The 72,089-nt window shown below is 38.4% G+C and overlaps 1 protein-coding gene and 1 long non-coding RNA gene across 3 annotated transcripts in view; one reads left to right on the top strand and one right to left on the bottom strand.

The window, feature by feature from the left end:
* The window catches only part of LOC141279247 (uncharacterized), a 21,158-nt gene extending 1,587 nt beyond the window's left edge, over positions 1-19,571 (bottom strand). The window contains exons 1-2 of the long non-coding RNA XR_012333218.1: positions 16,937-19,571; positions 16,194-16,427 (exon numbers count right to left, since the gene is read on the bottom strand). This is a non-coding gene — a long non-coding RNA (uncharacterized lncRNA). The remainder of the gene's footprint in view (positions 1-16,193; positions 16,428-16,936) is intronic.
* Positions 19,572-23,637: 4,066 nt separating this feature from the next.
* Positions 23,638-58,617, top strand: FDX1 (ferredoxin 1). Of its 2 annotated transcripts, XR_012333336.1 has the most exons (5): positions 23,638-24,065; positions 28,949-29,073; positions 42,586-42,724; positions 52,812-52,941; positions 57,780-57,798. XR_012333336.1 is itself a non-coding variant. In XM_019941925.3 (4 exons), the coding sequence occupies exons 1-4, from the start codon at positions 23,866-23,868 to the stop codon at positions 57,904-57,906; spliced, it is 582 nt and encodes a 193-aa protein (XP_019797484.1). In that variant the 5' UTR covers positions 23,697-23,865; the 3' UTR covers positions 57,907-58,617. The 2 variants fall into 2 exon arrangements, 1 of the variants encoding a protein (XP_019797484.1); XM_019941925.3 differs by lacking the exon at positions 42,586-42,724 and having other exon boundaries at positions 23,697-24,065; positions 57,780-58,617.
* The last annotated feature ends 13,472 nt before the right edge of the window (positions 58,618-72,089 follow it).

The following is a 72,089-nucleotide window of genomic DNA, read 5'->3' as shown; positions in this document are numbered from 1 at the left end:
GTGGAGTTTGGGTGGATCCAGAAGTGTATTCGTTTTCTAGGGATGCTACACAAATTACCAATAAACTGGTGATTTAAACAACAGAAATTTATTCTCTCACATTTCTGGAGGCCAGAAATTTGAAATCAGTTTCACCGGACTGAAATCAAGGTGTTGGCAGGGCCACATTCTTCCTGGAGGCTCCAGGGGAAAATCTGTTCCTAGCCCTTCCAGCTTTTGGTGGCTGCCAGCATTCCTTGGCTTGTTGGCTGCATCACCTCAATCTCTGCCACTGGGATCACATTGCCTTCTCTAATGTGTGTGTGTCACACCTGTCTCTTCTCTCTCCTATAAAGATGCTTGTTGTTGCATTTAGGGCCCACTCAGATAATGCAGGATAATCTCCCTATTTCAAGGGCTTTAGCTTAATCATATCGTAACGTCTTTGTCATTTAAAGTAACATTCATAGGTTCTGGGGATTAGGACATGGACATATCTTTGGGAGTCGTTATTTATCCTACTACAGGGAGAAAAGATAAAAGCATATGGTCAGTCCACTGTATGTAATGCGGATTCTTTCTATGCTTTCTTTCAGTACCTTTAGATTTTCTTTTGTACATTTACATCTTTGATCCAGTTGGAATTTGTTTCAGAATGGAGCTTCCCTGTTATCCCAAACACTAGTTATTAAATATTTTTTCTTTCCCCCTTAGAGAGGAAACAGAGGTGAGCAGCTCTTAAGAGAAAAAAAAATAAAACACTCACATTTATTTTTCTGTATTAAAAACAAAAGTATTTTTTAAAAAGTAAAAAAAAAAAAAAAAGATACAGTTTTGGAGAAATTACCTTTCTCCTTTGGATTGTGGAGACTGTGAGTGACATGCCCATCTGTGCATGGAGAACAGAAAGCCCCATCTCCTGTATCACTCATCTGATGGGAACACCCCAGCCTCAGGCAGCAGGATACAGTATTATAGGCATTAGCATTACTCCTATAGACAAACAACAGTGGGAGAATGGTGTGGGGTAGGAAATGATACCCTTAGCTTCCTTCTGGCTTCCTAGCCTCACAAGGAACAATAACAATACCCTTTGAGGCCTGCAAGCCTGTCCCTGCAAAACATGTAGTGGGTGGTAAGAAGACAAAGGAAACCAGGTCCCTAGTCTGACTTCCCAGGAACCACAGGCTTGGCTGCTCCCCAACCTGAACCTGAACAAGTGCAAAATGTTCACATTTTCATCCCATTTCTGACACATCCTGGGGCAAATAGCCAATTGCCTCCATAGGGGTTTTTGTGTAGGCTATGAATAAGGATTTTTGTAACTCTGTCTTCTTTTAATTTATTTAAGGAAAGTTTAGAGTATGCCAGGAATAATTGTTTTCTTTTAAAGCCCTGTAATTTAGTTCCTTTCTGGACTTTGTATGTATGAGTCTCATTTTGCAGCAGTGCCAGGAGATGCAAATAGAATATTATTTCTGAAAACTTGAGATTTTAAGCTGGGTCTTTTATTTCTATTTGTTAGTTTTAGTCTTAATTGTGACATTCATATTATTAAAAGAATAACAGATTCATATCACATTTTTGTTCCAAGTACTAATACAACAAGTTGCTTCTCAATTTCACACTATTTCTTTTATATATGGGTTATATAAAAGAAATAAGGAGGTTGCCCTCCCCATCAGGGCAAGGTTCCTCTCTCTCACTCACACATACACACATATTTCTGGGATCCCAGATCTTTCTCTATAGGTGATACAGATTTTGGGGCATTCTAATTTTTTTATTTGTTTGTTTTTTTACTTTCCATGCCTTCTCAGTACCCCTCTTTGTCTAAGTTTGACTATTTTTTACATGTCCTACACCCGATCTTCCTTCTTGTAATAGTACAGCAACTCAGTCTAATTCTGTATCTCTGTTTAGAGTGTGCCCAGAGAGCGAAGAAGGGATGTGGTGAGTTGAAAGGAAGCATGAGCTACAGACAAAGAAAGAAGAAGAGGGAGGTATGGTGAGAAGGGATAGTGGCCCTTAAAGAAGATCTTGGATCTTCTCCTTTGAAATTTGAACCCAATATCAGAAAGCACATTTGATTTTGAAATGTATGGAATGTATGGGGTGCCTAGCACATGAGCAAATGTCAGAGCAGTAATAAAAGTTAGGGCCACAGCCACTTTTCTTGCATCTCCTATTTTTTTCCTTGGCTTTTTGTGAAAACCTTGGCATAATGCACTATTGCTTAGTTTACAAACTATTTATTTATTTATGAAAGCTGCTAAGGTGAGAGCAGAGGTTTTAGAATCAGAAAGACTTAGTTATAATTCTTAGCTTTGCTATGTGCCCTTGGTCAAATTATGAACCTATTAAAGCTTTAGCTTTTTCATAGTGAATGTTTATCTCATGAGAGATAAAGGAGAAAATGTAAGTAAAAGCCTTAGTATAGTGCTTGGCACTTGAACCAGTCCAGAATATCAGTTAATTCATTCAACAAATATTTATAGAAGGTTTCCTGTGTGCTGGACTGTCTGCTGGGTGCTAAGGATGCTGTGGGAAATGGAACAGATGAGGTCCCTGACCTCATGGAGCTTATATTCTAACAGAAGAGGCAGATAGTAAACATGCAAACAAATAAATGAAATAATTACTGGTGTGTGACTGGGAACAGCAGAGAGGACCTGTGTTAGCTGAGGAAGTCACAGAAGGCTTCACCATAGCCTGAGGGGTGAGAATGAACCAGTGGACCCAAGAGTTGTTTAAGGCAGGGAAACTGAATCACTGGTTAGAGATTGGGTTCTACTCGCTGTCAGAGGCCATCAGGGCAAGGTTCCTCCTTGCTTTCTTATGGCATTTGTCCTTCTATAACCCTGGACACTGAGAATAGGCTCAGACTGTGCCTGTGACTTTCCTTTCTCATTTATCTTCTTATCCAACTGAAATTCAGTAGCCAATCATTATAATCACCTCCTTGAATATACCCTAACCTCCCTTTTCCATCTCATGGTACTTTATTCCCTTGGCCCACCCCAACCTTGTTAAATCCAGGTATCAACCCTATGCCCTTGTCTGCCCCCATTGAGTGTAGCAGAAGAACAGCATGCAACCTCATTGACTGGTCTCACTTTACATTCCTGGAGGCCCTTATGCAGCCCAGGAATCTTATGAAATTTCCCTGGTTCTTCTCTCCCCTACTCTCCTCACAGGTTGATGAAGAGATAGGATGGAGCATTATGATCCCTGCCCTCCCCCACCAGCTGGATAAGAGAGGGACAGGCCTATGATTCCAAGCTCTTTTAGCCCCAGCTCCCCTTCCTGCCACTCTTTCTTCACCAACACCATGTCATCTCACTCCCCAAAGCACAGCTCCCCTCTCTTCAGAAATGTATTCTTATTCAGTCACACCCACAAAATCTGTTCAAAGAGTCAAGGGGGAAGGTGACTCTTGGTGGTTGACGGGAGCTTACAGCAAAGGAGTGCAGGTACATAAGACAGGGTCATTTTTTACTAATTGCGTCGTTAATCTTGAACTAATTATCAATTTCTGCCTCTGAGGTTTGCTGTCAGGAAGATCTATGGGAGACCATCTTAAAAGTGGTAGAGTACTAAGTGCATCCACAAACTATAATCCAATATTTGTAATTCAATAGATTTTATTAGCATCACAATGTTCACATTTTGAATAAACTTTATGTATCTGGTTATTAATCAGTCAGTAATGGGAATCACAAGACTTCTTTTACACTTTTTTTCTTTCTTTCCTTCTAGTACACATGTGTTTACCATAAAACCACAACCCTATGGCTTTAATTTTAATACAAGGACTAGCCCTATAATTTTAATATAAGTACTAATTTTTTATTTCTAATCCAAAGAGTGTCACAAATCCACCTCCATCCCATCTCGGTTCCTAAAGTTCAAAGTTTTGCACACTTGCAAAAACAAACCCTTGGTGTTCAAATTAAAATCAGATTTGTTTTCTTTCCATTGCACATTGCTTTTCCCTGCTATATACTCTATGAGTTCATTGAGTTCATTTCAGGCTCCTTCCCCTCCCCCCACACCAACCGACTGGAGAGAGCCCTGGCTGGATGCCTAATGGGCTCTTAGGGGCTGGAATCCACAGTAGATTCCCCATTCTAATCTCTCTGTGAGATTACAAAATCTGCCAAAAATTGTGTCTTTTCTACTCTGGCTCCATCTATTGGACGAAAATGACCAATGCTGCCTAAATTTCCCCATTATGGCTTTGTCTGCAGTCTTCAAATTAAGCAGAACTCTACTACATCTTCCCTTAACATTATACTTAAATGTGACTCTGTGAAGCTCTATTCCTGGACAGAAGGAGTTTAAATAGTTTTTGATCGTACCTCCTGGACACATTTTCTTCTTTGGAGGAAAGTTCCAGCGTTCCTTAAGAGTAAATACTTACTTTGGTTAGTGGGAGCTTATGGAAGCTGGAAACTTCCATTCATTTTCAGCGATCCTTGTTTACTATTTTCAATATGCAAAGGTTCCCTTTCTGGAAGATCTTCTGCTGATAATTGCTACCTCTATTAGAATCACAGGAACTGACCTGGGTCTTGAGTTCTAAGTGAACACATTGCTTATATAGCTTTCTAGTCCCTTTGCCTTCCTTATCTCAGGGAAATCTGGTCCACCATGTTATCTACATATTTCTAACCTTGGAATTGCATTTCTGGCGGTTTCACTTTACTTCTACTCTCAAGTCCAAGGATAAATATCTTTAGTTCATTAATTCTTTCAGCTAATATTTACTGACTGCCTACTATGAAAAAACATTGATTTATTTAAATAAGAGTATTAATATACTCATTGGGAGTATATTAAAATTGCTACCCTCTTGGTGGGGAGCAAAAGGAACACTTCTACACTATTAGTGGGAATGTAAATTGGTACACCCACTAACTATGGAGAACAGTATGGAGGTTCCTTTAAAAACTAAAAATAGAGCTACCATATGATCCTGCAAACCCACTCCTGGGCATATATCCAGAGAAAACCATAATTCAAAAAGATACATGTACCTCAATGTTCATAGCACTATTTACAATAGCCAGGACATGGAAGCAAACTAAATGTCCATCAGCAGATGAACGGATAAAGAAGATGTGGTATGTATATGAATATTACTCAGCCATGAAATAGAATGAAATAATGCCATTTGCAGCAACATGGATGGACCTAGAGATGATCACACTAAGTGAAGTAAGCCAGACAAAGACAAATATCATATGATACCACTTATATGTGGAATCTAAAAAGTGATACAAAATGAACTTATTTCCAAAACAGAAAGAGACTCACAGACATAGAAAACAAATTTATGGTTACCAAAGGGGAAAGAGGGGTGGGGGGAGGGATAAATTAGGAGGTTGGGATTAACATATACACATACCACATATATAATAGATAACCAAAACGGACCTGCTGTATAGCACAAGGAACTATCCTCAATATTTCATAATAACCTATAAGAGAAATGAATCTGAAAAGGAATATATATATATATATATATATATCACTGTGCAGTACACCTGAAACTAACATGATATTGTAAATTAACTATACTTCAATTAAAAAATTAAATTAAATTTAAAAAATTAAGTTGCTACCCTCCTGAAGAGTATATTCTACGAGATGGGGAAGGGTGGGTATGGAGACCGACAGTAAATAAGCAAGTAAACATAAAGAATGTGAGATAGCAAATAAGTGCTGTAGAAAACAGTAAAGCAAGGGAGAGGAGATAAGGAGTACGGGGTGGTGGGCAGTTGCTATTCTGTGATTTTCAAGGACCTCACTAAAAATGTAATATTTGAAAAGGTACCTAAAGAAAGTGAGTGAGTGAGGCAGGTAGTTATCTGCAGGAAAACATTTTGGGCAGGAGGAACAGCAAGTGAAAGGCCCTGAGGTAGAAGACCTGAGTGGCTGGAACAGAACAGGTGAGGGGTAGGAAATAAGATCAGGAGGGAGCAGACCAGGTGGGGTCTTATAAGCCACTGTAAGGCTCTTACTCCTGCACTGAATGAAATGGGAATCCATTTGAGTATTTTGAGCAGAGGAATGACATGATCCGACTTAAATTTTTAATAAAACTTGTGTTGAGAAGAAACTACAGGGATAGCAAATGTATAAGGAGAGATACAATAGGGGGATATTACAATAATCCAGGCAAGAAAGGATGGTGGCTTGCTACCAGGGTGGTAGCAGCTGAAGCATAAGAAGTGGGCTAATTTTAAAACATCCTAAGGATAGAGCTGACAGGATTTGCTGGTGGATTGACTGGATGAGGAGTAAGGCCTCAAGGATGGCTACAAGGTTTTTAGCCTGAGAAAAGCAGAGGACAGAGTTTCCATTAGTTGAGACAGAGAAGACTAGGAAGAGGAAATTTTTCTCTTGGAGATGATTCAGAAGTCAGTAATGTGATTTAGCATATGTTAATTTGAGAGGCCTTTTAGACATTCAAGTAGAGATGTCAAGTAAGTAGTTAGAAAATCAGGTTTGGAATCCTGACTAGAGGCCTGAGCTGGAGGTATACATTTATGCTTGTGTGTGTGTGTGTGTGTGTGTGTGTGTGTGTGTGTGTGTGTGTGTGTGTATTTATTTATTTATTTAGCTCACGCAGCTTGCAGTATCTTAGTTCCCTGACCAGGGGTTGAACTGGGTCCCTGGCAGTGAGAGCACCAAGTCCTAACCACTGGACCACCAGGGAATTCCTTATAGATACACTTTTAATGTCAGGAGCCTGCATGAGATCACCCAGCAGAAAGAGGACAAATAGAAGGTTTGAGGACTGATCTCAGGGGCACTCCAACATTTAGGGTTGGGGACATGAGGACAAACCAGCAAGGGAGACTGAGAGGGAGCAGAACCAAGAAATATGTCCTTAACATCCACATGTAAATCAATGAAGTTAGAACACTCCCTTACACCTTCCACAAAAATAAACTCAAAATGGTTTAAAGACCTAAATATAAGACATGACTCCATAAAACTCCTAGAAAAGAACATAGGTAAAACATTCTCTGACATAAATTGTAGCAATGTTTTCTTAGGTCAGTCTCCCAAGGTAAGAGAAATAAAAGCAAAAATAAACAAATGGGACTTAAAAGCTTTTGCTCAGCAAAGGAAATTATCAACAAAATGAAAAGACAGCCTACGGAATGGGACAAAATATTTGTAAACAATGTGACTGACAAGGGCTTAATTTCCAAAATATACAAATAGCTCATACAGCTCAATATCAAAAAAGCAAACAACCCAACAAAAAAATGGGCAGAAGACCTAAATAGACATTTCTCCAAAGGAGAAATACAGATGGCCAATAGGTACATGAAAAGTTGCTCAACATCACTAATTATCAGAGAAATGCAAATCAAAACTTCAATGAGGCAGCACCTCACACTGGTCAGAATGGCCATCATCAAAAAGTCTACAAATAGGGCTTCCCTGGTGGTGCAGTGGTTGAGAGTCCGCCTGCCAATGCAGGGAACACGGGTTCGTGCCCCGGTCCGGGAAGATCCCACATGCCGTGGAGCGGCTGGACCCGTGAGCCATGGTCACTGAGCCTACGCGTCCGGAGCCTGTGCTCCGCAACGGGAGAGGCCACAACAGTGAGAGGCCCGCATACTGCAAAAAAAAAAAAAAAAAAAAGTCTACAAATAATAAATGCTGGAGAGGGTGTGGAGAAAAAGGAATCCTCCTACACTGTTGGTGGGAATGTAAATTGGTGCAGCCACTATGGAGAACAATATGGAGGTTCCTTAAAAAGCTAAAAATAGAGTTGCCATATGATCCAGCAATCCCACTCCTGGTCATGCATCTGGAGAAAACTCTAATTCGAAACACACCCCACTGTGCATAGCAGCACTAGTTACAACAGCCAAGACGTGGAAGCAACGTAAGTGTCCATCAACATAAGAATGGATAAAGAAGATGTGATATATATATATACAATGGAATACTACTCACTTATATATATAATGGAATACTAGTCAGCCATAAAAAGAATGAAATAATGCATTTGCATTATTTCCACATGAATGGACCTAGAGATTATCATACTAAGTGAAGTAAGCCAAATACATGATATCACATTATGTGGAATCTAAAACATAAATGATACAAATGAACTTATTTACAAAACAGAAACAGACTCACAGACATAGAAAACAAATGTATGGTTACCAAAGGGGTAAGGGGGTGGGGGGAGGAACAAAATAGGAGTTTGGGATAACAGATACACACTACTATATATAAAATAAATAACAACAAGGTCCTACTGTATAGCACAGGGAACTATATTCAATACCTTGTAGTAACCTATAATGGCAAAGAATCTGAAAAAGAATATAAACATATATATATAACTGAATCACTTTGCTGTATACCAGAAACTAACACAACATTGTAAATCAACTACTATACTTCAGTTTAAAAAAATGTGTCCTTGGGACTTCCCTGTTGGTCCAGTGGTTAAGACCCCATGCTTCCACTGCAGGGGGTGCGGGTTCAATCCCTGGTCAGGGAACTAAGATCTTGTATGCTCCCGTGTGGCGCGGCAAAAAAAAAAAAAAAAAATTAAAAATTTAAAAATGAGTCCTTAAAGTCGAGGGGAGGAAGCATTTGTAGAGGGGAAAAGTAATTAACATGACAAATGCTGCTGGTCGATCAGAGAGGGCTGAAAATTGACCATGATATTTACCACGAGGAAGTCATTGATTACCTTGATTCAGGCAATCTCAGTGAAGTGATGAAGTGGAAGTCTGACTTTAATGGTTTGAATAGAGAACGGGAGAAGAGAAAAGGAACACAGAATACACATAACTCTTTTAAGGAATTTTTCTATAAAAGGGAAGAGAGAAATAGAACAGTAGATGGAGGGAGATGTGTTTAAACCAACTCCATGGAGGCATATTTTATATACAATATAATATAAAATAAAATGCTTACATTTTAAGTATACTCTTCTATGAGTTTTGATAAATATACACAAACTAGTTATCTCCACTACAATGAACATATGGGATATTTGCGTCACCTCAGAAAGTTCCTTCACACTTCCTGCTGTCAGCACTTCCTCATCCTCAAACCCAGGCAACCACTGATCAGATTTTTATCACCACTGATTTTGCGTCCATTCTAGACTTAATATCCTGGAATCATACAATATGCAATCTTTTGTGTTTGGCTTCTTTCTCTTCTTTCTCCCTGTTGTGTTTATCAGCAAATCATTCCTTTTTTTATTGCTGACTTGTATTCTATTGATGGACATAACATGATTCGGTTATCTATTTACTTGCTGATGGGATATTGGAGTTGTTTATAAATTATATAAAAATATATACTTATAATGTATATATGAGTATAGTATATACAGAAGCAAAAAAAATTGTAACTATGTGGTGGTGGATGTTAACTAGACTTATTGTGGTGATCATTTTGCAATACATACAAATATAGAATCATTGTTATACACTTGGATGTTAATTTCTTCACATTTTTATAATACAAAGACATTTTATTGAATTCTGCACATGTGCAGAAATTGTAAACATGTAAACATTTATATATAATATGTATACTTTTATAAAAATAATATATATCATTTATGTGTATATAATTCATTGTATCATTTATACATAAATAATTTTTACATACTTGTATTTATATATATTATACATTTAATCTTGTCTGGATTAAATCAGCTTCTTTATGTGAGAAAAACCTTTTCTAACCACCAATTGGATGTCAATGAATATAATGTTAGCATACACAAAATAATTAATATTTATTTATAATCTGTTAGATCCTATGATGACAACAAAATAAAATCTGATTGCATACAAGAGAGTTTTTCCTTTGCTCCCATCCAAATACATCAAGTTATCTTTTCTTTTTTCTACAAAGGCTCATATTGACTGAGCAAGCCAAAGTAGAAAAACTGCTGTAATGAGAGGAAAACGAAGTGCATTGAATCTAAGGATTATATAGGGATGGAAAGAGTATGAGAATTTTAAGTGAGAAAAGCTAGATTGAGTTCTTGACCCACCACTTCTTAACTATGCGTCCTTGGGCAAGATACTCAACCATTCTCCCAAATCCCAGTTTCTCATCTGTAAAATAAAAGCAATAACAGAAATAACATTCAGGGAGCACATGTTAGGTGCCAAGCTAGCGCTTCATGTGCATTACTCCATTTACTCTTCACATGAACCCTTTCAGGTGGGTACTGTTATAGTCTCAATCTGCAAATGAGGAAGCTGAGGCTTGAGAAGTTAAATAATTTGTCCAAGATCTCACAGCGAGTAAGCGATGAGGCAGAGATTCAAAGTTTGATTCCAGAGCCCACAATCTTAACTATTACACTATACTACCTTACCATAATAATATAATGTGATAATCAAACTAGTTAATGTATGTTAAAACGCTTAAGTTACTTGGCACGTGTTATTTTCACCTCATTAGAGGGGGTATCATTAATCAATAGAGAGCATCAAGATATAAAGAAATGAGCACTGAGATTGTTAATCAGGGGCCCTGGGATTGTCCGTAAATCAGAGCAGTGGTTGTGGCAGCACCGCTTAACACTTCCAGCCTCAGTTTGATTAATCTGTAAAAATGATTAGGTAACATTTAGCTCTTTCTAGCTAGAAAATTATGTCGCTTTGTCATTTTATGACTTTCTGGACCTAGCTTTCTCTCATCTGATGGTTCTAAGTTTTCTTCTCGGAGACTTTGTTGCGTTTTCCTCCCTTGTTCACACCTCCTGAATGCCTTGAGTTCATATACAAGATTTTCAAAACGTATAACATGCTTAGAAATATTTGTGAACAATGGAATGACAAATCTTTTTTTCCTTTGGAAAGTTTTGCTTATTTTGTTTTGTTTTGCGAAGGTAATGCATTTTCACTGTCCAAAAGTCAAAACCCTATCACAAGTCATACACTGAGGAGTTTTGCTCTCCACCCTGACCCTGTCTACCCTTTTTCCCCTGCCTCCATTTCTTACTTTCTGATTCATCCTTCCAGTGATTATCTATCTATGCAAGTTCAAGCAATATGAGTATAAATATTCCTATTTTCTCCCCCTTTTACACAAAAAATGATACATTATATTGAGTGTTCCACACTTTGCCTTTTTCTCTTAACAATGTACCTTGGAAGTTACCTTACATCAATACACACAAAGAGCTTCCTTTACTTTATTATTTTTTTTACTTGTGTATTATTCAATTGTGGGACAATACCATCATTTATTTAGCTAATCTCCTAATGAAGGACACTTGAAGGGCATTTCTAATATTTTGCTATTACAGACTATGCTGTAAATGAATAAAACTCTACACATATCATTTCATATTATACACAGCTGTATCTGTAGGACAAATTCCCAGAAGTGGAATTCCTGGGTTTTAGAGTAAATGAGTTTGTAACTTTTATAAATATTATCATATTGCCCTGCATAGAAGTCAGACCACTTTACACACCAGCTAGGAATATATCAGAGTGTCTACTTCCCCACAGATTTGCCAACATCGTGCTGTCAAACATTGGATTTTTAAGAAATCTGACAGGGAAAATGGTATGCAGAGTGAGTTTAATTTGCATGAAGATGTAGCTTTTAAAAAAGAGTTGGAACCGTGGTGGGGTGGGGATGGTGGTGTGATTGGGCAATTGGGATTGACGTGTATACGCTGATATGTATAAAATTGATGACTAATAAGAACCTGCAGTATAAAAAAACAAACAAACAAACAACTAATACTAAACTTCCTTTGGGTTATTTGTATGGAAATATGTTAATATAAATGTTTCAGACATTACATGAAATTTCTAAAAATCTTATATGTTCTGGTATAATGTTATAAGTCATAATTCTAGTTATTACTTTAAAATGTATACCTCAGAAATAACTAAATTTCCTTGTCAATTGCTATGAACTTTCATAAAATCTTTAACCGTGGTCATTTTTAAGTCTTTTGTCATTTACAGACAGTTCTGGGTGTACTCTGATGCTTTTGCAAATATGTTCCTATAAAAGGGTTTCATCCTCAAGGAATTCATGGAAAAGACTTTGACAGGTACAGGTTTCTGGTAACTGACTATACTGCTGAACTGAATGGATAAGCATTTTCAGAACTCTAATGGAAAACTGATGAACTCATAAAAGTGCTAACAAAAGATCAAATTGAAAAAAAATTACATGGGACTGAGTGAATTGATGAGGATGATTATAATTTTTGTGACTTTCTGTTTGAATAAAAAAAAAGATAAGTACTAGAGATGTAATGTACAACATGATAAATATAATTAACAGTGCTGTATGTTATATATGAAAGTTAAGAGAGTAAACCCTAAGAGTTCTTATCACACACACACAAAAAAAAGAGTTGGGAAGTTGAAATGCTGGTCAAAATTCAAGGTAAATTTTGCTAGAAAGGGATTCTTCAAAGCAGACCCTAAGTCTAAAGCTTTGCAGCAGACTAATACGTAAAACTGACTTTGGAACAAAACAAAAATATTTTTCAGTAACTCAAAGATTCATGTCAAGGAAGTTCACGGAAATTTGGCAACTGCTCTGTAGTTACTCAATCTTAATCCAGAAAGATCAAATGCTGCATTCCTGCAGACTGGCCTTGAGCTCTCCCGCAGCCCTGTTAACTGAATTTTTTTTATTGTTGGGTTCTAGTATGGCCTGCATATTAGTAACTCCAAATTAATAACTGCTTATTAATAAACTGAAAGGCAAAATAATACACATATAATGTCTTGAACAGATATCATAGAGCAAAAATGGCACAAATGATGAAAAATAGAACTGAAGGAAATCCCTTTTGTTAGTGAGTCAATCTCTCCCTCTCCTTCCCCCTTCCTCTCTCTTTCTCTCTCTCTCTCTCTCTCTCTCTCTCTCTCTCTCTCTCACACACACACACACACACACACACACACACACACAATCCCAGCAGAAGCATTTCTTTCAGAATCAAAGAAACAGAAATGTGTAGATTCTGTTCTACTTTTCCCCTTGACTCCAAGGGAGGAAAGGAATAAATCCATTTTGGGGGGTAGAATGTAATGTAAAATATGTAGTGTTTCTGCTATGTTTGTATGTTATAGAAACTACTGTACTGAAGGTCATCTAGTATCATTTCTTTTGGTAACACTTCACACCTCATTTAATTTAACTACAAATTATGCCTCATCTTATTCATCAAAATAAAATGGTAATAATGCTGATAGCCACCTCATAGGGTTTTTGGTGAAGATTTAAAAAGTCTAACATGTAAAGTGAGTGCTTGGCACAGAGTTAAGCATTCAGTAAATATTAGCTGTTATCATATTTACTTTTTGTTAGTAAGAAATTTCATGTGACCGTAGAATCTTTGGACATGGTATCCATGGAAGGCATAATATGCATTGCTTTTATATATTTAGGAAAGTCTTGAAAACTTAATGCACAGTGGTCAAAATCGACACAGAAAGTGAGAGTGATGATGGAAAGCGTCCTGCAATGGTTAGTGTTAATGCTAAACTTGTTTGATTTTTAAACTCAAGTGTGAGAGGCAAAATAATGGCCCACATAGATGTTCATGCCCTAATACTTGGAACCCATGAAAATGTTCACTTATATGTCAAAAGAGTTTTTGCAGATGTTATTTTGGATAGGACCCTTGAAAATGATTATCCTGTATCATCCAGATGGGCCCAAACTAATCATGAGTCCTTAAAAGAGAGAACCTGCTGTGGTCAGAGGGAGAGATACGATGATGGAAAAAGGGTCAGAGAGAAGTGATGTGAGATCTCACCCAGCAGACCAGCTGTTGTTGGCTCTAAAAAATAGAAGTGAGCTAATGGAACACAGGAGGCCCCTAAAACTGGGAAAGGCAAGGAAGCAGACTCTCTCCTTGAGCATCCAGAAAGGAACAGGCCCTGCCCACACCTTGATTTTAGCCCAGTGAGTCCCAGTTTGGATCCATCCTATAGAACTGTGAGATAGTCAATTTGTTAGAGCAGCAAACGAGAACTAATAAACTGTCTACTGAAAAAACTGCACAACATGAGCGCTGTGAGTTTCAGTTTTATTTGGGGACTTACTGAGGACTATAGCCCAGGAGATGCCTCTCAAATAGCTCTGAGGAGCTGCTCCAGAGAGGCTGGGGGTGGGGAGGTCAGTAGATCTGTGATTTTGGAGAAGAGGTATGTGCAATCAAGCACACATTTTGGTAGAAGGTTACTGTTAGTATGAGGAACAGGTCTCTCAGTTAATGATTTTAGTGCTTTTCTAAGTATGGGAAGATGCAAGAATATGGGTTCATGAGATTTTCTCCTAAAAGTATCTAACTATCTGAGGGCCTGTTCTGCCAGTTTTCCCAGAGCACAGAGGGCCTCATCGCTGGTCTTCACCCTGAGTTCTTTCCAGGGCGTGCGGCAAGTCAGTGAGTGCAGTGGCTAATGACTCAATTCTTGTAGAAATGGGGCGAGTGACATTCCTTAGTTGGCAACACCAAGGTAGCAATCTTTTGCAAGGACATAGAACTTAGGTACATTTATTACATGTTTTGTACTAAAAAAAGTTTAAATGAAACATGCCATGAATAAGTAAACAGCACCAAAACTATACATTCCGCTGGCTTGAACTCTAGATGAATTAGGTACACAATATGCCAGTTTGCTGTTCTACATTTGAGATGGCTTAGCCCAGGCCTGAGGCTGAAGACTTTTGAGGTGTTGGCAATAAAGTCGAATCACTGGTATTTCAGGGCGATGTTGAATCCATCTCTGTTGGGACATTCAGACATACATTTATAAACGCACTGGGTGGTTTTATCATACTTGGTGAAATTACATCTTTTGGAAACTCTTTTGGCAAGAAATAGTTTGGCCCACATTTCAGAAATTTAAAATATAGCATACCCTACATTTCTAAAATTGTAGAATTGAAGGACTTTCAGATCATTTTGTGTGACAAAACTTAATGAAAATAAATTAACATTGTGCAGTTCACCTTTTACAATAGCAATAGTGTGAATGAAGACTGCTGATGTTTGTCACTGACTCGCAGTGCAATATGGTCTTGAAAAAAAATATGCCAACATTGAAATATCAGAATTTTATAAATCTCCGGGGTAACTTACATATAAATCCATTTGGAAAGTTTCTTTCTATCTTCTGATGTACTTACACTGTAGAACAAAAATATGTAAAAGACACAGTCTAACATTTCAACTATATTGTGTTCTCTATATCATTTTTTTTGAAACTTACTGACACTTTATTACCTAGTACATTGCCAAGTTTATAAGTGCTCTCTCTGAACTTATCGGAAAATTGGATTACTTAAGTACAGGTTACTACATGTCTGAAATTTATTATATTCTTTTTTTTTTTTTTTTGCGGTACGCGGACCTCTCACTGTTGGGGCCTCCCCCGTTGCGGAGAACAGGCTCTGGACGCGCAGGCCCACCGGCCATGGCTCACGGGCACAGCCGCTCTGCGGCATGTGGGATCTTCCCGGACCAGGGCACGAACCCGTGTCCCCTGCATCGGCAGGTGGACTCTCAACCACTGCGCCACCAGGGAAGCCCCTGAAATTTATTATATTCTTATTGATAGTTTGATCTATTACTGAAAGAGGTATGTTAAAAGAGTCTCCAATATGATTGCATATTTTTCCATTTCCATGAAATTCTGTTTTATAAATAATACGTATATATACATATATATATCACATATACATAGGCTATGTTACGTTTGGACTCACAAGATATTTCAGGTTAATTTAAATGTTTAGCATTAGATAGTGGTCCCATTTATATTTTATAATGCAATTTTCCCCTGAAAGTCCATTTAATCAAACAGCAATACAGCAAATTAACTTCCTTTGAATTATTTTTACCTAGTATTTGTTTTTCTATTCTTTTGTCTTCAACCTTTTTGTTTTCATGATTTTGATGAGTCTCTTCTAAATGTGGTAGAGTCAGAATTTTTGCTTCCTAAATGAAAGTCTGCCTTTTATATTGGTGTATTTAATCATTTTGATATATTGGAATTTATTTCCAAGATTTCATTTTACTCTTTTAAAACACGTGCCTTTTAAATGCTTTCCCCCTCCTTTTATTCATTCTTTTGGAGCTTAAATGATGTACTTGTCAGGATAGAGGCCAAACTGCAAGAATAACAAAAAGACTTTAAAATAAGTACCTTAAAGAGCGTAAATGTTGACTTCTCTCTCATGGAACATTTCAGAAGTGGGCCAGGATGGGGGTAGGGGTGGGGGAGGCGCTGCCACATCAACATAGGTAGGCAACTCTACTACCTGAGGTCCTTCAGGTACTCAGCCTGGTAGATTGGTTCTGTCATTCTGCTATCTTTAATGCTTAATTTCCATTTTTTTTGCATCTCATGTGATCACTCTGGTTGTTGCCATTTTCTAGCCTGTGGAAAAGGAAAATAGAGAAGGCTTCCTTATAAAAAGTTTATCTGTTTTCACACATCATTTCCACTTGCAAACAACTAGCAAAAACTGTAATAGGGAAACAACTAGCTGAAAATGAAGCTGAGAAATGTGGCCTCTGGCTGGTAACTCATGTGCTCAGCTAAGATTCAGGGTACTCTGTTCCTAAAAGGAACAAAGGGAAAAAGGATTCTGCCAATAACACTTTGGCTCATTACTCCTTTCCTGCTTTATATGATATATTCATCCAGTAATAGAAATAGTTCTATCTTGCTTTTATTTTTATCCTTTGATGAGATCATAGTTACTGTTACAATCAAGTGTTATTTAGATTTACCCATACGGTTGCTAATTTTTTTGCTTATTTCTCCTTGCACCTTAGTCCTTCCTTTTGGGTTCAATTTTACTATTCTTGAAGAACATTGTGTTGTCTATTGCTGCATAACAAATTACTCTAATATGTAATGGATTGAAACACTTATTATCTCACAGTTTCTGGATGTCAGAATCTGGTGCGGCTTTGCCGTGACCTCTGCTTCAGGGTCTCTCCCAGGCTGCAATCAACGTGTCAATGGGGGATGTGGTCATCTGAAGGCTCAACTGAGGAGGTATCTGTTTCCACCTCACTCAATTGTTTGTTGACAGGATTCAGTTCTTCGAGGGTGGGCAATTGGACTAAAGTCTTGGTTCCTTGCTGGCTGTTTGCCAGAGGCCACCCTCTGTTCTTTGCCCTGTGAGCCTCTCCAACGTGGGAGCTTCTTCATCATGTCATGTAAGCATAAGGGCAATAGAGGAAGAAAGCCAGCAAGACAGCAGTCACAGTCTTTTATAACCTAATACCGGAAGTGACATCCCATCACTTTTGCTGTATTTATTTGTTAGAAGCAAATCACTCAGTCCAGCCCACCCTCAAGAGGAGTGGATTATACCTAGGCATGAATCCCAACAGGTGGGGATCAGTGGGAGCCAGGTCAGAAGTTGCCTGCTACAAACATCCTCTTTATGAGTTCTTTTAGTAAGAGTCTTAGGGCAATAGCTCTATCAATTGTTGTTGACTTAAAAATGTCTTTATTTCAGCCTCATCTATTTTTTCTGGGACTTCAAGTAGAAGTATGTCAGACCCCTTGATATTGTAACACAGGCCAATGCTGCCATGTTCTTTTTTTTCTCCCCCAGTCTTTTTTTATCTTTGGATGTCATTTTGGGAGTTTATATTGCTGTGTTTTCAGGCTCACTGATCTTTGCTTGTGCAATGTTATTGATTTCTAACCTTTGTACATTTAGACATTTCAAAACACGCTTCCAGATGGCTCACCATTAAAGAATAAACAGAGTAGAAATTTGAAAATATTTAAACTAAACAATAAAGAAAGTATTTTGTTTCAAACTCTGTATGCAGCCAAACATAGAACTTAGGAAATTTTAAATAGAGGACTTTAAATACTTCTTTAAAAAACAAAATTGAAAATTAGTGAGATTGTATCTAGATCAGGAAGTTAGGAAAAGAACAAACAAGTAAATCTAAGGAACTTAGAATGAAGGAAATTATAAATATAAATGAATAAATAAAATTAGAAAACAAAGATACAGGTGAGGTCAATGCCAAAGTTGTTATTTGAAAAGCCTAATAAAATCAACTTTTGGCAGAATTATTCAAAGAATATAGGGAGATGACCCAGAAAATAATACGTGAAATACAAAAAACAGTATACCTATAGATATATCAGAGGTTTTTTTAAAGATAAGTAAATAATAGGAAAATTTTATGCTAATAAGTATTGCAAATTAGGTAAAATACACCATTTGCTAGAGATTTATAACTTTCTAAACCAGCTTTTGAATAAATAGAAAACACGAATAAACCTGTAAGTATGACAGATAAATAAAGGGAGGCAATCAAGCATTTATTCCGCTTTTCCTATACAGGCTCTGTTTCAGGATATCTGAATAGAAGATGAGGGCAAGTCTGTCTTTGCAGAAGTGGCCTAGGTAATCAATGAAGAAGGATTGGTAGAATTAGAACACCAGCATTTTGCATGCGCAAGTGAACTGTTCATCAGGAGTGGCTAAGATCACAAAAAGAGACAACCAACTCTTAACATTTGAGGGGCATGTTTAAAAGTTTAGAAGTACCTAAAAAGTAAATTTAACAAAGAAATGGGACCTAAAACTGAGTAACCACTTGGTTCAAGTTCTTATTTGCATATAATGATTTAATTGTAACCAATGTCAGAGGTATTTAATGATTTAATTATAAGCAATGACAGAGGGATTTATAGTGTTGTGAGGTTCACAAAAGTTGTGTTATGTCAGAGAATGGTTCTTGCAAGGGCTGAACTGAGTCCTGGAGGCTGCCTACACTTTAGCCAGGTACAGGCAGAGGAGTACATAACAATGCAGGGGAGAAAGGCATGAGGCAGGATGAATGGGTGGTGGAAAGAGCTTGAGGGACATTGTGGGTCCAGCTGAGCAGTTTGTTTTATTTTACTAATAAATGGTCATTTCAATGGCGATGGAATATCACATAATGATGATAGAATGTCATTCAAGGATTTCATCCAGAAAGTGAAAATAAAGGAAACCTTATTTGAGATGGAGTTGGGAAGCCCTGAAGGGGGAGCTCTCACACACCACCATTCATTGCCCTTTGCAGACTCCATCAGGAAGGAGCATACCTTTCACTCTCTAACAGGAAGTAGCTTACTTTACACACCTCAGCAGGAGAAGAGATGATTTTTCTCCTTGCCCAGCCAATGGGAAACCACTACACTTCAGCCAATGAAAAGCTGCCACCACCCTGAATTCTCATTGGCCTCCAATGAACTTTTGTTCAAAACAGCCCCTCCCAACTTCCTCCTCTCCTCTATAAAAGCAAGCCCCTTTTCTCTATTCTCTGACCTTGCCTGTAGTATGCCATAGCTTGCACGTCCTGAGTTGCAATTCCTCTTCTATTCCTGAATAAACTCATTTTGCTAGTTGAATAACTGGCTATTTTATTTTAAGGCTGACAAAAGTAACTTGATCACATCAATATTTTAATAGGATTGGCCTACTGGCAATATGAAGCATGCTTTAGAGCAAGATAAGATTGCAGGAAGGAAGGTCAATTAAAACAAAGATAGCAATTTATTTAAATATCAGTGATTTAATTTAAGTTAGAAAACCCACCAATATCATCAGCCATATTAATAAATCACCTGGGAGTGGAATGAGTAATTTCTTAGAGTGAATATATGTATATATATATATATAATTAAATATAATAAAAATAATAAAATGGTCATTTCTTGTGCTTATGTTCTGGACTTGGGACCAGGAAGACCTAGACTTAAATTTTGGATTCACAATTTAATAGCAGTATAATTCTAAGAAAGTCACAACCACTGTGCACCTCAGTAGGTTCATCTTTAAAATAAGATGGCAGGGATTGTTTTGTTCACTGCTGTGTCTCCAGCACTAGCATAGTGATTTAAACACTGCTAATGTCAATAAATATTTACTGATTAAAGGCATGTCTACTCTACAGAGTTGCTGTGCTAATGAAATGAGATAAAAATTGTGAAAGTTTCTAGAACAAATAACTCTAAAATTTATATGGAATCACAAAAGTCCCAGAATTGTCAAAGCAATCCTGAGGAAAAAAGAACAAAACTGGAGGCATAACCCTTCCAGACCTCACACTATACTACAAAGCTACAGTAATCAAAACATCATGGTATTGGCTCAAAACAGACATATAGATCAATGGAAGAGAATAGACACCTGGAAATAAACCCACACACCTTTGGTCAATTAATCTATGACAAAGGAAGCAAGAATATACAATGGAGAAAACACAATCTTTTCAATAAGTGTTGGGAAAGCGGGACAGCTACATGTAAATCAATGAAATTAGAACACTTTGTCACACCATACACAAAAATAAACTCAAAATGGATTAAAGACCTAAATGTAAGGCCAGACACTATCAAACTCTTAGAGGAAAACATAGGCAGAACACTCTATGACATAAATCACAGCAAGATCCTTTTTGACCCACCTCCTAGAGAAATGGAAATAAAAACAAAAATAAACAAATGGGATCTAATGAAACTCAAAAGCTTTTGCACAACAAAGGAAACCATAAACAAGACCAAAAGACAACCCTAAGAATGGGAGAAAATATTTGCAAATGAAGTAACTGACAAAGGATTAATCTCCAAAATTTACAAGCAGCTCATGCAGCTCAATATCAAGAAAACAAACAACCCAATCCAAAAATGGGCAGAAGACCTAAATAGACATTTCTCCAAAGAAGATATACAGATTGCCAACAAACACATGAAAGAATACTCAACATCATTAATCATAAGAGAAATGCAAATCAAAACTACAATGAGATATCATCTCCCACCGGTCAGAATGGCCATCATCAAAAAATCTAGAAACAATAAATGCTGGAGAGGGTGTGGAGTAAAGGGAACCCTTCTACACTGTTGGTGGGAATGTAAATTGGTGCAGCCATTATGGAAAACAGTATGGAGGTTCCTTAAAAAACTAAAAATAGAGCTACCATATGACCCAGCGATCCGCTCCTGAGTGTATATCTGGAAAAGATGAAAACTCGAATTCAAAAATATACATGTACCCCAATGTTCACAGCAGCACTATTTACAACAGCCAAGACATGGTAACAACCAAAGTGCCCATCAGACAACTGGTTTAAGAAGATGTGGTTATCATATATACAATAGAATATTACTCAGCCATAAAAAAGAATGAAATATTGCCATCTGTGGCAACATGGATGGACCTAGAGATTATTATACTCAGTGAAGTAAGTCAGACAGAGAAAGACAAGTATTATATGATATCACTTATATGTGGAATTTAAAAAGTAATACCAATGAATCTATATACAAAACAGAAACAGACTCACAGACATAGAAAAAAAACTTATGGTTACCAAAGGGGAAAGGGAGGGTGGGAGGGATAAATTAGGAGTATGGGATTAACAGATACAAACTACTATACATAAAATCGATAAGCAAAAAGGATTTACTGTGTAGCAAAAGGAACTATATTCAATATCTTGTAATAACATATAATGGAAAATAATCTGAAAAACTATATATAACTGAATCACTTTGCTGTATACCTGAAACAATCACAATTTTGTAAATCAAATATACTTTAATTTTAAAAAATTGTGGAAGTTCTTAACACAGTTCTTAACAAAGATACTATTAAATGGCTGCTTTGTGTCAGGAACTATGCCAGCTGCTGGGGATATGAAGATGAATAAGACAGCCTTCCTACTCTTGGGAGTTTCAGTCTAAAGGAGCTACACAAAGTATTTGTGATGGAGCACAAGGTACTGTGAAGTTCAGAGTAGGTGCTCTATAAACATTGAACCTAAATTTTATAACACTTTACAGTTTACAAAGCACTTTCATGAACATTATCCTATTTGAAACAATGGGTACCATAAATTTTACAAGAATAAACAAAGGTCTTAGGCATTCAGCAGAGGGAGGGATGATCTTTTGTGATGAGTAAGCATGACTTCATGGGAAAGATGGAATTTTAGTTGAGTTTCAGAATACAGATGGATTTTGACAGGAGTGAAAGATGGAAGGGTGGGAGTTTCATAAGACAGAGAAATACGCAAGCAAAAGCTTGTCCTCCGTAATTCTGTATCCCTTTTTTATCTGTGTTCACAAACCATATGTTTATAAATTCCCTCTGGAATACTGCCGAATCTTGATATCTGGAATTTTTGGAATCTACCCTTACTGGCCTTTGAAAATCTGGAAAACCTTTTTTTATTCATCTTTAATTTTCATGCACGTGATTCATGAATTCTGATGATTACTAATGGAAATTACATGACAGTATTCATTTATTCACAAATACTTATTGAAACCTTGATAAGCTCAAGGCCTTGTCCCTGGCAGTGCGGGGCCTACTAAGATGAACTATGTATACAAGCAACTACCCCACAAAGCAGAGAGCTGTAAGTGCCCTAACGGAGCTGAAGCTGGATTTACACTAGGAGGGCTGAGAGGAGAGGGATCATCTGCAGCGGGTTTTTTTGGTTTGTTTTTTTTATCCAGTTCTCCTCCTACAAGTCATTCATCTGACTTTGGAGATTTGACCTTATAAAAAAAGGATTAAATGTTCTTTTACAACCTCCTCTTCCGGATTACTTGCAGGGTTTGTTGCGACGGGTTCAACTCGAACGTCTTTCTCTTTACCAGAAGACTGAGGCAATTTAGGAGCCGAATGACTGCCGACTCTGCCCTCAGGTTCAGAACTCACCATACATTGTCTCGAGGGACTTTACTCAGGCCTGTACTTTCTTGTTCTGAATATTCTTTAAAGTATCTTTTATTGTGTTTAGCATATTTGCAATATCCAGCTGACTTTAGCCTTTGAAGAGTAGCCTTAGGCAGGAAGGCCCAGGAAAAGTTATGGCTCTTTGTGACGCACTATCCCATCCTGCCTGTCAGTTTTTCTAACCCTCAGGATGGCCCTGAAGGATGGAACATCTTATCCATGTAAAACTGTTATGGAGATTCTGACCCTCTAAAAGAAAAATTTATCCAAGGTCTCAGAGCTCAGAAGTGGTGGACCTTGGATTTGAACATCGCTACTTCTGACCTTAAAGCCCATGCTTTTCCCACCACAACCTATTAACCGTGATAAAGTGTATTTTAAAATTAATCTTCCTGGTTTTTTAAAATTCTTTAAAAAATCTCAGTTCCTGTTCAGGCTCATGGATTTCAGGTGCTCAAGAGCATCTATTTGCCATTCAAAGCCTAGGATCATTATCTGCCTTCTTCGGTATCCTTGTTTATTCATTACCGTGATCATTTATAACTTTATAGTCATAGTTATTCTCCTGGGTGTCTGCTTATTGGCTTTCTGAAATTTCCCACTGTCCTTGTTGACAATGGCTAGAATTCCCTTTTATCATAGTTTTTGAACTCCAAGATGACAACCTCCCATTTTTTTTTTCTTAATGGGCAGGAGGAGGAGGGAAGCGCAGGACAAAAGAAAGTGGTTTAGTTAACTGGGGATTGTTTTACTGTATCTTTCCGTCAGACGTTCAGCTAAAATTTATTGTTCCTGCTTGGCAACTCCAGAAGGTAACAAAGCAGCAAGGTCATCAATACAAAACCTGGTCAGTAGGTAGAACAACAAGGCGCGTAGCCCCGCCTCTATAACCACGCCCTGAGGCGGGGCCGCACTCGCGGCCCGCGAGACTTATAGGTCAGCCGGAAGGCGCGCGAGGCCTTGGCGGTGCACTGAGCAGGCCCTCGCCGGGACCCCGGGCGTCAGGCAGGCGCAGCGTCAGCCCGCCCCCAGTCTTGGAGCCTCCCTCTCGTGGCGGCTGCAGTGCGGCCTGCGTTGCCTCCCGTAGTTATCCGACCGGCTATGGCCGCTCGTCTCCTGCGTGTCGCTTCCGCCGCCCTCGGCGACACAGCCGGCCGGTGGCTGCTCCTCGCCGGACCCCGCGCCGGAGCCGGCGGTCTCCGGGGGAGCCGGGGGCAGGGCGGGAGCGCCAGGCCGGGCCTGGGCGGCGGCGCAGCTGCGGCGACGCGGACGCTGAGCGTGTCGGCGCGCGCGCGGAGAAGGTGAGGCGCAGGGGGAGCGTGGGCGTTGGGTCCCTGGCAGAACGGCCGCGCTCCTTCCGCCTGCTTTCCGGTTCCGTCTGCTTCTCCCGGCGACGGCGTGCGGGTCACACGACCGGCCCCACCCGCCTCTTGCTCCACCTTCTCCATGTCCCCGGCAGGTCGCTCGGTATGGTCACGGCCTCCTTTCCTTACGCTGCCAAGTTGCCTTTCAGATCCACTGACGCCTGGCGGGGAATGGAGGCCCGGGACCCCCGATCTCCTTGTCCCAGTGCCTCCTGTGACCTCAGGAAAACCGGGCACTTTGCTGCCGCTGGTTCTCCGTGCGGTTTGGCGAGGATCTAACCTTTGCTATGCTAGAAACCGCGGTGACCTTCGTAAGATGCGCCCCGTTCGTGTCCTGGCCTGCAGTTTCTTATCGTGCCTTCCTCCTGCTAGGTCAGGACGTTCTGTCTCCAAGTCCGTGTCCATTTAGGATACACCTGCTCTGTCCCCGAGCTTCCCTGTTTGCTCTCTTTTGGTTGCTGTCGGGGTAAAAGCCCCAGCGTTGGACTGGCAAGGCCGGGGTTTAAACTGGGCTTTGACACTTACTGTCCAATTTGTCTAACGTCAGTGGAGGATAATAATCGTGTCGGCCTCACAGGATTATTTGAAGAACAAATGAGAGCATACAGGTAATGCAGGGAGCCTTGTGTCTGGCCAGTATCGAGGACTCAGTAGATCCCACCTGTTAGCATCAGCTGCCTCCTAGGCTCACAGCGTTGTGTTTTGTATTAAGTGTCGAAAGAGGTGAGAGAAAATTTGCCCAAAATATGTTGCAGTCTTATATTCTTGGGCAGATTCGTTTCTCAAAGACAGAATCCCCTTAGATATAATAGAGAGAAAATTTCCTCATAATTTCAGAGTATAGCACTGTGTTGGCGCCTTATATAATGCAGGCCTCGGAACAGCTCTTTGACTCCCTTGCTGTTGTGTAGCAGCAAGAAGGAGCTGCAGGGAGAAAGGGCTGGATTTGTATTCCTCTCTAGTTTCTTCTTCATGAGGTTCCTGAGAATAGGGTGGAGGAGTTACTCATCTTTCCTCCTGTAATCCCATAATATAGTGGGTGCTCAATACATTTTTGTTGCATGAACTGTGAGGGAGATAATGGGGAAGGCAAGCAGGGGTTATTTGTCCGTTTCCGTTACACTTTCCTATCTTTGACCTTCCTCTGCCTTGTTTTCTGCATTGTATGCTTTCTTGAAAATTTGTGTATAAACTGGGACATATGTTGAACATATTTGTGTAACTAGTATTTAAAGGAACATGATTGCTTTTGTAAATGGGAATTATATCCCCCAAACTTACTGTTTGAATTGGTACATCAAGTTGTCTTAAAGGGAAGCACATCTGTCTGCTCCCTTATAAACCTGCTTTCCCCCTCATTGGCACGGTTTCCGTTGGTGCCCTGTGCTTCCTATCACAGACTTTGGAGCTACAACTAGGTTTTCTGACTCTTATTATCTAAGACTTATGCTATCCAATATGGTCACTACTAACCACATGTAGTCATTTAAGTTTAAGATAATTAAAGTTAAATAAAATTAAAGAATCATTTTCCCAGTTCCACTGGCCACATTTCAAGTACTGGATAAACACACATGGCTAGAAGCTACTGTCTGGGACATCACAGCTATAGAATATCTCTGTTATTGCACAAAGTTTGGACAGAACAGTCTAGAAGTTGTAGTTCTGACTTTGAAGTTTAACATTTAGATAAGCTTTCAGTAATTGAGAGTCGAAAAACTCCTTTTACTCCAAAATACCCTGATATAGTACTTTATATTTTGTAGTGATTTAGGTTGTAAAGGGCTTTCACATGTATTATTTCCCTTGACTCTTAAGAAAATCCTGAGATAGGTGAGGTAGATAAACGAGAATAAAAATTTATATTAAGTAGCATGCAAAACTAGGACTAGAACTCACATAGTTTTTGTTTGTTTTTTGAGCACCATTAGAGTTGATAATTCTTTAGCCCATAGGGTCATTTGGAAGAGTTAAGGTGGCTATGGAAGTGGGGAGCCCTAGACGGGGCCCTTTTCTTGGACCAACTACCCCAGGCTACCCCACATAGTGAAAGGGTGGGCATCAGCAGCCATAACTCCTCTCCCTATTAGAAGTCTGTTAAGAGCTTTACCGCAGCAGCCCCTGGAGAGCTTTGTCAAAATATCTGCTGTGGTTGAGCAGAATAAATGGCGGTGCATAAAGGGTAAACAAGTGAAGAAAATAGTTGTTTGTGGTGCTGGCTAACTCATTGATGATAGAGGATTTAGAAGGATCCTAATTATTTCCCAGTGCATGAAATCTTATCCTTTTTGGAAACAGCTAGAAGCTTTTAGCTAGTTCTTAGAATTGGGGAAGAAAACTATAGAAACCCCACAAATACCACTTGTTAATAGTGAATGGATAAAGTTACCTGGATAAAGTGCATGTGTATAATGCTTTAAGGAACAAAATATTTCCACAAACTTTCTCTCCTTTAATTCTCTCAGCAGCTGGGTGAAGTCACTGTTATTGCCATTTTACCCATGGTCACCTAATGAGTATACATATGTCAGAACCAGGGCTAGAATCTACCTTTTCTGACTCTTACATCTTATATTCCATACTTTCTCAGCTGCAAAATTACTTTTTCTCTCTCATTTCTGCTTCTTCTCCTGTTCTTTGATAAACCTGTTATTACTCTTACTCTGCAGTTTTTTTCTGGGGCTGTACACCTTTTTTAATATGTAGCAGCAGTTCAGGCTCCTTAACAACAAAAGGACTTTTAAATAAAAGTTATCAATCAGTGTTTGTTGAGCTCTACAGTATGTTAGGAATTTTGCATATGTTGTCCAAACTATGAGATAAATGTTACCCTGATTTTACAGAAGAGGAGTCTGATGTCAGAGTTGCAATTTCTTGGCTGTAGCTCATCTCTAGAGTGCTGCAGAAGAGCAGCAGTGCCCAAACCTCCGGCCTTCAGTAGTGTGTATAAATGATGGAATTCTTTCTGCTGCACTTCTTGTACCTTAGGCTACCAGGCATTTTTTGATGTCAAATCTCTAGGCTTCTGCAGGGCTCAGACCCATATTTCCATCAGGCTTCTGGACATTTGCATCTGTTTATTATTAAATCAAACAGGTTTAAAGTTGAACTCATTTCCAATCTTCCCCAAAGCTCCTTCTCCTCCTAAGTTAAACTTAAGTTAAACTGTACTCCCTCATTGTCCGAGCTAGAAATTTCAACATTATTTCTTCCCTCTCCAAAAGTTTTTAATTCTGCCTCCTGAATATCTCTCAGTATCTCTCAAATCAGTGTCTCCTACGTCCCTACTTTGTTTATGACCTCCAGCGTGGTCTCCCTGCCTCCAGAGTGTCTTCATTCCTAGGCATTTTTCTTCGAAAAAATAGCAGTTGCCTAGTTGAAAATCACGAATGTTTGGGAATACTTGCTTTAAAGCATTTGTTGCTACGAAAAGAAGTCAGAGAGCACATGCCCATTTAAGGGACATTCTCTCTCTCTTTCTCTCTCTCTCTCACACACACACATACACACACACACACACACACACACACACAATTCTGATCAAAATTTTTAATTACTAGGATCCTCATTTTTCAGCATTGAGTTATCAAGGACGACATTATCTGATAAGGCCTCAGCTGCCTTGTTTGGGAAATGAGATGATGGACTTGGTAATTTGCAAGATATTTATAGCTCTGAAATTATGTAGTTCTAGGTTTTACTTAAACTAAGCAACGTTTTCTTTGATGGACTATTACCATCTATTGGCAGTAGTGAAAATTACAACTAATTCGTTTAAGCTGAAGTACATCTTTTCAATTGTGAGGTAAAAATTTAAATAACCAGTAGTGGAGGATAAGTATTTAGTTGATAATATGATTTCTTTTTTTTGTTTTTTTGCGGTACACGGGCCTCTCACTGTTGTGGCCTCTCCCGTTGCGGAGCACAGGCTCCGCACTCGCAGGCTCAGCGGCCACGGCTCAAGGGCCCAGCCACGCCGCGGCACGTGGGATCTTCCCAGACCCGGGCACGAACCCGTGTCCCCTGCATCGGCAGGCGGACTCTCAACCACTGCGCCACCCGGGAAGCCCAATAGTAATATGATTTCTTTTCCCAAAGTTTGGACTGATGTTTGTGAGAAGGGTAAGAAATTTAAGTTAGTTAGCTAACTGATAACTAGCTGATAGATATCCTATAGTAATGAAACATGTAAGGAGATATTATATTTATTTTCTGACATATTCAAGCAAAGAAAACCCTTTTTCTAGTCCCTTTGTTTTTCGAGTACACTATATGGACCAAAATGAGATGTTCAAATACTCAGAAAACTATCAAACTGCTGGCTCTCAGTGACCGTACTTATCGGACACTTGCATAACAATTGCCTTATCAATAGCAGAATGATTTGTTTTTAAAGCTCTCCACAACCGTCACCTAGTCTTTTAGGGACACATTCATAGAGACATTGTTTTTCAGAGAGCTATGTGAGAGCAAAGCAAACTTCACGAGTGACAATGATTGCTAAGCATTTCATGTAACTGTGACCTGAGAGTGAGCACTGGGGAGACACATACTGCAGGTGGCCTTGATAGTGATGTACTTGCTATTTCCTTTAAGGTGGCAGAGCTTCCCTCCTGGTAGGTGGGTAGATAGATATGCCTGTGATTTGTGGTGTCTCCTTCCCGAATAAACTTGGGAAAGAAAATACCGTAAAGGAGGATATTTGCATGCACACAGGCACACACACAACCTATTTTTTGACGTTACAGGTTCTTAGAACAATTATTTTAAAGTATCTTTTGAAATTATTAAAAATAATAAAGGACTGCTTCCTTTTCCAGCTCAGAAGATAAAATAACAGTCCACTTTATAAACCGTGATGGTGAAACATTAACAAGCAAAGGAAAAGTTGGTGACACTCTACTAGATATTGTGGTTGAAAATAATCTTGATATTGATGGTTTTGGTGAGTATGGAACATACTTTAAAATTTATAAGTGAAACTATTGAATAGGTTTCAGCTTTGTTTTTTCGAAGAATTTTAACTAGAGTATGCTAAGTGAAATATTAAAATTCAGGATGTGTTAGTGTTATATTCTCACCTATAAAGAATAAGTAACACTGTGTTTCTCTTCTTTGAACATTAATTAGCTATATGCCCCAAAGTCTGTTGCTTCATTACCTTATTGATTATGTGTGCAATGCAAAGCTGGGAGTAGGAAGTGGAATTGAAAGATACCAGGTTGAGATAATAAATGTCATATCAGTGGGTAGTTAAATCATTTTAACTTAGTCTTTTTTTAAACTTTTTAGTTTGAAATAATCTTTGACTTATAGAAAAGCTGCAAAAATAGTACAGAGAGTTTCTGTATAATCTTCACTCAGCTTCCCCTACTGTTAACAATTTATATAACCATAATACAATAATCAAAACACAGAAATTAACATTGGTTCAATAACTAAAAAACTACAGATTTATAGAATTTTGCTAGCTTTTCCACTAATATCTCTGTTTTGGGATTCAATCCAGGATCCCACATTGCATTTAGTTATCATATCTCCTTAGTCTCCTTCAGTCTGACATTTCCTCAGTCTTGTTTTTCATGACCTTGATACTTTTGAAAAGTACTGGTAAGTATTTTGTAAAATGTTCCTCAATTTGGGTTTGACTGGTGCTTTTTTTCTTTTTAATTTAATTTTTTAAAAATTATTTTATTTATTTATTTATGTATGTCTGCACCATGTGGCTTATGGCATCTTAGTTCCCAACCGGAGATTGAACCTGGGCCCTTGACAGTGAAAGCATCGAGTCCTAACCACTGGACTGCCAGGGAATTCCCAGACTGGTGTTTTCTTAATTACATTGAGCTTATGCATTCTTTTTATTTTAAGTGAGTTTTATTTTACTTACTACTTTCTTATTTTATTTTATTTTTATTGAGATATAATTGATATGTTAGTTCCAGGTATACAACATAATGGTTTGATATTTGTATACACTGTGAAGTGATCACCTGAATAGTAAGTCTAGTTAGCATTCATCACCATACGTAGTCTTGAGTGTCATCTCACCTTCCTAGAAAGGGTACTTAATCTACCTCTTACTAGAGAAGGAAGTGTTTTGTTTAGAAAGTTTTCATTTCTAGGCTTTTGACCATATTCCTTAACCACTCACACAAAGCCCATGTCCTGGAAGCTGACATCTTAGAGCTCAGGGATACCCTGTATATCACTTGTCAGTTTTGCTCGAGCATTCTCTCTATCTAGAATGGTGGTTCTTTAAGAGGGTTCCATCAGTGTCACTTGGGAAATGCACATTCTCAGGCCCCACTCCAGATCTACTGATTCAGAAAGTCTGGGGTGTGGCCCAGAAATGTGTGTTTTAACAAGCCCTCCATGTGATTCAGTTGCATGTTTAAGTTTGAGAACCATTGGTCTGCAATCAGGTCCAGGGAGCATATCTGACTATTCTTCTTTCAAGGCACTGTTCACATTGCATTTTTTTTTTTTTTTTTTTTGCGGTACGCGGGCCTCTCACTGCTGTGGCCTCTCCCGTTGCAGAGCACAGGCTCCGGACGCGCAGGCTCAGTGGCCATGGCTCACGGGCCCAGCCGCTCTGCGGCATGTGGGATCTTCCCGGACCGGGGCGCGAACCCGCGTCCCCTGCATCGGCAGGCGGACTCTCAACCACTGTGCCACCAGGGAAGCCCCACATTGCACTTTTAAGAACACTTTTCAGATCAGAATTATTTCTCCTCCTCCATTTTCCCATGATATATTAAATATACTTCTCTATGTTAATATTCATCTCAGTTTTCCTTTTTAGAGGGAATATCTCTTTCCTTTATTAGAGTTTGTACTTTTGGAAGACTGTTATCACTCAGGTAACCAGAGTTGGCAGTCAGTAATATTTGCTGAATTTCTCAATCTAATGTCAGTTTCAGGGATAACTGTAACAACTACCATTTGAGTGCATACTACATCCCAGCATATGTTATCTATTATTGTAATAACTCTAAGAGGTAGATTTTTTTTTAACTTCCACTTTATAGATGAAGAAACTAAAGTTCAGAGAAATTAATGTTCCCTGGGTCATACAGGTAGCAAGTAAGAAGGCTAAGATTCAAACCTAAGTCTCTCTAACTCCTAAACCTCTGCTTTTTCCTTTATGCCTTTTTCTCTAAGAAGCATCTTTCCTTTGTGAACACTTGTTACAGAAATTAGGTGATGAAATAGTTGATATAGTTCTAGTTTTAAGGAATTTTTTACTCTAATGCAGTGGTTCTTGGCTAGGACTGAGTTTCAGAATTCTGCAGAACTTTAAAAAGTGTTACGTCCTTGATGGTAAGGGAGAAAGGGAAGTTGTGCAGGTATCCTTTTAAAAAGCTCCACGTGGTTCAGATCCATACCATGGTTAAGAACAACTAATGTATGGAAAAGAACCCATTGATAATTTATATATATATTCTATAAAATTTATATATAATTGATCTCCCTCATGAGTTCATATTCAGCAACACTTTTGACTAAGCTGTGTTTCTCTGAATTATTCTCTCACAAATGAAAAGTAGTACATTGCACAGTAATTGAGAATAGACTCTGGAATTAGACAAATTGTGGTTCATAAACCAACATTGTCACTTACTAGCCATGAGACCTGGAGCAAGCTACTTTACGTCTGTATGCCTCAGTTTCCTCTTCTGTAAAATAGGATTGTAATAGTTCTAACCTCATAGGGTTGTTAAAGATTAAATAGGGTATTGGAAGTGAAGTGCTTAGCATAGTGGCTACGTTGGTAAGAACAGTAGGATTTGTGGCATTTTAACTTGCCCTATTCGCCTTCTCCTCTCCCCAGTTCAACAGTAGCCTTAAAAACCAGCAACCTTGTGGCCACTGGAGGGGCAAACTGGTTTGAGTTCCTCAGAAGGTCCCATCTCCAGAACGTTGTCACTTGTCTTGCAGCTTCTCAGAAAAGCTCCGTTCCAGGGAGTTCTTATTTGACCTGCCTCAGAGATTGCTCTGTGGGGAGTCTCTGTCCCTAGGACTTCCATCTAAAATAATTACCTGCAGTCGTTGAACACTGTGCTGCCTGAGGCTGTGATGCCACTTGGAGCAAACAAGAGCTTGGCCAAAAATCTAAAAGGAAGATCTGGGGAACGAGATGTCTGTAGTGGGCTTTGAAATGCTTCAGGGATCTAGAAGGCCACACACAAATGCAGGACTGTGTTTGTGCCCAGGAAAGACCCGACAGGGCCCCAGTCTCTCATCTCTGGCTGACTTTGAGGTCCCATGCAGGTGAAGGCCAAGACAGACACGTAGACTGCTTGAACGCTGAAGGTGCGCCTAATCACGCACTGAGCTCCTCAGCAAAGGGTAGAAGCCATATTGGTTCAGAGCACTGAAGGAAACCTCCATCCAGTCATCTAGCTGACCACTAAGCTCACTGAGTGGAGACATTGGTGGTCACGTGCTACAGGGAATACAGACCTCAGAGTTAGTCTGGGAAAGTCACTGGAGAAACAAATAGCAGCAACAACAAACCCAGGGGAGACAGTGGTGATCTGAATTCCAGAGTTACCATATTATATTACTTAGAATGTCCACTTGGCAATAAAAAAATTCAAGACACCCAAAGAAACAGGAAAGTATGGTCCATACTCAGAAAAAAAAAAAAAAAAGCAGTCAATAGAGACTGTCCCCAAGGAGGCCCAGGTATTAGACTTACTAGACAAAGATGTTAAATCAGCTGTTATAAAAGTTCAGAGAGCTTAAGGAAAGTATGTGGAGATATTCTTGGGCCTTTGCACATCTGTGTATGTGGACCCTGTTACCACTCTGTATAAGGGTATGTAAAAGAAATAGTGAACTTTGTTCCTGCCCTTGAGAAAGCTGATCTCTTCTGCTCTGGGAAGGCTAATGTGGAGGCTGTGAACCGGTAAATCTCTTTCTGTAAATTTCTCCACAGATTCCATCTCAGCTTTAGGAAAGGACATGTATACTAGGCTGTTTACTGCAAAGATGTTTGTAACAGCGAAAGATTTGAAAGAAGCAAATGCCCATCAATAGAGGACTGATCTATGTAGTCCTACTAGGGGATACTATATGGCTGTGTTTAAAAAAGAAAAAAAATCTCTGAAAGGAGTCTTAAAAACAAATATCAGTGATTACCTGTTGATAGGAGGGAGGCAGAGGGGAGACTTTAAGTGCCATGGTGTATTTAATCCATCTCTTTCTTTGGACATTTAGGTGGCTTCCAGTTTTCAACTATTGTAAATAACCTTAAGGTGAACATCCCCAGAAATACCTTTCTGTGTTTATGTTCTGTAATTTTCTTGCATTAAATTCCTGGAGATGGAATTACTTAGTAAAGCTTGTTTTATAAATTGTTTGCTCAAACTGTTTGCCTGTTTTTCAGATGAGGTATTATTTTCAGCTGTTAGGAAAGGCTCTTTAAATGTGCAAAAAAAAAAAAAAAGAAAATTAATTTTAAACATTTATTTGAAAGGCTTTTAACTTCTTTTTTACATGAAGCTACATTCAGTAGCTACATAAAGTATTTTACATTACTTTATTTATAGTAGATAATTTCCATAAGTTGCTTTCCATTACTTTGAAATAAAAGTATAAGTATTTTGACCTTAATACTTGAAAGTATCTTTAAAATTTTTAAAAAGTATTTTTCTTTAATTTTTAAAAGGTATATATTGTAGTACACTGTTTTTCAAACTGCAGGTTGTAACCATTTGTGGGTCATATAATCAACTTAATAGCTTTCAACTAGAATTTAAAGTAATTAAAAAGAACATGTAAAAACACACCATCTTTTGTATTATTCCATGAAATGATTGTTTAGCTATTTTACAAAGTATATGTATACTAGGTTGTGATGTAAAATAGAACTCAAAATTAAAACATTCTTTTTGGAAGCCATTGGTTAGAATGATTAAGAATGGAGTCTTCCTGCCTTGATTTGTTCCCCAGCTCTGTCACTTTGCCAGCTTTGTGACCTTGGGTTAGGTCTCTAACCCCTTCATACCTCGTCTCCTTTAGGGTAAAATGGGAATAATGTTAGTATCTACCTCGTAAGGTTCCTGTAAAGATCCAGTGAGTTTATCTAAGCAAGGCTAAATAGATGTTAGCTATTTTTGTTAACATAGTTATTACTACAGGCTCATTGTTCATTATAACAAATTTAAGAAGTACATTAAAAAAATCAGAACTTCCTATAGTTTTTACTTTTCTTTTGGGGGGGAGATTTTTTTTTCTTGAATTTTAGAATTTTATTTTATTTATCTTTTTATACAGCAGGTTCTTATTAGTTATCCATTTTATACATAATAGTGTATATATGTCAATCCCAGTCTCCCAATTCATCACACCATCACACCCATCCCCTACCGCTTTCCCCCTTTGGTGTCCATACGTTTGTTCTCTACATCTGTGTCTCAATTTCTGCCCTGCAAACCGGTTCATCTGTACCATTTTTCTAGGTTACAAATATAGGCATTAATATACAATATTTTTCTCTTTCTGACTTCACTCTGTATGACAGTGTCTAGATTCATCCACATCTCTACAAATGACCCAATTTCCTTCCTTTTTATGGCTGAGTAATATTCCATTGTATATATGTAACACATCTTCTTTATCCATTCATCTCTCGATGGGCATTTAGGTTGTTTCCATGACCTGGCTATTGTAAATAGTGCTGCAGTGAACACTGGGGTGCATGTGTCTTTTTGAATTATGGTTTTCTCTGTATATAGACCCAGTAGTGGGATTGCTGGATCATATGGTAATTCTATTTTTAGTTTTTTAAGGAACCTCCATACTGTTCTCCATAGTGGCTGTATCAATTTACATTCCCACCAACAGTGCAAGAGGGTTCCCTTTTCTCCACACCCTCTCCAGCATTTGTTGTTTGTAGATTTTCTGATGATGCCCATTCTAACTGGTGTGAGGTGATACCTCATTGTAGTTTTGATTTGCTTTTCTCTAATAATTTGTGATGTTGAGCAGCTATTCATGTGCTTCTTGGCGATCTGTATGTCTTCTTTGGAGAAATGTCTGTTTAGGTCTTCTGCCCATTTTTTGATTGGGTTGTTTGTTTTTTTAATATTGAGCTGCATGAGCTGTTTATATATTTTGGAGATGAATCCTTTGTCCGTTGAAACATTTGCAAATATTTTCGCTCATTCTGAGGTTGTATTTTCCTCTTGTTTGTAGTTTCCTTTGCTTTGCAAAACTTTTAAGTTTCATTAGGTCCATTTTTGTTTATTTTTAGTTTTATTTCCATTACTCTAGGAGGTGAATCAAAAAAGATCTTGCTGTGATTTATGTCAAAGAGTGTTCTTCCTATGTTTTCCTCTAAGAGTTTGATAGTTTCTGGCCTTACATTTAGGTCTTTAATCCATTTTGAGCTTATTTTTGTGTATGGTATTAGGGAGTGATCTAATCTCATACTTTTACATGTACCTGTCCAGTTTTCCCAGCACCACTTATTGAAGAGGTTGTCCTTTCTCCACTGTACATTCCTGCCTCCTTTATTAAAGATAAGGTGACCATATGTGCGTGGGTTTATCTCTGGGCTTTCCATCCTGTTCCATTGATCTGTATTTCTATTTTCCTACCAGTACCATATTGTCTTGATTACTGTAGCTTTGTAGTATAGTCTGAAGTCAGGGAGTCTGATTCCTCCAGCTCCGATTTTTTCCCCTCAAGACTGCTTTGGCTACTCGGGTCTTTTGTGCCTCCATACAGATTTTAAGGTTTTTTGTTCTAGTTCTGTAAAAAATACCATTGGTAATTTGATAGGGATTGCATTGAATCTGTAGATTGCTTTGGGTAGTGTAGTCATTTTCACAGTACTGATTCTTCCAATCCAAGAATATGGTATATCTCTCCATCTGTTTGTATCATCTTTAATTTCTTTCATCAGTGTCTTATAGTTTTCTGTATACAGGTCTTTTGTCTCCCTAGGTAGGTTTATTCCTAGGTATTTTATTCTTTTTGTTACAGTGGTAAATGGGAGTGTCTCCTTAATTTCTCTTTCAGATTTTTCATCATTAGTGTATAGAAATGCAAGAGATTTCTGTGCATTAATTTTGTATCCTGCAACTTTACCAAATTCATTGATTAGCTCTAGTAGTTTTCTGGTGGCATCTTTAAGATTCTCTATGTATAGTATCATGTCATCTGCAAACAGTGACAGTTTTACTTCTTCTTTTCCAATTTGCATTCCTTTTATTTCTTTTTCTTCTCTGATTGCCATGACTAGGACTTCCAAAATTAAGTTGAATAATAGTGGTGAGAGTGGATATCCTTGTCTTGTTCTTGATCTTAGAGGAAATGCTTTCAGTTTTTCACCAGTGAGAATGACGTTTGCTGTGAGTTTGTCATATATGGCCTTTATTATTTTGAGGTAGGTTCCCTCTATGCCCACTTTCTGGAGAGTTTTTATCATAATGGGTGTTGAATTTTGTCAAAAGCTTTTTCTGTATCTATTGAGATGATCATATGGTTTTTCTTCTTCAATTTGTTAATATGGTGTATCACATTGATTGATTTGCATATATTAAAGAATCCTTGCATCCCTGGGATAAATCCCTCTTGATCATGGTGTATGATCCTTTTAATGTGTTGTTGGAATCAGTTTGCTACTATTTTGAGGATTTTTGCATCTATATTCATCAGTGATATTGGTCTGTAATTTTCTTTTTTTGTAGTATCTTTGTCTGGTTTTGGGATCAGGGGGATGGTGGCCTCATAGAATGAGTTTGGGAGTGTTCCTTCCTCTGCAATTTTTTGGAAGAGTTTGAGAAGGATGGGTGTTAGCTCTTCTCTAAATGTTTGATAGAAATCACCTGTGAAGCCATCTGGCCCTGGGCTTTTGTTTCTTGGAAGATTTTTAATAACAGTTTCAATTTCATTCCTTGTGATTGGTTTGTTCATATTTTCTATTTCTTCCTGGTTCAGTCATGGAAGTATATACCCTTCTAAGAATTTGTCCATTTCTTCCAGGTTGTCCGTTTTATTGGCATAGAGTTGCTTGTAGTAGTCTCTTAGGATGCTTTGTATTTCTGCGGTGTCTGTTGTAACTTCTCCTTTTTCATTTCTAATTTTATTGATTTGAGTCCTCTCCCTCTTTTTCTTGATGAGTCTGGCTAATGGTTTATCAGATTTTGTTTATCTTCTCAAAGAATCAGCTTTTAGCTTTATTGATCTTTGCTATTGTTTTCTTTGTTTCTATTTCATTTATTTCTGCTTTGATCTTTATGATTTCTTTCCTTCTGCTAACTTTGGGTTTTGTTTGTTCTTCTTTCTCTAGTTCCTTTAGGTGTAAGGGTAGATTGTTTATTTGAGATTTTTCTTTTTTCTTGAGGTAGGCTTGTATTGCTATAAACTTCCCTCTTAGAACTGCTTTTGCTGCATCCCATAGGTTTTGAATAGTCATGTTTTCATTGTCATTTTTCTCTAGGTATTTTTTGATTTTTCTTTGATTTCTTCAGTGATCTCTTGGTTATTTAGTAACGTATTTTTTAGCCTCCATGTGTTTGTGTTTTTTACATTTTTTCCCTTTAATTCATTTCTAATCTTATAGAGTTGTGGTCAGAAAAGATGCTTGATATGATTTCAGTTTCCTTAAATTTACTGAGGCTAGATTTGTGACGCACGATGTGATCTATCCTGGAGAATGTTTCGTGTGCACTTGAGAAGAAAGTGTAATCTGCTGTTTTTGGATGGAACATCCTATAAATATCAATTAGATCTATCTGGTCTATTGTATCATTTAAAGTTTCTGTTTCCTTATTAATTTTCTGTTTGGATGATCTTTCCATTGGTATAAGTGAGGTGTTAAAGTCCCCCACTATTACTGTGTTACTGTCGATTTCCTTTTTTATAGCTGTTAGCAGTTGCCTTATGTATTGAGGTGCTCCTATGTTGGGTGCATATATATTTATAATTGTTATATCTTCTTCTTGGATTGATCCCTTGATCATTATGTAGTGTCCTTACTTGTCTCTTGTAGCATTCTTTATTTTAAAGTCTATTTTGTCTGATATGAGTATTGCTGCTCCAGCTTTCTTTTGATTTCCATTTGCATGGAATATATTTTCCATCCCCTCACTTTCAGTCTGTATGTGTCCCTAGGTCTGAAGTGGGTCTCTTGTAGACAGCATATATACGGGTCTTGTTTTTGTATCCATTCAACAAGCCTGTGTCTTTTGGTTGGAGCATTTAATCAATGCACGTTTAAGGCAGTTATTGATAAGTGTGTTCCTATTACCATTTTCGTAATTGTTTTGGGTTTGTTTTTGTAGGTCCTTCTCTTGTGTTTCCCACTTAGAGAAGTTCCTTTAGCATATGTTGTAGAGCTGGTTTGGTGGTGCTGAATTCTCTTAGCTTTTGCTAAGAGAAAGCTTTTGATTTCTCCATCAAATCTGAATGAGATCCTTGACAGGTAGTTTAATCTTGGTAGTAGGTTCTTCCCTTTCATCAGTTTAAGTATATCATGCCACTCCCTTCTGGCTTGTAGAGTTTCTGCTGAGACATCAGCTGTTAACCTCATGGGAGTTCCCTTGTATGTTATTTGTCATTTTTCCCTTGCTGCTTTCAATAATTTTTCTTTGTCTTTAATTTTTGCCAATTGGATTATTGTGTGTCTTGGCATGTTTCTCCTTGCATTTATCCTGCATGGGACTCTCTGCCTTTCCTGGAGTTGGGTGGCTGTTTCCTTTCCCATGTTAGGGAAGTTTTCAATTATAATCTCTTCAAATATATTCTCATGTCCTTTCTCTCTTTCTTCTCCTTCTGGGACCCCTATAATGCGAACATTGTTGCATTTCATGTTGTCCCAGAGGTCTCTTAGGCTGTCTTCATTTCTTTTCATTCTTTTTTCTTTATTCTGTTCCGCAGCAGTGAATTCCACCGTTCTGTCTTCCAGGTCACTTATCTGTTCTTCTGCCTCAGTTATTCTGCTATTGATTCCTTCTAGTGTAGTTTTCATTTCATTTATTGTATTGTTCATCTCTGTTTGTTTGTTCTTTAATTCTTCTAGGTCTTTGTTTAACACTTCTTGCATCTTCTTGATCTTTGCCTCCATTCTTTTTCCGAGTTCCTGGATCATCTTCACTCTCATTATTCTGAATTCTTTTTCTGGAAGGTTGCCTATCCACTTCAGTTAGTTGTTTTTCTGGGGTTTTATCTTCTTCCTTCATCTGGTACATAGCTGTCTGCCTTTTCATGTTGTCTATCTTTCTGTGAATGTGGTTTCTGTTCCATAGGCTGCAGGATTGTAGTTCTTCTTGCTTGTCCCTATAGTCTTATCACACAGAGATAACCACTAACAGAATCTTTTTCCCCTGATGCCCCAGAAATACAGAAAATTTAATGCCAATACAGTCTTCAGTAGTTTGATAAGATTTCTGCATTCATTTATACAGACTTAGAAGAGAAACTTTAAAGATCAAGGATCCTAATGTGTCCAGAAATTTTGGCATGTAAATACACGTTTGAGATAAGCTAAAATAGGTTCGCAAAAGATAGAGTTAAAATACTCAGCCACTTTCTAGAAAAAAGATGAGAGAAATGCAGTCAAGAAGTCTGAAATATTATGTTTATGAAGAAGAGGTTGTGATAACAACATTATAGGGGCAACTATTTAATTCATTTCTAAAGTTGAATACAGGACACCCTTTACATATTGCCTTTGTTATAGTCATGCTCATAGGTGAACACCATATGCAGACGAGGGTGGCAAAGTACAGAGTGTCTGTACAGTTTCTCCCTGGATGATCTTATCCCTTCTGTGACCTTAAATCCCATCCAGATGCTCATAGACTCTTTTTTTTTTTGTATAAAATTTACTTTATTTAACATCTGTTTTGGCATATAATTGCCTTACAATGGTGTGTTAGTTTCTGCTTTATAACAAAGTGAATCAGTTATACATATACATATGTCCCCATATCTCTTCCCTCTTGCATCTCCTTCCCTCCCACCCTCCCTATCCCACCCCTCTAGGTGGTCACAAAGCACCGAGCTGATCTCCCTGTGCTATGCAGCTGCTTCCCGCTAGCTAGCTGTTTTACGTTTAGTAGTGTACATATGTCCATGCCACTCTCTCACTTTGTCCCAGCTTACCCTTCCCCCTGCCCGTATCCTCAAGTCCATTCTGTAGTAGGTCTGCAACTTTATTCCCATCTTGCCCCTAGGTTCTTCATGACAATTTTTTTTTTTTTTAGATTCCATATATATGTTAGCATACGGTATTTGTTTTTCTCTTTCTGACTTACTTCACTCTGTACAACAGTCTCTAGGTCCATCCACCTCACTACGAATACTTCAGTTTCGTTTCTTTTTATGGCTGAGTAATATTCCATTCTATATATGTGCCACATCTTTATTCATTCATCTGTTGATGGACACTTAGGTAGCTTCCATATCCTGGCTATTGTAAATAGAGCTGCAATGAACATTTTGGTACATGACTCTTTTTGAATTATGGTTTTCTCAGGGTATATGCCCAGTAGTGGGATTGCTTGGTCGTATGGTAGTTCTCTTTTTAGTTTTTTAAGGAACGTCCATACTGTTCTCTGTAGTGGCTTTATCAATTTACATTCCCACCAACAGTGCAAGAGGGTTCCCTTTTCTCCACACCCTCTTCAGCATTTATTGTTTGTAGTATTTTTGATGATGGCCATTCTGACTGGTGTGCAGATGCTCATAGACTCTTAAGTTTACATTGTTAGCTCAACCATTCCTCTGAGCCCTGGACTTATAGATTCAACTTCCTACTTTATGTCTTTTCTTGGAAATTGCACAGGCATTTAAACAAGTCAACATATTTAAACAGATTTTGATTCTTTCCCCCCCACTGAAACTTATCTTTCTGAGAATCTTTTCTGCCAGTAGCGAGCATCACTCAGGTGCTCCAGCCTGAAACTGGAGAGCGTCTTTTATTCTTTCTTCTTCCCTATCCTCTACCTTCAGTCCACCAGCAGCTCCTGTCAGATGTGCTCCATGTATGTCTCCAATGTGTCCTGTGTTCACCATCCCTGCAGTCACTACTTGGGGCTGGCTAGTTACTATGTTCCAGGAACTGCACTACTCTGCTTCTGCTCTTGAGCCCAGCAGCTAGGGTGATTCATCATAATGCACATCAGACAGGTTCCTTGATTTAAAGCCATGAATAACTTTTCATTTAGGTTAAAATCCACATTCCTTACCCTAGCCTAAAAGGTTTTGCATTAATGGCCCCATCTGCCTTTCTTCCTCTTCCCCATTTCTCATTGTTCTTTCTCTCAGTTTGGCCACACTGGCCTTTTATCAAGAGCTGAACTCACCCAGAATTTCTAGCTTGGAGACTTTGTTCATGCTTTGCATTTTCTTCTGCCTGGGACACTTCCCTCTCACTCCACCCTGAATATCCTGTATGTGTTTGCTGGTCTCAGTTTATCTTATATTGTAATACTTCCTTAGTGGGTCTTTGCCCAACCACCCAGTCCAAAATGTTCTTTCATTACCCTGAACCTGTTATTCTCCATCGCAGCATCCTGTTCATTTTTTTCATGGCATTTATCACAACCTGTTAATTGTATATTTGTTTACTTGTACATTTTTCTCCTAAGAGACTGTGATGAAGTATAAAATCATCCTTGTTTTATTTATATATGAAGTGAAGTAGTGAATGGACAAGTGAGTAAAAAGGGACAATTGTAAATTTTGGAAGCAATAAATTTATGAACATTCCTTTCCAACTTTTAAGTTAATGTAGATTTTTTAGATGATCTTTAAGTTTTCAGAGTATATTATAGTATTCTGTCACTAGGGGGCAGTTACACCTCTCTGATCAAATTTACCTAGTTTATTATCTCAGACTTTGTTTTTTTCTTAAATATTATGTATTTCCTTCATGGCTCTGTTTGGAGGGAAATTATTCAAATTGGGTGACCCTGATAATGATCATATAAATCTCTATTTGTATTATGTTTATTGACTCCTTATTAACATACTGTATTTCCAGCTCTGGTGGATCAATGTTTACTCTAGAAAATTAGGTTTTATATTTTTATATAGTTTCATATTTTTAATATATAATATTTCCACATAGCTATCCCTTGGAGTTTTGTTTGGGAAAGGGGTTAGGCAGTCTGTCTTGTCAGCATCATTACAGATCTCCAAATTATCTTAGTATGGTTACACACACAAACGAAACAATCTTTTCCTGGTGGAAAACTCTCAAATTACATGAAAGGAGCAATAGTCTGCAGATAGCTAATTTTCTTTGGGAATAGTTTTATGGCAGGAATTTCTAAGCTTTTGTGCAAAACCTTAGTATCGGTCTTTTTTAAAAAAAAAAACACCTCAGTTCAGAGTTTTATTCATCATCAACCTTGAAATTAGCCAGTAACCATGTCTTACTTATTCTTTTTTTTTTTTTTTTTGCGGTACGTGGGCCTCTCACTGTGGAGCACAGGCTCCGGATGCACAGGCTCAGCAGTCATGACTCATGGGCCTAGCCGCTCCGCGGCATGTGGGATCTTCCTGGACCATCGGCAGGCGGACTCTCAACCACTACGCCACCAGGGAAGCCCCATGCCTTACTTATTCTTAATGTAATTTTTAAATTATGCAAATTTGAAATTGTACAGTTTAACAATATTAAGGTTCTTACTCTAGTAAAATCAGAAATACTGTGAAAACCAAACCTTTTGTCAAGAATCCCATAATTTCAAGCTGGCAGGCTGTGCGAATTATAAATTTTATATTTGCTTCCATGCCTTTTACAATTGTAAACAAATACCTGTCAGCCTTTGTCAGTATCATGTGAACTGTGCTGTTTCCAGACATCTGATGTCTGTGTGATTTCTGTTGACTGTAGTGCCGATATTTTAAACTGTGGTTATAATTTAATATCATTTTAAAGCCTATGACAGTTTCAGCCAAGCATTCATTACGTGTTAATGCCGAAAAATGCATCCGAAAGCGAGTTATTTTGGGACAGAAGTTAAATATGACAGAATGCAATGAAGAAAGCCAAAAACCTATCATGATTTGTATTACTGTTAATTTAGGAGACAGAACTGAATCATTAGCCAGAATGCCAGCAATATTAAAGCAGCACTAAACTGTACATACCTTTAAGTTCATGACAGTTGTTGTGTAACTAAGCAAGGATGATGGATAAAATGCTGGCATCAGGGGCTAATACGGCTGTAATGTGTCCCTAAGTCAGTTCAGATTATCGTCTGTTGTAAGCCATGGAGTATCTTTGATTATTTGAAATGTGGACATAGTAATGGAAAAAGTTTCACTTCAAATGTTTGTTCTAAGTATATTTTGCAACAAAAATATGATATGAGGATTATAGATTTACGAACTATAAGAACCCACTCCTTACTTTACATTTTGTTTCATTGAGAATATAATTCGAATTATGAGACTTCAACAATTTCAAAATCTTTGAGAATGTATTCCTCATAAAATGTGATCACTTTATGTTTAATATATGTGTATGTATCTCTATTTACATATGTATATACACACATATGTACACATTTCCCCTATTAATTTACTCTTATGTAACCAACCACTTATAAAGACACTAAAAGCTGACAGCTGTCAGTGCTGCTTTGGGGCTGTATATAAGCATAAGTCACATAACTTTTGCACTTTCAATCCCCAACTCTCCACATGTATTATTATATCGGTGTACCCATATTTTGATCAGCTATCAGTTTTAGATTGAAGGTTCTATAGTTGTTGCTTTTGTATCCTTTTTCCTTTGGTAGGTTGCCTCCCACTGTGTGTTTTGTATAGTTGTTCCCTGTGTATGTGATAAGCATAAAAAACAACAAACACTTCCCATTTTAGGGATAGGTTTTGTTTACCAAATCCATTTTCAGGTCAACTAGTTGGCATTTGGAATTTGTTTTCCGATGGAAATACTGTTATACATGGTGGCTAAATTTTTCGGGCCAACCCACAGAACCTGTTTCTTCACAACTAACTTAATCACCATTTATAGCCTGGCTTCTATGAGAAAATGCATTGCAACTTCTAACTTTCAATACCAGATCAAGAACTCCTTAACTCCTTGGGCCCACCTACTGCACACACACAATGCACACACCCCACATACACTATGGGGACTCCACTTTGCAGTCTGGCATTGGGAATATATATACTGCTGATTTTCAATGCAGATAATTTCATGTTAGATAGGAGCCTGGGAATTCTGTGATGCTGAAAAGGAGTTAGAAGATGAGGCCCAACAGGAATCTCATCCACTTTGTTCTTGCCTATAGCCTTTGGGTTGTGGCTCTAGTGGAGTTGGGAGCAGCAGGGACGTTCAATAACGATGTGAACTCTGTTCAAATGGGATATAGAATTGGTGGCAGCTCCCGTGTTTTAACTGAAAACAAGTGGGCAGCTGTGGTGCAAAATCAGATGCTGATAAAGGATATCTATGAAAAGCCTACAGCTAACGTCATGCTTAATGCTGAAGAATGAAACGTCTTTCTCTTAAGATTAGGAACAAGGCAAGGATGTCTGTTCTCACCACCCTACTAACATCATGCTGGAAGTCTTTGTGTAATGAAGCAAAAAAAGAAAAAAGAGGACTTCCCTGGTGGCACAGTGGTTAAGTATCCACCTGCCAATGCAGGGGACACAGGTTCGATCCCTGGTCCAGGAAGATCCCACATGCTGTGGAGCAGCTAAGCCCGTGTGCCACAACTACTGAGCCTGCACTCTAGAGCCTGCGAGCCACAACTAGTGAGCCCGTGCGCCACAACTGCTGAAGCCCGCGTGCCCTAGAGCCTGCGTGCCACAACCACTGAGCCCACCGCAACTGCTGAAGCCCGTGCGCTCTAGGGCCTGTGTGCCACAGCTGCTGAGCCCGTGTGCTACAACTTCTGAAGCCCGCACACCTAGAGCCCGTGCTCCACAACAAGAGAAGCCACCACAATGAGAAGCCTGCGTACCGCGGTGAAGAGTAGCCCCTGCTCACTGCAACTAGAGAAAGCCCGCGCGCAGCAATGAAAACCCAATGCAGCCAAAAATAAATAAAATATTTAAAAATAAGTAAAATAAAATAAAAATAAAATAATGAAAAAATAAAAAAATTAAAAGGCATACAGGTTGAAAAGAAAACTGTCTTGTTTTTAGATGATTATTTACATAGAAAATCACAAGGAATCTATTAAAAAAATCTTAGAACTAAGTGAGTTTAGCAAGGTCCTAGGATACAAGGTCAACACACAAAAATCAATTGTATTTCTGTGTACCAGCGATGAACAGTTGGAAACCAAAAAAATTTTTAAAAGAACATTTACAGAAAAAAGAACATTTACAATAGCTCCTCAAAATGAAATTTTTAGGTTTAAATCTAATAAAATATGTATAGCATCAATATCCTGAAAGTTATATAACTCTGATGAAAGAGAGCAAAGACCTAAGTGGTAGAGAGACATACTGTATTCATGGATTGGAAGACAACATAGTAAAGATGTTGATTTTAGATTTATAGATGATGTATAGATTTAATACATTTCCTATTAAAATCTCGGCAGGATTTTTTCTAGATACAGACAAGCTGATTCTAAACTTTTTACAGAAAAACAAATGAACTAGAATAGCCAAACAATTTTAGAAGAGAAAGATAAAGCTGGAAGACATATGTATAGTACAGATCTTAAAACTTGATGCTACAGTAATCAAGACAGTGTAATATTAGCAAAAACATAGACATGTAGATGAGTGAAATAGAATTAAGAGTTAAGTGGTAGACCCATTAAAAATATATCTAGTTGAGTTCTTTTTTTTGGAAGAGCTTTACCGAGATATAATTTACATACCATACAGTTAACTCATTGAAAGTATACGTTGTTTTTTAGTATATTCAGAGAGTTGTGCAGCCATCACCACGGTTTTGTTTTATTTATTTTATAGCTTTATTGAGATATAATTGACAACTAACGTTGTATAAGTTTAAGGTGTACAACGTGATGGTTTGATACACATCTCAGTTGCAAAATGATTACAATAGGGTTAACCTCACATCATTCCTTTTTTGTGTGTGTGTGGTTAAAACATTTAATATTACTCTCAGCAAATTTCAAGTGTATAATACAGTATTATATCTGTAGTCACCATGTTTTACAGTAGATCCTCAGACCCTATTCATCTTATAGCTGAAAGTTTACACCCTTTGACCATCGTCCCCATCTCCTTTAGCCCCCACCACTACTCTCTGTTTCTATGAGTTTGACTTTTTTAGATTCCACATATAAGTGGTGTCATACACTGTTTTGTCTATCTCTGTCTTATTTATTTCACTTAGCATAATCCCCTCAAGGTCTATTTATGTTTCACAAATGGCAGGATTTTCTTCTATTTTATTGCTGAATAGCATTCCATTGTGTGTGTATCTGTACACACACACACACACACACCCCACATCTTATTCATTCATCCATGGACATACACTTGGGTTGTCTCCATATCTTGGCTATTGTGAATAATGCTGCAGTGAACATGGGAGTGCAGATATTTCTTTGACGTAGTTATTTCATTTCCTTTAAATGTATGCCTAGAAATTGGATTGCTAGGTCATATGGTAGTTCTATTTTTAATTTTTTGAGAAACCTCCATACTGTATTACATTGTGGCTATACTCTTCAGATCTTCTGCCCATTTTTAAATTGGGATGTTTGGTTTTTTTGATGTTGATTTGTATAAGCTGCTTATATATTTTGGAGATTAATCCCTTATTGGTCGTATCATTTGCAGATATTTTCTCCCATTCAGTAGATTGTCTTTTCAATTTGTCAGTGGTTTTCTTTGCTATATGCAAAAGCTTTTAAGTTTAATTAGGTTCCATTTGTTTATTTTTGCTTTTATTTCCTTTGCTTTATGAGACAGATTTAAAAAGTATTGCTGTGGTGTCAAAGAGTGTTCTGTTTTCTTCTGGGAGTTTTATGGTTTCAGGTCTTACAGTTAGGTCTTTAATCCATTTTGAGTTTATTTTTGTATATGGTGTTAGAGAATGTTCTAATTTCATTCTTTTACATGTAGTATCCAGTTTTCCCAGCACCATTTACTGAAGAAACTGTCTTTTCTCCGTTGTATATTCTTCTTTGTCATAGATTAATTGACCATAGGTGTGTGGGTTTGTTTCTGGGCTCTCTATTCTGTTCCATTAATCTATGTGTCTGTGTTTATGCCAGTACTATACTGTTTTGGTTACTATAGCTTTGTAGTATAGTCTGAGTCAGGGAGATTGATATGTCCAGTTCTGTTCTTCTTTCTCAAGTTATTTTGGCTCTTTGGGATCTTTTGTGTTTCCATACAAATTAAAAAAAAATTTGTTCTAGTTTTGTGAAAAATGCCACTGGTAATTTGACAGGGATTGCATTGAATCTGTAGATTGCCTTGGGTAGTATGTTCATTTTAACAATATTAATTCTTCGAACCCATGAACACAGTGTATGTTTCCATCTGTTCGTGTTGTCTTTACTTTCTTTGATCAGTGTCTTACAGTTTTCTGAGTACAGATCTTTTACCTCCTTAGGTACATTTACCCCTAGGTATTTTATTCTTTTTGATGCGATTGTAAATGGAATTGTTTTTCTTAATTTGTCTTTGTGGTTCGTTGTTACTGTATAGAAATGCAGGCTGTGACTCCAAAGGCACAGCAACACAGGGGAGTTTCTTTTGGATGACGAACCTATTTTGTATCCTGGTTATGGTAGTGGGTACACAAACTTATACATGTGTTAAGATTCATAGACCTGTATACCAAAAAGGCAAAAGTCAGATGCTTATTAATTGGGGAGCGCCCTCTAATTACCAGACCAGGAAACAAATAAATTGGCAGAAATACCCATCATGAAATCATGAGATGAAAAAAAAACAAAAACGGAGTAACTTTTTCTTAAAGTTTTCTTCTCACAGTTTTAGGCTCACTTTTAAAATCTTTTTTCCTCCTAATACCTTTTCAGAGACATGTCTTCACTGTTCTCTAATTTTTTCTTCTTTTTTATAGAACATATAGTTTAAATCTAAGGAAAAAAAACCCTCCAAAAAACTGCTCAGATTGTCTTGTTATTTTGGAGTTTTGCAGGATTGACTATTTCTTCTTATAAGTACTATCCACAGGGTTTGTAAATCTTTGCTCCACAATTTTTTCTGTAGTGATACTTGTACCACTATATGACCATATGTGTCTCTGGTTCAGTGGTAGCCATCTTATGCATGCTGAGTTGATTCATTCTGAGTTTTAAAGTTTCTATTATATTTGAGTTTCTTCCTAGTACAAAGAATAAGAAAAGCATACCTGTTGACAACTTGTGATAGAAAAAGTTTGAAAGGAACTGTAAAATAAGGAATCCTGAGCATGGTGCGTTTATCTAAAGAATAAATATGGGACTAGAATGTATAATAGAAACTTGAGTGTGGGAACCAAAAGTTAATCTTCTGTATATATTCAACATTTGTCAAATTCTTACTAGAATACTCTCTTCAGCTCTGAACTTGGCAACTTAAGCAAGATGTGGAAATAATTGGCAAGGTTCCTGAGAGGAGCAATGAAAACTATTAGAGAATGAAAATAAAGCCTTTAAGAGAAGGTTAAAAGAATTGAGGTTTCCTAGGGAAGAAAGTGAAGAGCTGGAACACGGATGGTAACTCTTCATTTTGACTGACCAGGTGGCAAAAAAAAGGAATGTCCTAAATTTTCTGGAGGGATTTATTAGCATGTGAACTTTACTCTGCATTCCGAGATGATTGAGACCATATTGTATGCACTCGCTTCTTCCCTGGGCTTTTCTCATGTCACACTTTCTGGTTCTCTCTCTAGCATTTGACACATTTGTATTTTGACTCCTTTTCTTGGAGGGGGTGGGTCTCTCCTTGACTCAGTTTCTTATCTTTCTTTTCCTCTTTTTCCCCCTCGTCCTTGGTGAAATCTCATGACTTTTGCTTCTGTCTTGTTCATGTCAAATCCATCCTTTACACACAGGCACCAGCAAGAGCTATCCAAAATAAACATACCATGTCACTTTCCTACTCAGAATCCTTTAGAATCTTCCCGTAACTTCAACAGCAACCACTGTCCTTCAGGGTCTGGATCCAGGAGAGGGGCAGTGAAGTGACGGGTGCTCATAACCCCTGGCCAGAAACATCTCTGTCAACCCACCCACTACGAGCATGCTAGTTTACCCACCGTGTCAGGAAACAGGGAGTGCGCTTATAGGACAGCTCAAGCTCCTTAGGAGAGCATGAGAGACCTCCATGCTTGGTCCCCTGTCTGCCTCTATAGCCCCTAGCACCGCATCCTACCCTGGACTGTGAGTTTTGTTTTTCTTGCATATTCTGTTACACATGGCTTGCAGTTCTCAGGATTTGTCTTTTTTTAATAATAAAAATATGAAGGGAGTTATAAGCTTTTTAAATTAGGAGCGTTGCTTGGTATATTTTATAAGGAGGTTTTACATACTTTTTAAGACAAAAGATGCTGGATTTCCTGAATTTTGTCCCATAGTATCTTCAGAGCGATTTGCCATTTTAGTTTTGAGTTTGTCTGGATTGGGTATTGATGAGATAAAAACAGAAAACAAAGTTAGTATATATTTATTGAATACTAGGGAACAAATCCATTAAGAACTGTAATTCTTCTTTGTGGAGTCATAAAATGTTAGCGAGAACAGGCCCTTAGATATCATCTGCTTCAGTCTCTCATGGTACAGATGAGAAGAAAACTGAGGCCCTTGAGAGGCTTGCCCAGGACATAGCAGACAGTATGGCAGATTCATCTAGAGCCCAGATGGCCTCAGGGTTGTACTACACCAGTTCTCCTTTTACTGCAGGGGTTTCCTCCCTCCCTCTCCCTCCCTTCCTTCCTCTCTCTCCCTCCCTCCCTCCTTCCCTCTCTTTCTTTCTTCCTACCTACCTACCTATCTGTATTTTTTTAAGCAGAGGAAGCTTACTTCTTTTTAAGTAAAATATATCCATTTACCTTTTTCTGTGAAATGCCTCATATTTATACAAAAGTAGAAAAGGAAAGTGCTTGTTCAAATAACCAATTGGTGTGGGTATATATTTGTGTATTACATAAATGTACTGAATATATGTATATATATGTTTATATATTTGATATTCACATAAGGTGAATTAGATTATTGAGTGGCAGGAATTCATAGTTGATTCATTTAACTTCTTGGGTTTAATTCTTACTCTTACATTTAAAAAAGTTGAATGACTCTTAAGTTTTCTTATAACTTCCAAATCATAATAATTACCAACACTTGAATAGTTCTTATTCTCTACCAGTCAGTTGTGGTTGCAAGTACATATGTTAAGTACACACTTATATGTAATTCTTGCAACTATTATGTGAGGTTGATACAGTTACTATTGAGGAAATTAAGGCAGGAGGGTGTAGTGGCCCAAGGTGATGCCATTAGTAAAATGTGGAGCTGGGATTGAAGCCAGGGAATCTGGCTCTACAGTCCATGCTTATGGCTCCTGTACATCACTATATGGTGTCTGTGCTTTATCTTGTTACTGCTTTGAATGAGATTTAATAAAAATGAATGTTTAAGGAAGCCTGTCTCTTCTTTCTTGATGTTTTAAAAAATAAAATATGAGTAACAAATGTTTAACTTATGAAAGAACAACGCTTTTTAAAATGATAAATTCATTCTGAGGAAAATTAAGAAGTTCACTAATTATTGATAGCAGTTTTATTAGTATTTTATATAGTGTTTATTGACCAAAAGAATCTAAATCAAACTGAAGTTACTCCTAGGACTCTATAATCTTTACAGTTGTATAGTGGCTTTAAAAAATATTATTCAGAAACAAACCAGAATAACTTTTTTAGGTAGAATTTAATGAGAACATGATTCTGGATGATTCTGTTTTGTCAGGTCCTCTTCTGGATGCTGTATTTTAAGAAAAGCCCAACCAGACTGAGGGAAGGGATTGAGAACTATGTCATTACGTAAGAAAAATTTGGAGGGCCTGGTTACGCTCAGCCTGGAGAAGAAAGAACATTCTCAAATATATGAACAGCTGTTGTTTAGAAGGATTCACTAACTAAACTCATAGAAACAGAGAATAGAAAAGTGATTTCCAGAGGCTTGGGGGAGGTTGGGAAATAGGGAGGTGAATAGGTAAAAGGGTACAAAATTTCAGCTCTGAGATGATTAAGGACTGAGGATCTAATGTAAATCATGGTGACTGCAGTGATAACACTGTATTGCTGAGAGAGTAGAACTTACATGTTCTCACTAAAAATAAATAAGTAAATATATGAGGTTACAGATGTGTTAACTAAATGAGAGGAGTCCTTTCACAGTGTCTACGTATATCAAATCATCACGATGTATGCTTTAAATATCTTACAATTTTATTTGTCAGTTACACCTCGGTAGAGCCAGAGAGAAAAAACAGATTTGACTTCATGGGATAGAATTGGAGCAGTAGGTGGAAAGTTACAGAGTGACAGACTTTTAGCTCAGTAGAAGCTGAGTGTGAAATTGGCTGGCTTAAGCAGTGAGGATTTCTTTGTCAGGAAGTTTTCAAGCAAAAGCTGGGTAACCCCTGGGAAAAGGATTTTGCAGAGCAGATTCATAGTTTAGTTGGACTAGGTGACTTTTCAGTTCCCTTTTCACAGTCCTTGGCATATTAATATGCACTCAATAAATAACTGTTAAATTAGTGACTTTTAAAAACATGGAACGGGAGAAATATTCTCTATTTTAAACCAGTGTGACTCTCTTTTTTTAATGTACAAAGAACTCTTTTAAAATTAATTAATTTTTGGCTGCGTTGGGTCTTAGTTGCTGCACGTGGGCTTTCTCTAGTTGCATCGAGCAATCTTCATTGCGGTGTGCGGGCTTCTCATTGTGGTGGCTTCTCTTGTTGCAGAGCACTGGCTCTAGGTGTGCGGGCTTCAGTAGTTGTGGCACATGGGCTCAGTAGTTGTGGCTCGTGGGCTCTAGAACTCAGGCTTAGTAGTTGTGGCACACAGACTTAGTTGCTCCACAGCATGTGGGATCTTCCTGGACCAGGGGTCAAACCCGTGTCCCCTGCATTGGCAGGTGGATTCCTTACCACTGTGCCACCAGGGAAGTCCCAAACCAATGTGACTCTTAAAGTGACTTATTTGATTCTGTCCTGATTATAAGGAGAGATTGAGAGGGAAAAATATTTAACTTTAGATGTCAGTTTGGTTACTTTCTGGTTCCTCTTATATACTGTGAGGCATTATAAATTGTGTTGCGCTCTCCAGGAAACAGTAAGTAACTTGCATAGCTGTTATATAAATCATTACTATATAAGTTTAAAATGCATACATTTTTGTATGTATGCATATCTGAGTTTATTAACTTGTAAGCTCTTTGGTATTAGGATTTGTATTTTTATGTTTCCCCTCACAGCATCTAGTTCATACCTTTTAAAAATAATATTTGAAAGTGATTTCAAACTGTGTGTGTGTGTGTGTGTGTGTGTGTGTGTGTGTGTGTGTGTTGGGTATGGGGGGGTTGTCCCTAATTCTTATTCAGAAATAAAGTCCTATCATTGATGTATGCTAATGCTGATTTTTAAATTTAGAAATTATTTAATTAATTCAAGTCAATTTTGAATTGTGTTGAATGTAGAGGGGAGCATATTCAATGTTTGTTGCTTTTGTAGGTGCATGTGAGGGAACCTTGGCTTGCTCCACCTGTCACCTCATCTTTGAACAGCACATATTTGAGAAATTAGAAGCAATCAGTGATGAGGAGAATGACATGCTTGATCTGGCATATGGACTAACAGATAGGTAAGATTTTTGGACCACTTCTGTTGTAATAATAATATAGGAGGATAAAAGTTTTATTAGTTCATGTCTGTCTCTGACCAGAGACATGTAATATGCATGCATGTAATAGGGTCTCCCAGTGTAGACAGATAACAGTCACAGACTTTGAATATCAAATATGTGACATTTCTCTTATGTATTCTACAGTTTAACCCTTATGAAACTTTTAACAAAAGTAAAAAAAAAAATAATTGGAAGTATTAGAAGCATAAGTTCTAGATCCTAATAAATCTTCTTTCATCTATTTTTATTCCAGGAATTAATATTTATCACAGTTTAATGAGTTGGGATTAAATTTAATGCTTTTTATGGTATTCTTGAAGGACAGATTTGATAATTGAAAGAAATTATAATGGAAAATTTTACCTACTTGAGAGAATACAATTTTTAAAAGAACTTAATATATAATAGTAATTATGTTAAAATGAATACTTCTGTTTCTAACTGTACATTAAAGTAAATTAATCAGAGCTTATTCTTGTTATTAATAAGTAGAATTACTCTTAAAAGTGGTAACATTTATAGTAGCAAGAGATATCAAGTGATACCTTTTTTTTTTTTAATTATCTAGTCTTTTGGTTTGAGTTAGGGAAGATAGGTAGTTAATTTACTGTTTCAAGGGACAAGATAACAAGAGTTTATTTAATTAAGGTTGGCTTTGGTGTTTAACTGTAATTTGGTGGCCCTAATGAAAAATAGTTAAAAAAAATAAGAAATAATAGTAATAATAATAGCTTTATTTTATGTGTATCATGTAACCACAATTTTATTAGATCCTTAAGATAAACCCTCTTATCTAATAATCCTCAAAAAGTTTTTAGGTCATTGGTATTTATTGTGACTGCCATCTGCCTGTCTCCCCTCACATCTTCAGGTGCCACATTCTCTATCAACACCTCCTTTTTTTTTCCTAAAGGATAACACACAGAATACACTCAATGTTGTGTTAATTTGGTTCTGAAAATTGTTTCTTTCAATGTGAGGGGTAAATCATAGCTAACTGCTTGCCCTTTTATTCAGGTGAAATTTGTAGGCGCATGTAACAGATAATATTCTGAATGAAAAGAAAAAGAAATGAGAGGAAATGGAGAGCTACATTTAGGAGAGATCCATGAGTGTGAGAAGATACAAGAGACCTATTGTAAATGTAAACTAGCCAAGAACTTTGATAATAAAATTCAGAAGTTTTAGAACAAGATAATGGAAAGCAGGAAATAGCTTTTATGGCATTTTATAGCTGATATTCTTAAGTACACAGAATTTTAGTAGAAATGCTTTGTGGGGAAAGAGTATAATGCTTTTCACAGGTAGGATTTAGAAAACACTGACATATTTGGAATGAAAATAATTTTGTTCAAAGATAGTAACTGCGTGTAAACTTCTATTTCTAGGGTTCCATATACTTCCAAACAAAGAAACAAGGAAACTCAGTCTTTAGTTCTTAGGTTTATTTTATTTATTTACTTACTTACTTACTTATTTGGCTGCACCAGGTCTTAGTTGAGGCACGTGGGATCTTCATTGCCACATACGGGATCTTCATTGCAGCATGTGGGATCTTTAGTTGCAGCATGTGGGATCTTTAGTTGTGGCTTGCAAATTCTTAGTTGTGGCATCCATGTGGGATCTAGTTCCCTGACCAGGGATCAAACCCGGGCCCTCTGCATTGGGAGCGTGGACTCTTAACCACTTGACCACCAGGGCAGTCCCATAGGTTTATTTTTAAAATTAAGTGCTATGTAAATGTCTATAATTTTTAAGATAAAACAGCATCATTTTAATGTTTACTTTAGGGTGTACTTAACCTTGATTAATGATGGCTTGTTGATACACGGGTGCATATGGCACTTATTTTACTGGTTACATGTCTCCTTTTCCCCATTAGAGCAGGGGCCATGTCTTATTTCATCATTGTGTCTCCAGTGCCTGATTCACAAAAGGCATCACCAACTGTTTTTGGAATTAGTGGTTGGTAGAGAGATTCAGGAATTATCTGTGAATCTATTTTTGATGGTTGTCATTGCTCCCTGCTACCAGTTTCCATGGATAATCTACACAGAGGCCTCAGTTTCCATATTTGTAAAATGAGGATAATAATAGTACCTACCTCATAGGGTTGTTGTGTCGTGTCAACTAATAAATGTACGTGAAGCTCCTTGAACAGTGTCTGGTGAAGAAAGCATTCATTAAATGGTTGTTGTTGGCATTCTGACTATAATAATATTAATTCAAATGCCGGAAACTTACTATAATGCCTAAAAACTTAACAAAGATTATTTCTAACCTTCAGAGTTAGGCAGTATTATCACCATTTTATAGAACAAAGCTTAGTTCTTGTGGATTTGCTCAAGGCCACACAGCTAGAGAATGACAGAGCCCTGGTTTGAATCAGTTATGTTAGACCCCAAAACCCTTGGTTTTTTACTATTTGAAGCTTCTTCTCTGCATTGAAAACCAAACTTTAGAATTAAAGTTAACGTAACACCTAGTATATTTCCACTGTCAGGTGTATATGGAGAAAATGTCTTCAAGGTTTGCACAAGTGTGAGATTTTGTAGGATTAATAGTGAAATCAAGGAAGACTTGCTGTCTGTCTCCTTCTGTAGAAGTGTAAGACACTTTCTACACTGGTAGACCCTAGAGCCAGAGACCTTCTAGGAGGAAGTAGGGGAGTGAGAACAGCCACAGTGCCACTGCCTTATCTTCTAGGGTTATAGAACCAGCAAGGGCTTTCGGTGCCACCCCTCCCTGTGTTCCCCCACACAGTTCTTGTTCTTCTGTTACTACACTTACTTTATTCTGCCCTGTATCACTGGTAGCTCTTTCTGTCCTGTTCCCCTTACTAAAAGTTCTTTGAAGGCTAGCATTACCCTACTCATCTTTGTATGGACACCAAGAGTAACCAATAGTCTCTCTAGGGCTCACCGCAGTCCTAATGAATTTGTCTAAATTGGCTTGCCTTATTTTTTCTCTTGCAGACAGAGCTTAATGCATAATTGAATATTGTCAGGGCTGTTTCTATTCAACAAATAGGAATTATTGGTAAAAGGGGATTTTTTTCTATCAGCAATCAATATTTCCCATGGCAGTAGTACTTACTCCTTACTCAGAAACCTCCCAGTGGTCCCTCATTGCTCACCAGTAAAAACCTGAACCCCTTCACTGGTGTTCAGAGCTGTCCATGGCCTGGCCACCTTTCTAGCCCATCACTCCCCTGTCCTCGTCTGGCCTGCACAGCAGCCAGGCCAAAAACCCATATTGCCTCAAACATGCCTTGAATCCCTATTAGCTTTGCCTCAAATGCCTTTCTCCTCTTAAGTTCTAGCCAGCCTTCAAAGCCCATTAGAAACACCATCTCCCCCATCAGAAGTCAGTGCTTTCTCCTCAGCCCTTTCAGCTTTCTCTCTCTGTGGCATTTGTCAGAGTCTCTCATGTTAATTATCTGCAAATGTATCCCAGCTCTTCTATTTGATTGAAAGTTCATGCCTTAATACTGATATTAGCAACTAATCCTTATGGCAGTCCTGTGAGGAGCCCACTTATTATCCATGTTTAGGATGAGGTTGGGAAACTAATATTTGGCATGGTTAAGAAAGTTGCTTGTGAACACGTCATGTTCAGTGCTGGATTCTGTACCACTGGTCTGTTTGGCTCTAACCCCTGCATCCCTGGCACCCAGCATGTAAGAGGTGTTCAGTAAGGATCGAAGTGAGTTGCTGTTCTTTTGCAAACCCACTGACATTTAGTTCTGTGCCTTTTGATGCTCAGCAGGTGCTTGCTGAATATGTTGACAAAACCAAGACCTACATACCACATTCCATCAAATTGAAGGCAGTTTGATTATAAGACTAATATAGTATTTATTTTTATGTGCCATTAAGAAGGAAAAAGCTCTGCTGATTAAAATATGGTGTAAAATGATCTTATCACTTAACGTTTTATGCATATTGAAAGAGCTATTTATACTTAGATTTAGAACTATTTAGACAGATTTGTACATCACTGTTTTAAAAGGAAAATATAAATAAAATTGGTCACAATACTGAAAAAAATAAAAGAAAATGGAATTACAGTTATTCTTCCAATGACAAATATTTACTTTCCTAATATCAATTTATGCTGGGTCTCTGTATTGTTAATTTTTGTTTTGTAATCTTTTTGGACTTATTTTGAATGGTAATGAAATTCAACACATAATATTAACATACTTCCCATAACTCAATTGAAGAGACACCTCTGATGTGACTGCTACCTCACAGTGTAGCTGTGATTGTAAGATGGCATTGATTTTAAGATGCATTTGGTTTCAGAGATGTTAAAATTGTGGCAAAAATATGCATCTGATAATTGATGACTTACATCTATGTGTTTATTCCAAATTTCTTGTTTTAAAGGCTTTAAAAAGTGTAGCTTTCTTTCATAGACTGTATGGTTTTAATTATCTGGGAATTGATTAGTCATTCTCTTGGCATTGCTAAAACCTCAGTTCTCTCCTCCACTGTTGTGCCTTCTCATCATTTCATTGCTTGTCAGTCCTGTCACCAAAAAAGCAGTAGTTCCAGTGAAACAATTAGTAGAAAGATTAAAATGAAGCTTTGGCGTATCACACTTTTTGTTTTTCATATTTACATTCTGTTATCCTCTAGTTGAAAGGGTTGGATGTATCTTTTTCTACTTAACGGAAATTTAAAAGGTAAATAAATCCCTATGCTTTGGGTAAGAAAAGGTCCTGGTAACTGCATTGCTTTGTGAATAATATATACTTAATACTAAATCATACTCCCCCCCTTTTTATACAGATCGCGGTTGGGCTGCCAAATCTGTTTGACAAAGGCTATGGACAATATGACTGTTCGAGTACCTGATGCTGTGTCTGATGCCAGAGAGTCCATTGATATGGGCATGAACTCCTCTAAGCGAGAATAAATAGGAATATTTTCACAACATTTTACCTATTTTTATAATTATTATTTCTTAATGTAATTAAATGAGAACATGGATGAATGCATTTATTATTATGACTAGATTTATTACTTTAATTCACCTTGTGTAACTGCTGAATTTTGTAGTTCTGAAAGAATGTCATCTTTATTTTGATTAAATTATAAAAACAAATCAAATATTAGAAAGTAGTTAATATGATAAAACCTTATATATTTTACCTGTGTTTGATTAGCAACATTAGCAAAATGTTTTCACATAAATCTTATGCCTACTTACCTACAAAATAGGTTAAAAAAAGGTATCATTATCTCTGTTAGACGTGGTGGAGGCAGAGATGTAAAATGGCTTGTCTAGGGCCATACAACAAATTAGAAGGTCAGTATTAGAACTGTATCTTGTTATTACAAGTTATGTGTTGAGATCGAAAGTGGAGAAATTAGGAATATCATAGCTGTAGTTAAATGTGAATGTGTATGGATGTGTATTTAATTGCTCAGTAAGCTGATTAATTTCAAAGATAGGTATGACCTTATAAATCATTAGTCCAAAATTTTGATTCAGTGAAAGCGCAGGTAATGTGCTGAGCAACGACTGAGCACAGGTAATGGAGTGCTGTCAAAGATGTTTGGTGTCAGTTCTGACTGAACTGGAGAAATAAACTAAAAATTACATGTCTTTATTTTTTTATCCTAATCAGAATGGCCTGTCTTTGTAATCTTTTAAAAATAATGCCTGTGACAGAATGGACATCTTATGGATTAGGTTTTCTCTGTCCTGAGCTGCAGAAGGAAGCGAGTGGGCTGCCATCCTCTCGGTGAGAACAGAGCCTCACAGTGTGCACTGAGCACGATGGGCACAGTCCTGGAAGGGGGTGGGCTCGAACACCTCAGATCACTGTCTGTGCATGGCAGACCTTTGTACTTTATCTTTACTGTGAATACACTGGTAAATGATAATAAAGGGGTACAAAGTATGCTCTTGGAAGTATAATAAAACATTAGTTTGGACTAATGGTGGGAAAGGGCAGAAAAAACTAGTTAAAAGTGAATTATAAAGTTGAGTTAGCTTCAGGTACATCTGTGCACTTTGAGCATTTGCACAAATATTTGTCAAGTATGGTGTTGGACCTACAACGTTGTGTTATGTCCATTGGGGTACAGAGATGAACACGATCAGGAATGCCCTCAGGGAGCTCACCTTTTTTTTTTTTTTTTTTTGCGGTACACGGGCCTCTCACTGTTGTGGCCTCTCCCTTTGCGGAGCACAGGCTCCGGACGTGCAGGCCCAGCGACCATGGCTCACGGGCCTAGACGCTTAGCGGCATGTGGGATCTTCCCGGACCTGGGCACGATCCCGTGTCCCCTGCATCGGCAGGCGGACTCTCAACCACCGCGCCACCAGGGAAGCCCCGGGAGCTCACCTTTTATTAGGAAAAGATAAAATATATGTATGCACAAATCATTTGCTTCAACTAAACTGACCAATTTGCCAAATAGAATACTTTTAAACTAATTAACATGTATAAAGTGATTAAGGAAGAACTCAGGGCTTCTAATGTTCATTTGACACTTGATAACCATCGAGTGCCTTCTTTGTGGAGAGTGTTCCACTGTTAGAGTACTTCAAAACAATCTGACCTCTTAGTTAGCTTCCATATTCTCCTCGTATTCTTGCATGGATTCCCTAAATTCTCCTTTCCAGAGCACTTTAATGATGGCATCCAGCTTAAGACTCTAAACTTTAGTCTAATTGTCTCAGATTTCAAATTAAGAGAGCTTCTTATTAATGAAGTTTAATTGTATTACTTAAATAAAACCTACTAAACTTACTAAGTGGAGCATATGTCCTATAATTGTTTTGTATAAAAGTTATTTTTTCAGTTTCAAAAAAAAATCCATGTTTGATGTGTGTGCGTTCTAGGTAATGTTATTCAGTTATCTATTGCTGCAATTTTATTGTCTCTGTTTCTATGGGTCAGGAATTCAGAGAGTGCAGAGCAGGGGTGGCTCATCTCTGCTTCACGATGTCTGTGGCCTAAGCTAGAGGACTTCAGGGCCAGGTGCTGGAATCATCTGAAGGCTTATGATTTCCTCATGTGACTAGCAAGTTGATGCTGGTATCAGCTGGGGGTCTAGCAGGGGCTGTTGACTGAAACACCCGTGTATGGCCCCTGCACGTGGCCTGGGCTTCCTCACAACATGGTGGCTGGCTTCTGAGTGTCAGTGCCCTAAGAGAGCGTATAAGCATTGCTAGGCAGAAGCTGACCGTCACACAGTATCACTTCTGCCCGTTTTTTTCATTAGAAGTGAGGCATCAAGTCTGACCCATCATTTGAATTGAGGGGTGTCAAAGAATTTGCAGACATGTTTTAAAGCCATCACAGTAACCGTTATTTTCAGATTAATTTACTGGCACATCATTGCCTGTGAAAACGGGCCTTTTACTAACAGTGTTCTAAACTTTTGAAGAGGGGTAGGATTTTATTCTTGTATTGTGTTTCAGAAGATTCTTGTGTCTTCTTTGTTATGACGGTTCATTTGTTTTATTCTCTGACTCCTTGCAGTTTTCTTGACAGTTGATTTAAATCAGAGGGAAGAGTGGTGGGTTTCCTTTCAATGCTGTATAATTTTGGTTTACATCTCTCTGTCATTTTTGTCATCAAGAAAGGCATCTTCCTTTGGTATAGTACTCCATATAATTGTTGGTTACATGCTAATACTTAATGTTGTATTTGGTTTTCACAGATAAAACCAGCCTGTAATTATATAAGTAATTCAGAATTGCTGAATTTGTTTTTCTTTTTAAGTGAACCATTCTAAAAATTTCCAAAACCTTTTGCTTAACTTTCAGTGTGAAAATACTGTCTAATTTTTGTCTTAAAGGACTGCTTTCCTGTTTTTAAATTTAAGTATCATATGGTGATCCATGTGATTTTTTATAATGGTCATTCAGCAATAGAATAATTACGTTTCACTTGGAAAAATGTTTTCTAAGGGAAATTTAGATTCAGTATATGTTTTCCCATCTTTTCTTTTTCTTCCTTTTTACAACTCTTTTAATTGCTTTCCTTTTTTTAAACTACTTGAAATTTTGTGGTAAACCGCATTTTAGGATCAGAATTTCTTAAATGGCTTTCTTATTTATAGGATAATATCACTCTAAATGAAAAGACAAATAATTGTATTACATTTCTAAAAATAGCCTGTGAAACTTTATTCTAAGTGTAAACCATTCAGAGATGTTCAAACATTACACATAAACTTTGTTTCCTATTGGAGAAACATTTAAGAATAGAAGTATGATCTTGGTTAAGCAACAACAGGATTCCTTTAATATGTCAACACATCACATGATATCAAGTTATTTTTATCAGATTTTCTTCTGTTTAAAAGTTTCTAGAAGCTGAAAAATTAGAAAACCAGCTGGCGGGAGGAAGGCATGATCACTTGCAGACAGAAATAAATGTGGCTCTAACAACAGAAATAAGAAGTTAAAAGATAATTTAAGTCTACCAGAAGCAACTTAAGAGAGAAGTTGGTGGGAAAGATCTTTACAGTGAGAGGCATTACCTCTCCAAAAACTGTTAGTAATAACCTAATCAATGTCTTATTCCTCTTTCCTTTTGACTCCCATTTGCTTATCTTATTATCTGGATGTATTATTTGTCATTTAATTTTTAGACTTGATTTGGTAATAATTTATAAAATTAAGCAGAGCCATTGTGCCTTTCTGGCTTCCTTTGTCTGCTAATCATTTCTGAAGCCATTAACACTCAGTTTGATTTACCCCAGTGAGTTTCACTGCTCCCTCATCTTTCCCAGTCTTCTGTCTCAGACTGTCCTTTTTAGTATTTGTTACATGTGGCACTTCCTACATTTTTCTCCTGATAGGTTAAGCTTTTTAAGAGTAAAGATTAGGTTTTGTTCAACTTTGTAACTGCAGTTTCTTTTGTGGTATTTAGCCCACAGTAGGTATATAATACATAGTTGAATTAATCAAAACCTGGTCTTATGCTTCTAGCATTTTGCTCTTTGGTAGTCACCTGCTATTGATGAGATTACATTCAGCCTGTGCCTGAACCTTAACTCTTAACAGGAGTCCGGATACATACGAGTGTTTTCTTGAGATGTCAGGTAGTCTGCACTATATATATATATATATATATTTTTTTTTTTTTTTTTTTTTTTTCGGTACGCGGACTTCTCACTGTTGTGGCCTCTCCTGTTGCGGAGCACAGGCTCCGGACATGCAGGCTCAGCGGCCATGGCTCACGGGCCCAGACGCTCCACGGCATGTGGGATCTTCCCAGACCAGGTCACGAACCCGTGTCCCCTGCATCAGCAGGCGGACTCTCAACCACTGCACCACCAGGGAAGCCCTGTCTCCACTGTATTTAAAAGGACAGTGTTCAACTTGCCATCTTTTTAATTTTTTTTCTTTACTGAAGTATAGTTCATGTGCAATATAATGTAAGTTACAGGTGTACAATGTAGTGATTCACAATTCTAAAGCTTATAGTCCATTTATAGTTATAATAAAATACTGGCTATATTCCCTGTGTTGTATAATATATCCTTGTAGCTTATACATAATAGTTTGTACCACTTAATCCACTACCCTTATCTTGCCTCTCCCCACTTCCCTCTCTCCACTGGTAACCACTAGTTTGTTCTCTGTATCTGTGAGTTTGTTTCTTTTTTTGTTATATTCACTAGTTTGTTGTATTTTTTGGATTTCAAATGTAAGTGATACCGTACAGTATTTGTCTGTCTGACTTACTTCACTTAGCATGGGATCCTCCAAGTCCGTCCATGTTGTTGTTGTAAATGGCAAAATTTGACTTAAATCATTGCAAAACTTTTTGGATCCATCTCCTAAAGCAAAAGAAATAAAAGGAAAAATAAACAAATGGGGGCTTCCCTGGTGGCGCAGTGGTTGAGAGTCCGCCTGCCAATGCAGGGGACGCGGGTTCGTGCCCTGGTCCGAGAAGATGCCACATGCCGTGGAGAGGCTGGGTCCGTGAGCCATGGCCTCTGAGCCTGCGCATCCGGAGCCTGTGCTCCGCAATGGGAGAGGCCACAACAGTGAGAGGCCCGCGTACCGCAAAAACAAAAATAAAAACAAATGGAACCTAATTAAACTTAAAAGCTTTTGCACAGCAAAGGAAACCATCGACAAAATGATAAGACACCCTACTGAATGGGAGAAAATATTTGCAAATGATATGACTGCTAAGGGGTTAATATCCAAAACATATGAACACCCTCTACACATCAACATCAAAAAAAACAATTCAATTAAAAAATGGGCAGAAGACATGAATAGCCATTTTTCCAAAGAGGACTTGCACATGGCCAACAGGCACACGAAAAGATGCTCAACATTGCTAATCAGGGAAATTCAAATCAAAACCACAATGAGATATCACCTCACACCTGTCAGAATGGCTATCAGCAAAAAGAACACAACAAATGTCAGCAAGGATGTGGAGAAAAGGGAACCCTTATACAGTGTTGGTGGTGCAGCCACTGTGGAAAACAGTGTGGAGGTTTCTCAAAAAAGTAAAATTAGAACTACCATATGATCCAGCAATCCCACTCCTGGGCATATAACCAGAAAAGATGAAAACTCTTAATTCAAAAAGATACGTGTACCCCTGTGTTCATAGCAGCATTATTTATAATAGCCAAGGTATGGAAGCAACCAAAATGCCCATCAATAGATGAATGGATAAGGAAGATGTAGTGTACATATACAATGGAATGCCACTCAGCCATAGAAAGAATGAAATTTTGTCTTTTTCTTTTAACATCTTGGCTGAAACAGTTTTTGAATGAGCTGAATGCAGGTCCATCTGCCGGGTCTTACATCTTGTAGATCACTAGTTCCTGAAGTCTGAGTGCTGAGGTCCTACAGGTGGTACATGGACTCCATCCCTTTGAATCATGTGACACTGTTACGACCACGCCTGCAAATCAGTGCTTCTTCATCTTGGAAGTGTCTGGCATCCTGTATTTCTGATAGCGCTCAGCAAGTTCTCATTGGCATTATGTTTCCTGTTGGTCCTGATGGGCATTCTTCAGGGCTGGGGCAAAGGGGTAGGGAGTCACAGAATCTTACCAAACTAAGCAAGTTGAAGACATGTTGAAAAACACTCAGTGATTTTGTTTTAATGTTCTTTAATAGAGCCTTTGTTTTGTAACAGAAGTCCGAAGTCTGAATGAGCCTTAGAGGGCAAAGTAAGCTCTCTTATGTAGTGCGGGAAGAGCACTACAAAAGTTATCATTTTGGGTACATTTTAAAAAAATTATCTAAAACTTGGAAATAAAGCAAAAAAATTACTGCAGTCTCTTCAAAGTTGTACTTAGAGGATTGCCTAACTGAGCCACCTAAGGATCATCTGATGTTCTGGGGCAGGGGAGTTGACAAACTATCCTGTGGGTCAAATCAAGCCCATCTCCTGTTTTATGTAAATGATGGCTTATGGCAACATAGCCATTCTCATGCATTATTTATTGCCTATTACTGTTTTGATGCTACAACAACAGAGTTGAGTAGTTGCGACAGGGACTAAATGGCCTATAACGCCTTAAGTATTTGTTCTCTGGCCATATACAGTAAAAGTTTGCTGACTTCTGCTCCAGAGGAGGTAACTTTAACTTGGTACTTACTATTGACTAGGACCCGGTCCCTCTGAAGTTAGGTGTTAAGTAACTTAGAGAAGCTTGATAAGTTGCAAAGGATTTGTTTGCTAAAAACGGTAACTCCAAGAGTTACGGTTTTCTTGCCTTGTAAGGCATTATCCAGTTTTGTATCTATCTCTGCAGTCTTACTACAGCATTCTTTTTCTCCTCTGTGCATGCGTGTGTGTGTGTGTGTGTGTGTATCAGTTTCTTATGTCTTTGAACCAGCCTTGTCATTCTGCTGATCCCCTTGCTAATGAGTTAAATCTTTGACATGTGATCACTATATATTTGTATGAGAGTTCTTTATAATTTATAGAAAATTGTACAGTGACCGCTGGAGGCCTGGCTATGCCTCCTCATGAATGTTCCATCTTGAGATAGTCACTTAACCCTACTGAGTCTCTGGTTACATATCTGTTAAGTAGAAATGATGATACCCATACTTCAGCCAAACTACTCTCTCATCCGGATAGTAATATCCACTGGACAAAGTTTAGTAATTATTTAAATTCAAAAATGATGCATGTAATCACCTTTGTCAACTGGAAAGCACTGTGTGGTTTTTGGTTGTTGCTTCTTGACAAAATTTAACCCTTAGGTATTAAAACGTAGAATTCCTATTATGTATGAATTGCAAACTGAGACTTGATTATTTGACTTTTATATTCAGAATAGTTATTTTTAAAAAGCAGATGTATAAAGGGATTAATTTTAAACTTAACTACCCATCTGATAAATGCAATAAATATGGAAGTGCTTTATTATATTTTATGTTAGAGACATATTCCATTGATAACCACATATATTAAATTCTCAAGAAGTAGTTATGAGTTGAAAATTTCTAGGCTGTAATAACTACAAAAGGAAGCAAATAAGAATACAGCTGTGTATGTGGTCTGGAAATAACTCTGCCTTTTTCTTGATAGAAAAAGCAAGGAGCAACTTCCAATAAAAGTGAAAGAAGGGAAGGACGTGTTGTTGAAAGTGGAAATATAAATTGGTTTTTTAAATCGTTCTGAGGAACCTAGGGGCAGGACAGGAATAAAGACACAGCTGTAGAGAATGGACTTGGCACGGGGAGGGGGAAGGGTAAGCTGGGACCAAGTGAGAGAGTGGCATTGACATATATACACTACCAAATGTAAAATAGATAGCTAGTGGGAAGCAGCCGCATAGCACAGGTAGATCAGCTCGGTGCTCTGTGACCGTCTAGAGGGGTGGAATAGGGAGGGTGGGAGAGAGACGCAAGAGGGAGAGGATGTGGGGATATATGTATATGTATAGCTGATTCACTTTGTTATACAGCAGCAACTAACACAACATTGTAAAGCAATTATACTCCAATAAAGTTGTTAAAAAATTTGTTTGGTTTTTAGAGCAACATCAATTCTTTCAAACCACATAGTTCCTCATAATACTGAAATACAAATTGCTGTATGGAAACCTGTTTTAAAAGGGGTAACAGCACTACCGTGTTCAGCTTACTCCCCACCCACTAAATTGGGATATCCGTAAGAGTTTTAATATAGTTTTTAAATCAAGCTCAAAAAATTTTTGTTACATATTTCTTGACAGCCCAATCTAATTTTTAAAAGTATGATCATTGGATAGATCTTGCATGATAGGTAAACCATTCTTCAAACAAAAGCTAAAACACTTTGGGGAAATTTTTGTAATTCTGTTTGTTATAGGGAGTACCATGCTCTGGCTGCTCAGTTTTGAGCTGGGTCCTGGCAACCAAGTGAACTTGCCAGTCAGATTCTCATGTATACAATAATTTCAGGTGATGAGATCTACTTAAGATCAGATTTCAAGACCATGGCTCCATAGCTCCTGTGGTGTTTTTTTTTAAAAATTCAGGCTCTTTTATTCATTGTTACATTCCAAATGGCTTGAGGGGAGTATCTGATGCATAACAGGTGGTCAATCAATATTGGTTGAATTTATTGAATGAAGCTCCTCTGAAAGGACCTACTTCCTTTGCCCACCCCTGTGCCCCGAAAGGTTTCTGGGGTAAAAATAGGAGGGGCTTGAGAGGAGAAAATCTCGGGTTAGAGTTTTGGACTAAATAAATGCGATTATGTTAAATGAGTTCGCTAAACCAAACAGAAAAGCAAAAAGGTTATATATCATCAACAGCTTTTGAGGTTAAAGTCTTGGGTTATAGCTCTTATCAGGATGATGAGGAGACAAACTCTCAAGTGTTTTTTTTTTAGTCTTTATTACTTTTGCCAAATAGTTGAACTCTTCAGGAGGACAGAATGATTATTTGTTTTCAGGATGCTGCCAGAAGTAAAAAACTGAAAATAAAGTGTTCATATACCCAGCAGGGGCATGGACATACTTTGCCCTGGCAACCAGCTCTACTAGCTTCTACTGTGTGTCCTGGGGTGCCCTGCCTGGCGATCACACCTTTAGGGTATGGAGGCTTCTTTTCTAGTAGAGGACGAAGAGAGGGCGGTAGGAAGCTGACTTCCCTGGCTTTTCCTTTCGCCACCAGGGACTAAAACGTTTGTCTAACAATTACAGCAGCTCTCAGCCAGCCGGCTGGTTACCTTTGTGTAGTCATCATGCGCAGTCTTGGAGCTCTGCCATAGCCCCAGTGAAACCCCATCCCCTGCAGGTGAGAGCCTCATCTTGATGTGGTTAATGTGCACACCTCAAAACATCCATCCTCAAGCTCAGAATTCATGCCAAGCAGCAGGATAACAGAATTTATCACAACGCATTAGATTGTGAAACCACCTGTTGGCACTCATGTGTCTCCATTATTACACAACATTTTTTTTTTTGGCTGCACCTTGCGGCACGTGGGATCTTAGTTCCCCAACTAGGGATTGAACCTGTGCCCCACGCTTTGGGAGAACAGAGTCTTAATCACTGGTCCGCCAGGGAAGTGCCACACAAGTTTTTTTTATATATATATATAAATTTATTTAATTTTTGGCTGCCTTGGGTCTTCGTTTCTGCATGTGGACTTTCTCTAGTTGTGGCGAGAAGGGGCTACTCTTCTTTGCGGTGCACGGGCTTCTCATTGGGGTGGCTTCTCTTGTTGTGGAGCACGGGCTCTAGGCACGTGGGCTTCCGTAGTTGTGGGGTGCGGGCTCAGTAGTTGTGGCGCATGGGCTTAGTTGCTCTGCAGCATGTGGGATCTTCCAGGACCAGGGCTCGAACCCGTGTCGCCTGCATTGGCAGGCGGATTCTTCACCACTGCGCCACCAGGGAAGTCCCCATACAAGTTTTTATGCCACAAGTCCAATTTTGTGGACTGACTACAGCCTTCCAAACTAAAAGCTGTTTGGGGAGAGAGCAAAGGAAAAACTGAACAGGAAATAAGAAAGTCAGCAGTCATCAACTAATGCAACTGCACAGAAAAGTTGAAAAATATTTTACGTGTTTTCAAGATGTTTGTAGATATTAAAGAGCCAAACCATCTGGGTGAAACATTCCATTGCTCTCATTTTTTGTAGGGGCATTAATTTTGAACTGGAAAAATCTCACCCCTGCCCAAGTTAACATACTTTGTACTTATCACCTCATCCCAAACTCCCAAACATGTTAAATTCTAATTCATAATAAAACTTAGAAGTACATGGCTATTAATGCTTCTCTTTTAAACATTTGACCATGAGGTTTGAGAAGGAGGGGAATCCCTCCCCGTCCTACTCCCACCTCCTGCCAAGATATTAATTCCACACTAGCTCCTTCTCTCCAGCCCGTCCTGCCCCTCCCCACTTCATGTCTTTTTTTTTTTTTTTTAATAAGCTCCTTAAAGCCCTCTGATCTGATTCTTTGGGGTGCTCTGCCTACCCCGACTCCTACCTGACCCTACCTTGTCTCTTTCCTCCTCTTTGTTAGTGCCCATTATGTTCTCCTTTACTAAGGTAACTTCCATGTCTAACCCAATATTAGCACCAAGTACTTGGCTGGAGAGAGCTTATTGGTAGGACTCATTAGTCTTGAAAGAATTTTTCAATTTGATCACCTGATAAACCCAGACTGCAGATGAGGGTCTATGATTTTGACTAAGGTGGAGACATTTAAGAATGTTTAGGGTCAGTTTCTGAAGTCTCAGAAGTTACCTGTAGGCTCCCCTACACATGAGGGCACATGAGGTCATGGCCTGTCTAGGCAGGATGAGGACAGGAGGGTGGCGGTAGCTGCTATTTCACTCCAGCCAGTTGTTGCCCCGTCGGAAGGCAGGCCAGTATTTTCAGATTTCTTTTCTCCAAGAGAAGCTGGGACCCATATTTTGACGTGAATTCTCCTGACTGTGACATGTTTGCAAGGATTTTAAGTTGTTTTAGCCTTTGTTTTTAATATTATATGGGATAAATAAAACAGCAATGAGCAGATAAAGTGGGCTGCCACCTTGCAACCTCTGGTCTAAGAATCCCTGGGAAGTGAGTCAGTTGGGTCCTAACTATTAGTACTTACATTATACTCAAAAAGGTCTGAAATGTCAACGTGGGTCTCTTTCAGTGCATCTGATTTTCGAGGAGCCTCAAAGTTGATTCGCTTGCTAAGGGATCTCCAGTGTTAGGAGACTTGCCAGACCTGGGGTGAGCCTGCAGACTGACCATGGGCTGGAGTGGATCACCCAGCCTCTCTAGGTATTCTGCCTGATTCTAAGAAGGCCTCCAGGCTACGGGGGCTTCTGAAGGGTCTGTATCCTCTCCTGTCATCATATGGAAAGGGCTAGATGTGTCATCCAAGATCTCACCAAGTCTTGCTTTCATAGACCTAAGAAACCTTCCACAAGCCTGGATTAAAACTATCCTCCATTAGGATGATCAGTCTGCAAGCAAATCGGATCGTTTCGTGTTCCACAGGTGAAGTCCAGGCCCCTGCATATAGCATGTAAGAGACTCTGAGCCTCATAGCTTATGCTCTAGTAGCACAAACTCCCTGAATACATCATGCAGTTTCATAACTGCATTTAGACTGATCCCTGGAGCACCCTCCTGCCCCTTCGTGTCCTGGCTAACTCTTGATCCTCTTGTAGATGTCTCTGGGAAGTCTTCTCTGGATTCCCAGCTGGGGTTAAATTCCCCCTTTCTGGGCACCCCCCACCCAGGGTATTTGCCATATTAGAATGTGCTGAGGCCGGCTGTTGGTGTTTGTCTGCCACTAAGCCCCATCCTGTGTATCATAGTGCCCAGAACATGGTGCCTGACTCACACTCATCCGTCAATAGATGCTTTTTCTGAAGTGTTGGACGGCAGGGAGTGGGTGCCTTCATGCTAGGGGGATAAGCCATGTGAACACTAAAGACAAAACCAAAAAGCCATAAAGTCCTAAACATCCCAGACTCAGCAAGGAGTTCTAGTATGAATAAAGAAGCCCTGGTAACATGGCTTGTTCCTGGTTTGGACATGTTCTTTGTCTTGGAGTCCTTTAAACGTGTTTCATAGTTACTTATGGTTAAGTTTTGTTCTCGTCTTTTTCATGTTTTGGAAGGGCAGAGACTTTTGATCTAACAAGGTGTGTGACCTTGAAAGAGAAAGGAAGGGAAGGAGAAAGGAAGATAATATCCATTTATTCATTTAGCAAATATTTATTGAGCATCTACTAGGTGCTGGGGATTCAGCAAGGACAAAAACCAAGCAAACGAAAAAAACCAAATTCCTGTCCTCACAGCTTACTTTCCAGGGCAGGGGTAGGATAGAAAATAAGTGAAAATATAGGATATTTTAGATGGCAGTAAGTGCTTTGGGGAACAGCAAAGCAGAGGAGAGATAAAGGCATTGAGGTGGGGAGAGTGAAGAGCTGAATTTTAAGTGAGGTGGTCCCTGAGGTGGAGAGCATGCCAGCGAGGTGGACGGGCCCGAGAGCAGCAGGGGCCGGGGAGGACCAGGACGGGTTAAAAGGTCAGTGAGTGAAGGTGCCTTTCCAGAGGGAGCAGGCCCTGGAGGCTGGCATGGACTCGGCTTTATTGCTGTGGGATGGAAGCCGCAGGAGGGTTTTGAGAAAAGAAGTGTGATGTTCTGACTCATCATATGCCCAGCTTTCTGTGCTAGGTGTTCACATAAACGACCCCATTTAATCTTGTAAAGCACCCTGCAAGGTACGTGGTAGTGTAATCATTTTGTAGGCGAGAGCTTGTAGGACCTTTTTCAAAGTCAAACATGCAGTAAGTGGGCGAGTCAGGGAGACCTGACCTCTGTGTAAGCCCTGGATTCATCCTCTGCAAATTAGGAATGATTTCTGTAAACCCTATGCAGTTATTGTGAAAATCAAATGCTGATGTATATATAGGGCCTAGCAAAGTTTTTGAGGAACACAATGAATGCTAATTTCCTTCTTTGTCCCAAGGTCGCACTCAAAATTAAGAACAAAGTCATGCTAGATAAAAGGCCTCCACATTCAGAGAGCCTGAAGCGGGCACATGCATGCACTTCATAGATCTTAGTTTCCTTCTCTCTCCTTTTCCCCTCCTGTCTATGGGTTCAGTTTCCATATCTATCTATGACGCCTGTTGGACTGCTCTCTAAGGCATTTCCAGTTAGAAAGTTCTTTATTGGTTCTACATTGTCTGAGAGGTTTATTACACCCCCTCAGCAGCCAGTGGAGGCGTGTGCACACTGTGGGAGCTCCATCCGTCTCCATGGGTGATTGGAGATGGGCGATGATGGGATGGGCAGGCTAAATGCCAATGTTGCCCTCAAGTTTGATTGGGTCAGTGGTCTTCCCAGCGGGGCATGTCTGAGTGCCCCCAAGGAAGATCTTAGAGTTTCTGAAAATGAATGCAAAATACAAAATGTCACTGCTTCCCAAACGATGCTGGGGTGATTCTGCCTCTCGTATGTCATCCTTATTACTTTATAATTACCTTCTGCCCTTTACTGACTCTGACAGTTGTGAGTCTTTAAAAAAGATTCCAGAATATTACCGTTATGCAGTTGCTTAGAAACAGGGCCTAAAATACATCTGGCTTTAATAGAAGAGCTAAAATGAGTTTTCATTTTTTGGCATTGTCTCTCTTTTCTCTGTTCTCTCCTCCCCCCCCCCCCCACCCTTATTTGGTATCAACCATGAATTGCAGTAGAATTTCTCACTAATCCTTTCTGAACTGTCTGAAGCCAAGATATTTAACATCGAGAGCACTTTTCCATCATGGGAAGCTTTAGCAACACTAACTTGGTATTAGGAAACCTAATCCCGAACCCACTTACGCACAGCATGTATAAAATCTGTATTGTCAAATCTCTCACCACTCTCTCTCTGAGGAAGCTTTTGCCAGCACTCCTTGAGAATGCTAGAAGGAGGAGGTATTTGTCTCTTCATCAAGGCTTGTTCTATTATAGTTTGCCAGATGGCTACAAACATAGTTTTCTGACCCATAGAAATTTCTATTCACCGCTCCAACCTCTCTTCCAGGATTCATCCTCTCTGCCTTCTACTCCTTTTATGATTGCAATATTCAGTCAGGCTATAGCTAGTGCACATTGCAAACACAAACCCTAATAAAAAGAAAAG

The sequence above is a fragment of the Tursiops truncatus genome, chromosome 8, assembly GCF_011762595.2.
Source record: "Tursiops truncatus isolate mTurTru1 chromosome 8, mTurTru1.mat.Y, whole genome shotgun sequence".
Classification (NCBI taxonomy): domain Eukaryota; kingdom Metazoa; phylum Chordata; class Mammalia; order Artiodactyla; family Delphinidae; genus Tursiops; species Tursiops truncatus.
Note: the sequence above shows the minus strand (reverse complement) of the source record. Positions and strands in the feature narration are given on the sequence as shown.

Coding starts and splice junctions, on each gene's coding strand:
- FDX1 (XM_019941925.3), top strand. CDS start 23,866: ATGGCCGCTCGTCTCCTGCGTGTCGCTTCCGCCGCCCTCGGCGACACA. Junction 24,066..28,948: donor TCGGCGCGCGCGCGGAGAAG/GTGAGGCGCAGG, acceptor TTCCTTTTCCAG/CTCAGAAGATAAAATAACAG. Junction 52,942..57,779: donor GCATATGGACTAACAGATAG/GTAAGATTTTTG, acceptor CTTTTTATACAG/ATCGCGGTTGGGCTGCCAAA.